We start from the raw sequence: 72,089 nt of genomic DNA, 5'->3' as shown, positions 1-72,089 counted from the left end.
AACCTTGTGTATGCCAAAGAAGGGGGTACCATAGGTAGCCCTCAGTGCAACCAACCCCACCCCCCGGGCCCACAAAGGTTCCCCAATGCTCATCTCCACATGCCTTTCCATGGCGGTGTATCCGCCATGGAAAGGCAAGCATCATGATATGGATGGCGGTGCCTGCAAGGCACCGCCACCATATTGTGTCCCTTTTCCGCCCGGGCCCGCGGTGGCCTCCACTGGCCCAGCAGTGGCAATCCGCCCCTTAGTTTCTTTTTTACCACGAGGTGGGAAAGGTGCCAATAATTCAATGGATGTCCTCTGTCTTCTCCTTTGTCTTAGTGGGAATTGTATATTGCAGATGGAAGATACGGTCCATAAGACATCCAGAGACATGAGAGTCTACCAAAACATGGAGAGCACTAGGACCGCCTGGAGTGGTAACGAGGACTAACAAATAAAAGTGGGACTCTTGAGTAACAGACTGAGAAGGGTTTGAAATGCTCATACTGGGTCTGTCTTCCAGGGTCAAGCCAATCTGTTTCCTGACAGATGATGACATTGCTGTACTAAATTTCCTATTTTACCACAACAGAGCTAGAAGCTCATCTTCTGTCACTGCTCTTTTTCTTTCAGAGTAAGAGTTGTTCTTACCCATGCTAATTACATTGGCTGTACACATACAGACACTTACTGCACAGGAACACACCTAGGGTGTAGTACAGGTCCTCTCTTTTCCTTTTTCCTTCTCTGTAATTGTGTATCAATTTGTAAAGTGTGTTAATAAGGGTTTTGATCATCATGGATCAGTACTGATTTTACTACTTTTAACCCAGATGTGAACTAGTGGCTCAGGAAGATCTGACACCACGGTGGTGGAAGATCTGACCCCACGGCTGTCAGAGGCTTACAGCAGCACCCGCCGCAATGTTAAAAATGCGGAATGCGACCACCAGTGCGGCAGTCGCAACCTAATTAGCGGTGTGGGACCGCCGCACGTCTGGCGGCCGGTCCCAGCACCGCAGGAATGGCGGGCGGACTAACCAACCATCCTCATCACCCCCTTACTTCTGACCAGGAATTCTGACAGTCTGTTTCCAGGTGGAATGAGGTCGACTCACTTATCATTGTCTGCAAGTCCCCTAGTCTGATGTGTAGCTGAGTGGTAGAGCAGGTGATATCTATCCCACCCTATAAAATGGCAGTAATTAGCAATATAATGTGCCTCTTCAAAAAGAGCACACCCGCTTATTGCTAACAATATATAATTTCACACAACCCCTTTTTATTTCATTACACAGCCCATTGCTATTCCACGCAACGCATCTAAGTAATTACTTATTTTTTATGTTGGTGATATAACAGTGGTATAATAATAACCCGGTGAAGACCATGGGCTATCATGGGGCTGCGATTTACATCTTCACTGCTTTGCAAAATAAAATTAAAAGCAACATGAAGACTGTCCCAACAACTCTCCAATCCACACTTATGATGCACAGCTGGCTCCGAGCTTGCCACCACTGCAGTGCACAATGTGCCTGTTGTCCCCAACATTTCAGAACACACTAAAATCGAAAAACAATTTAAAAATAATGTGTGAAGCTTAATGCTCCCAACAATATTTATACGCCTTCCTAACTGTCACTAGAAATTTTAAAAACAAAAAATATTGGGTGGTGTGTAGTCGCTCCCACCACACCTTGGCCCCATTGCATTCAATTACTAAAAATGGTCTAACTAATACTGCAGGATTGTTAATCTACTTTTTCCTATCCCTTGTTCTCCACATGATGAGAAACTAAGCCGATGTCACCCTTTAGATAGGTAGTGGCTAGACACGGTCCTACTTTATAACTGAGCAGCTCTCTTCCAGGGAAGAGAAGGGTCTTTGAATTCTCATATTCTGTAGGGTCCTGCTTTCTGACTACTTGTAAGATGACATCCCTATATCAATGGAAAAAATGTTGATGTAATACTCCAAATGGCCCTTCGGGCTTCAGAGATGGCCAGAGTCTTGACGTGTTCTCTTGACTGTAAAAAAGTTGGTCATGTCCTCAGGTTTCAGAATATTTATTATCTAGTCTTTCACAAAAACATCAGTATTCAGTCCTTCTGACCATTCAAGTATGCCCACCATTCTAACAATGTTTTTCCTGGACCTTTTCACTGCATTTTCTAAAGGGAGGGAGAGCTGTTCAGTTTGCAAAGTGTTGACTGTCCTGTGGCAAGTGGTTTCAGTCTGGTCTATTCTATCTTTCCTTTTCTGTAAATCTGTCCTCAGCAGGTTGACTTTCATGGACACTGAGTCAATTTTATGGCTTTGATTCATTTAAAGCAAACAGGATTTTATTGTTGGTGCATAATTGTCTGGATCCTGTGAGGGTCCCTCATTCTGTCACAATCTTTTTTCTGTAGACCCCCTCCTTGGGAAAGCACTCTCGTTCAAGTGGCTCTGCAGTGATGCCCTTGAAACTATGTTTCACCTCACTACTTATAATTATGACTGCATTGATGTAATGTTATATTGCTCTGTGGTTGCAGTCTGGTCGCCGTCATTCACATTACTTGCCACGGCCCACCCTGTTAAGGGAAGGTGTCCAAATCCTCCAATTGCGTCCCTCGTTTACCAACCCAGGAGGACTGTCAGCTTCCCCAGTACAGGCCTGTCTAACTGCAATCGGGTGCTATGGATGTCTTTCAGCAATATGCACTCACTCCAGTTCCACTGCACAGCCATTATAGTTTTATTCAATTCAACTGTCTATAGCCATCATAGCCCCCTGCTCTCTACTGCCAGTGGTTCGCCATGCTCCATAGGCAGTGGCTGAGCGGGGTCTCCCACATTCTCCTCTGCTTTGCTCCCCTCTCAGGATAACTTCTCGTGGGAAGGGTATGTGGGGGGAACAGCCCATAGTATTCAAAATTGGAGAGAGTACTTCCAACAGTGCAGCCTGTAGTCTGATCCAATTGTCAATGGGGGGCCCCTTACTTTGAGGGCACTTATCTGCTTTTTGTCCTACTTTGTTCACATTGTTTTGCAGGATTGGGAAAGGGGCTTGCCACCTGTGCCCCTGTGACTGTCTCACAGGCTGCAGTTCACACACCCCTCGTCCTGCCTCACCTTTGCTGTGTCATCCTGGCTCCAGTAACCCCATCTGGCACTGCTGTGTGGTTAAACCATTGAGAGGTCTCTGCCTACCAGTACCCTTGCTTCTGAGCAGGTCGTCTCTTCCCTGTGCAGCACTGTATCCCTCTGTTTCATTCCTGGCCTCTGCAGCATGCCAATAGGCGGGTAGGCGTATCTCACATTCAGCTGTTTCCCAGGCACCGCTTGTGTCATAGCACGGCTTTCCTAATCATTGGGAGTCATTGCCTGATTGATGTTTCCATTTTCAAGCAGAGTGCCCGGATAAGTTAAAGGGATTTTACTGGGGCGTTAGTCATTGATCAAAGAGCATCTCTAAGTGGTGGCCATTTTGTCCCTCCCATAGCGATACAGCCAAAGTTCCTTTAACTTCTAGATCCAGCTAGATTGATACAAATGGGACAATGCAAACTTGGGAAACCTATTCAAGTTACAAATAGTGACCAGATCAAGTCTAACCAATATAGACAAAAACTGTATCCTTGCCACAGCTCCATATCATATTTTGGTAGAATACTTGCTCTGCCTTACAGACACAATAAAGACTGAAAGTGGGTAAACCCAATCTCTCAATTCACACTCGTGCAGAATATGGTTTTGTTTTGGGGAATTTGAGATTTAGGTCAACTTTACCATTATCGATTCATTTACATATTGAAGACCATAATGGAAAATTACGATTCTAGACTCAAATCCTCTGCCTATCTATAAACATTGCTTTTAAAAAGCTTGATATAGTGCTGGCCTCTTTTCACCATGCACAACAGAAGAATTATGATCGCAGTTGCAAAAGAAACTCTTTGTGACCTGTTGACAGGAAGTGAGTTCAGGAAGTAAGTCATTAACAGTAAGAATAAAGGCTGAAAGAAAATTCTTTAAAAATTCTCATAACTTGTAAGTTTCCTATTTTTGATGGTATATATTCAAATTTCAGGAAAGCGGAGGAAACCATGGAGCTTTCTTTGCAGATGTACTATTAGATGATTAGCATGATATCGAACGAAATCAATAATGTCCAAAGAGGCATTTGTTATTGTGCTTTAATGAGGATTTGTTTCATAAAAAGGCATGTCTAAACACACAAAAAGATGAATCTGTTCTATGAAAAATTATTTCAAAACGGCGCCAGTAAGTTTCACAGATGGCAGTGCTGTATGTTGAGCCAGCTATTTTTTTCATGCTGGTTAGAGAAATTAACTGTTTATTATAACACCAGCCAGGCACTGCATTTCTATTAATCATGTGCCAAAAGTTAGAATCTTCACTCAAAAATGTGTAGTACTATTTAATAACAAAAGGACAGTCAAACTTCAATTTTATTCTATTCAACAGTGTCCCTGGTACTTTGTTTTTTCTGTTGCATTTGACAATGGCAGCTGACGATTTTGTAGAGAATGCAAGATCTTGGGAAATGTTCACATTGAGTGCATTGATTCTGCCACATATATTTAGTTTTAACCTCCCCATTTCAATCACCAAAAATACCTTATTCATATCCAAATTCTCTACCTATTTCAATTTTTGTTTCCATTTTTATATTGCGATGGGCTTGAGCAAAGCCTACTGGAGAAAACCTCAGATTGATCCCAGTTTATTTCTTGACCACAAAGTTTACTTACATTATTTATCCATTCTAACAAATAAGCCCAAACTTTTTCTGGGTTACCCATCACAAGCAACATGTGATCAGCAAGGAGAAGTGAATTAATCTGTCTGTCCCATTATTGCTGGCCATGAAGAAAATAATCTCGCCATGTAAATATAGCAGTGTGACTATAAGTAAAAAAAAAAATGAGGAGCACTGCACAAACTTGACTAGTGCCTATATGCAATTCTCTCAAAGCGTTCTAAGATACTACTGCTGGTACGTTCTCTGGCTTTGGCATGTATATGTTGGGGTTTGAAGAAGTTTAGGAAATCATGAGCAGAGGCAAACTTAAGTAATATACATTTGAAGTGATGCCAATCAACACTATTGGAAAATGTGTGTGACTTAAGGATGATTATAGCCAAAGCTCTATGTCTGGAATGCAATGATATCAGGTAGAGGTCATGCATTGTTGCCTTGACATCGCGGTTTTCAGAAAACACGTTGGTCAGGGTGACTAATGTGCTAGATCATATTTACAGAAAGTTTAGTGTCAACAAGATCAAGCACAAGCTCGAAATACCAGAGGATCTATCAATTTTAGGGTCAAAATTACATTAAAATCACCTCCTATAGAATCTTTAACCAGTTAGGAGTCCTAAAGACTTAAAGCACTGGTCACTTCCTATAAAAATGCATAGGGACTAGTAGTAGGTGCATCTATCTATCTATCTATCTATCTATCTATCTATCTATCTATCTATCTATCTATCTATCTATCTATCTATCTATCTATCTATCTATCTATCTATCTATCTATCTATCTATCTATCTATCTATCTATCTATCTATCTATCTATCTATCTATCTATCTATCTATCTATCTATCTATCTATCTATCTGTCTGTCTGTCTGTCTGTCTGTCTGTCTGTCTGTCTGTCTGTCGCCTAGGTGATATTTTAGATATATATAGTTAGTGTTACTGTCTTGGATGTACAAAATTCTTGCATATGTGTGTTTGTGTGTGTGTGTATGTGTGTGTATATATATTGGTTGGTGTTTAGAGGCTCGCCACCTCGCCGTCGCAAGAGGAAGGGGAATGGCGATTACGGTGCACTGCACTGTTTGGCAGTTTGATATATATATATTAACCTTTTAAAATACTCAGCAGGCACCCACTATGGACTTTAAACTAAAAAGACCAAGATGCACCTGTTAGACACGCCCACTGAGGTAGGACTATTTCAACCGCTGTGAGTACAGCGTCATCGTTTGTTGCCTGATGTATAATAGCCAGAGCCAGTGAACAAGGGCAAATGTGCCTGAAACGCGTATTGGCAATGTGTTGGCAAGATAATTTTCGCTGTGGAAAACAACGCTGAATATCCAGCAGTCTTCCTACAATAAAGGAATATTTTGCACAACTGTGGTAAATATTTAAATTACCTGTACTATTTTTTATGCGGTAAAGTCTAGTAAGAATAACTCAGTCAAAATAAGAGGCAGAATCCGTGGTATTAGAGGTTCTGAAAAGGACTTTATTCCTTACAAAGGAATTATGGTTCGAACCAGGCAATCATATTCCATCACCACGAAGGTTCAGGAAGGGATAGGCAATACATTATTGACAAGTAACAATATATATATGAAAAGCATTGCATTAAGACAGATGCAGGAGGCGTAACAGCTGATAATACAGATAAGAATACACATACGTAATGAAAATAGGCGTAAATACAGGCGTATACTAGAAACGTCATTTAAAATGATGTCACAAGTGGGTGGATCCATAAGAGAATCCTGCAGTGTCAGCAGAAATATTTGGCAGAGGTGCGCGCGCAGCCGCATGACGTGTGATTGACGTGTGATTGACGTGCAACTAGAGGGTGAAGGGGAATTGACATTTAGCTCTACATATGGAGACAGAAGTCTGGGGGGTCAGGTCAACCTAATCCCAAATCGTATCTAATATCTTTGTTTAAGGAACTGTTTTATCCAAAAGGAAAGGTCTCTCGGACGGAATCTATTCTATACTGACTGTTAGTGCATGTACAAGCGTCTATGTGTCTACATGAGATGCGAGGGGACAGGAATCTTCCATGGTAACAGGAGCTATGAATTACTTGCATAGAGATAGCGAGGCCGAGCCTTTTGCTCGGTAGCTGGAAGGATGTTTACCTAAACTACTAGACAGGAATGCATTGGATGAGGAGCGGAGCAGATAACTTGAAGGCTGAATACAGTTTTTGGCAGGCAACAGGCCGCGTCAGGCACCGTTAGCCGCGCAGGGAGTAGGACAAAGTTCATGGATACGGATGCAGGTCCAAGCTGGAGCATTTCAGAGGCAGAAGCAGAAAAAGGCTTGATGGCAGAATTCAGGGCCTACTCGCCTGAACTGTAAAACTAGAAAAGTGAACCATATAAAGTCGGTGGCCAATCATACTTAGGAATGGAATATTCGACCCATTCATGGCGGATCTGAAAGAGGGCATGTTGACGTTGGACGCACATATATTTGCGTCTTCATAGCTGGAACTGGAGGGAACATACATGTACTTATAGCATGTACATGGAGCCGTTGGGGTCTAAGATAGGGGACACAATTGACCATGAAAATTCATATTTCCTCATTCCCTCCTTGTCCCCTACGGACCCTCATGAAATATCCATCTTCATCAATCCATCAATCTGTTCATATAGCATCATTTGTTCTTCTTTCTTCTTCCGGGATCTTGAATGAAAATTTGAAGGCGGGATACACGATGTGGCACACAGACCACAAATCGCTGGCCCACATTGTAGACACAAGCAGCAACTGAATAGTATGAGAAAGCCAATACCTAGGAAGGATAGGATCCTCCATCCCCAGGCTGACAACACGCTCCAGAACCAACCGGACCAAGTCCAGGTGCCTGGATTCTGGTGTATCTGGCTTACGATCTTATGAAGTCGAGTTATGGCTTTATATACTGACGGCGCGTTTTCTGGTATGAAAACACAGCAACTTGATCCGATGACCCTACAAGCTCCGCCCCTATCGGCCAGGATGACGTCAAGGACAAGACGATTTTGAAGAACAACAATCCGCATCGCAGACTGCTCCTCTGTTAAGTTGCCTAAGGCGGAAGTAGTTTCATTCACTACTGCTTCAAGGGTTCTAGTTAATCTACGTATCAACTTACTATTAGTGACTGTACCTATGTAGGGAAAGAAACCTTTATTGAAATCTGTGTATTGCTCCCATGCTGTTTCGGTGTAGTCGACAATCGGGAGATCTCTCTGCTGTCTATTGTGTACTAAATGGGTATTCCTATGGTAATCAGGCGGGGCTAGGAAAACAGGTGGTAGAAGGAATGCAATGTAACAGGTACCATCCCAATCTAGGGGTAGGCGTATGTATGCGGTGTGACCACAGATGAAGTAGGAGTGACGAGAAGCTCTAAATGTAGACTTGCCTTTATCATTGAATTCTATTACAGTGGTACATTTACTATGGCCCATGTGTATTGAACCGTTCTTTCTTACACATAATTCGCCTCTAACTGGAAATACTGACATAGCGGGCAAGATTGGTGTAGCTTCGGATTCAACATTCAGGATCATGAGATTAAGTGTAAAGTTACCTAATCCATATACTTCATTTTCTAGATCAGTTCCTGTTCTTTTGGGAAGTCCCTCCTTGTTAGGGTAGCAGACTTTAAGTAAAACTAGGTTCAGGTTTCCCCATACCCAGTTGTCTTGATAAACTACTGTATTTGAATCTAGGGAATTAATCAAACTAAACCATGCTCCACAGGAGCCATTGTGTGTGAATGGATACGGAAAGAGGGGCAGAACTCCCTTGTATTTCTGATAGGGAGGGAGTCGGCCACATATCCAACAATTTGTAGCATTGCTGGTCTGATGAGAATGATGTAACATACTAATGAATGTGTTGTTGCGCAGCGCAAATCTATAGGACAACTCATGCGGGGGTAATTCGCTAAAAGAATGTTCGGCAGTAGCATGGAAAGCACGCTTGGAGATAGGGTAATACATGTGTAATAATATACTGGAAATAATAATCAGAAGACTTAGAAAAAACATAATTAACAATGTCACTATGCAGTGACTACGAAGTGATTTACAGTACGCATGTTTCTTGAGCTGTTTCTGTCTATTTCTCTCTCTATTTCGGTCTAGAGGATACATGTCAGAGACAAATTCAACCGATTCACCTTGGAGAGGACTTAAACAATCAAATTGTCTGACTTGCTAGACCTCAGTTTTAGTTTATAGTTGTCTATTTCTGTCTTGTCAACCAGGGGGAGTTTTGAGTCAGTCTGTGAGGGAATGCAGGGCTGATAATTCAAGTCGGATGATAGTCCATGAAATTTTTTGATATGGCTCGAGTGCAACCACCCTTTACGTCCCTCAATCTTCACAGCTGTCCTTGTGGTCAATAAGACGAGTTTAGGCGACTGCCAGCGAGGCTCCAGCGGGTTCCTTCTGTCGAAGTTCCTTATAAGTACAAGATCTCCCGGAACCACGTCATGGGGCTTCACCTCAGTGTTATCGGGAAAAGCTGCAGCTACCTGTGAACGACAAGATTGTAGTGCAGACATCAAGGAAGCCAGGTAATCTGTCAGCATATTACAATCAACATCAGTGATTTTACGAGGTATAGGCGTCCCCCACATATTTGGTGGTCTACCGAAGATCACCTCATACGGGGATAGCCCTGTTCGAGAGTATGCTACCATTCTCATGTAAAAGAGCGCAACTGGTAAAGCTACTATCCAGTCGACACCTTTTTCTCTACATACTTTGGACAGTCTAATTTTCAAAGTTTGATTATGCCGCTCCACGAGACCTGCTGCCTCGGGATGTCGGACACAGTGGAATTTCCATTGATAGCCTAACAGAAGTGAAACATGTTTCATTAGCTCGGATGAGAATGGCTGGCCATTATCTGAGTACACGACACGGGGCAAACCATACCGTGGGAAGAATTCTCGAACTAACTGTTTGGCAGTAGTCGGGGCAGTGTAATCTGAGACGGGATACGCCTCTGTCCACCGGGAAAGAGCGCATACAACTACGAGGACATATTTGAATCCTCGACAACGTTCCATCTGGATATAATCCATCTGGAGGACTTCAAAAGGGTGATCGGGGGGTTGAAATCCACCCTGGTCTATAGGTACGCCTTTTCCTGGATTGAACTGACAACAAATCATACAGGTACGTACTTTCTGTTTAGCTGCTGCTCGCAAGTGTTTATTGAACCAAATGTGTTGAATACTGTCTAGCATAGCTTTCTCTCCTAGGTGCGCTGGACTATGTATTGTGTTAATGATGACCTGAACCATTGAGTCGGGGAGAAACCATATAGATTTTCCCTTCGTCATCCATCCTTGATCTGTTTGGATCCCTCCTAATTCAGTCCATCTCTTTATTTCTTCTGGTGTAGCATGTGTCTGCATGTCAATTACATCAAGGGCGGGATCCTTAACTGTCATGCAGTGTGTTGGTGTCGGAACTATTGTCTTTGTCGTGTCAGTTGGATGAGTCTGATTCTGAGCAGTCTGTTTAGCTGTTCTGTCAGCTAGGTCGTTACCCTGAGAAATAATGTCAGTCACTTTTGTATGGGCTTTACACTTCATAATCGATATTGCAGTAGGCAGATGTATTGCATCTAACAGAGCTTGAATAAGGGGACCGTGCTGAATGTGGGCACCGTGAGAAGTTAAATAACCTCTCTCTCGCCAAAGTACGCCGAAGTCATGGACGACTCCGAATGCATAACGTGAATCTGTGTATATGTTGACTTTCTTCTTTTTGGCTTGGATACAGGCTTGTGTCAGAGCGATGAGCTCTGCTGCTTGAGCTGACAAGGTATCTATACAATTTGTTTCAATAACTTCAGTGTCTGTTGTGACTGCATAAGCGGCCACTAACTCTCCTGTACTTGTTCTCATGCATGAACCATCTACATACAATGTCAGGTCTGGATCTGATAGTGGAATATCTGTCAAGTCTTGTCTGGGTTTCGTTGTAATAGTAATAACTTCAATACAATCATGTGCCAATGGGTCTGTTCCACTTAATGGCAAAAGTGTGGCAGGATTTAATGTACTACAACGTCTGATTTCTATGTGTGGCTGGAACAATGTCAATTCATAACCCGTCAGTCTTGCTATAGTCAAGTGTTGTGTTTGGGTCCGGTTCAAGAGAACCTCTACTGCGTGTGGTACTTGTACTGTTAATTGATGTCCTAACACTATGGCATCGCTTTGTCTGATTGCTAAAGCTGTTGCTGCGACTGATTTCAGGCACGCAGGAAGAGCCTGGGCTACGGGATCTAATGTACTGGAAAAATAAGCACATGGCTTATGTGATCCTGCTTGTTCCTGCGTGAGTACTGACAAAGCAGTACCTTCACGTTCTGTAACAAAAAGTGTAAAACGTTTGCTGTAACATGGCGTTGCTAAAACAGGTGCTTGGCATAAAGCTTTCTTTAAGCTTTCAAAAGCTTGTGTATGTTCCTGAGTCCAAGGGAGGACAGTCGATGTCGCTGCCTCCTGTGTTGTCAACTGAATGAGTGGTTTCGCTAGAAATGCATATTGAGGGATCCACTGCCTACAGTACGAAGTGAGGCCTATGAATGCCCGTACCTCCTTTTGTGTCTTGGGTGGCGGCATGTTAACAATTAACTGGATACGGTCGGGTGTAAGCTGTCTTCCCCCCTTGGACAGCAAGTGCCCAAGGTACACAACTTGCTGGACACAGAATTGCAGCTTTGAAGGGGACACTTTGTGCCCCTTGTCGGCTAAGAAATGTAAAACCGTCAGTGATGCTTTTTCACATTCAGGTTCGCTTCGGGCGGTGATCAGCAGATCATCGACGTATTGAAGCAGGGCAGTGTTAGCTGGCATGTGGATACTGTCAAGTTCTCTTTTCAATGCCTGGCTATAGATGCTGGGGCTTTCTGTGAATCCTTGAGGTGCGCGTGCGAATTTAAAACTTCGTCCATTTAAACTGAATCCGAACAAATATTGGCTTTCCGGATCGATTGGGACGCTAAAGAAAGCGTTCTTGAGATCAATTACAGTAAAGAACGTTGCTTCTGAATCTATGGCTGTTAGCAATGAAGAGATATCTGGGACCACGGGGTATTGTGGTACAATGCATTTATTTAATTCTCGCAGATCAATAACTAATCGATATACTGGTGGTGCTTTTGGATCTGTTCGTTTAAGAATCGGAATTATCGGGGAATTGCATACATTGGAGTCGGTTTCCACGACCACTCCTTGTGCAATGAGCTCGTCAATGATTTGCAGCAAAGCCACTACAGCATCTGGTGGTAATTTATATTGTCGCATTCGTGGTAGTACTACTCCTGTTTTGAGTGTGACTCGATATGGTGTAATGTGCATACAACCTACATCAGTGGGGCCTTGTGCCCATAAATGTGCAGGTAGATTCTGTAACCGGTGATCCATGTCTCTAGACACGTAGTGACCTTTAAAGTCACGCAAAAATAGTCGTACTCCTTCCGGAGAACAACATATTACAGCTCCTAGAGCCTTCAATGTTTTTATACCTAACAAGTTTTCTGGACATGATTTAGTAAGCAATAGATCTGTAGTCCGTGTTAATGGACCGACTGTGAATGCAAGTGGTTGCGATACTTCGTTAATAGTGGGCTTTCCTGAAAAACCAAGGGAAATATTTTGTGAGCCTGAGAGGGGTGCCCCTGGGACTTCGCTGTGACTGATAGTGGTTCTGCTTGCCCCTGTATCGAGTAGAAACTTTCTGTCTTTCCCTAATACTTGACTCTGTACATAAGGACCCTCTCGATCTACAGGAACCTCAATAAGGGGTAGGCCAACTTCCCTCTCTAGGCTATTTCATGTGTAGCGCTGATACTCTGGATAGTCATTTTGTGCATACTGGTACATCTGTTGTGTCGTGTTTTGTGTTGCAGCAATAGGCTGTGGCTGTTGTTGTTGTTGCTGTGGTTGTGGTACGGTCTGCTGTACAGCTGGCATAGGCTGTATATTCTGAGGTACTTGTGGTTGGATCTGATCCTGTCTAGGCGGACGTGGTCTCTCTTTCGTTATACCCGTAGAGATATTATGTTTCAGAACTGCGCAATCATGTATATAATGACCTAGCTGTTTACAATAGTTGCATGTCCCTCTAACAGGACCCGCTGAATCATTGGACTGTGTCGTACCCTTTTTATGACTGTCAGCTGGAACTGACTGAGCAACAAGCATTTTCATTTTCGTGTCTTTCATACGTCTTTGTTCATGTTCTTGTTCTTCTCTAATTCTATTGTGATGATATTGTAACATTTGTAACATCTGTGACGGTGTGTTACCTTGCCAAGTACTCTCGAATTTCAGCACTCTACTCTTAACTTGGGGCAGAGAATTTTCAACTAATTTTGTCACAAACAGATGTGGATATGACTCACTACTTGCTTTTATGCCACTATTAATACCAAAACATTTTTCAAATCGGGAATAGAAATCACTAGTGTCTTCATCTTGTTTTTGTTTACAGGCTGAGATTGCACCCCAGTCTTCCTTTTTCGTAGTTAATAAACGTGGTAGTACCTGCACTAATAATCCTGGTAATGCTGTAGTCCTTTCCCCAAGCCCTGAACCTGCAGCTCGGGCCTTTTCTTCGTTTTCTAATGCTGTCCAATCTATCTTTTGGTCTCCCACCTCCCATTCCTTTTCTTTGAGTTTCTCGTAAATACCGGCGGGTAATAGGACTTTTAATATTTTCATAATGTCCGGGTAAGTATACTCTCCCATGAGTAACATGTCTTTTATCTCACGGTGGAAACCTGCTGGGTCTTTGTCATGGCTAGGTACTACTTTCTTCATTTCTAATAATTCAATTTTAGTTATGGGCGCGTACACAAACACGCGTTTAAAATTATTGTCTTCACCTCTTATTGGGTGCACTTCGCGTAAGGGATTCTGTCTGTCTATGTGGTACGTTTTTCTGTCCAACTTGGGGGGAACTGAAACATGTTCTGGGCATACGAAGACAATGTACTGGTGTCGATATTCTAGAATTTCTTTAATTAAATCAGTACCTGAACCTCTCCATTTATTCGTGAGTAATTCTATCAGTATATCAGGTAGGGGACCAGGATCGGAGTGTTGGCTTCTATACAATATAACGAGGTGTTGTATCATGTATATACCAGCTAAACGCTGTTCGTCTGGGGTAAGATTCAAAAACGTGTGTGCTAACGCATCATCACTGTATTTTTCAGAACTGTCAGCCCATTGTACTGCTGACCTGGCTAATTCTTGTTCATCCCTAGAATCGAGCATATGATACCCCCTTCGGTCTCGGAGTAATTTATCAGCAGCCTGGAATAAGTGTTCAGGGGACTTCGTATTTAGCATAGGGGCTTGAAAATGTCTGTTACATTCTGGACGTATCGGACGTATCGGGTCATTAAAGTATCTGGTATTGTTACAAGGTCTTCCCCTACCTACATAAGCTATCGTTTCTAATTGTCCTGTGGGTATTTCTGATTCTTCCTCCTCCTCTCCTTCTGATTCAGTTTTGTCTGCCTCCAATCTGGCTTTATGTATTCGTTCTACTTCTTTGCGTATTTTTCGGCACATAGCTACTATACATGTCTGTTTATCATGTTTTCCCTCTGATATATTCTGACCCCATCTGGTAAGTACTTGCATTTCATCCTGATCTACCTCGGACCTATCTCTGTCTCTGATCAAGCAGTTTATGAAGAAGCGTAACAGTAGTCTCTGTATATCCACTTTCTGGTATTCCATGGCTTCGTCAATACTTTCAGGGCCTTGCCCTGTTTGGACAAAGCGATATATATTGTCTAGATGATTAACCATTCCTGGTAGTGTCGTTAAATATAGTGAAGCTCGTCGTATACGTAGTGATGATAGCAGCATTCTATCATTTTTACCGGGCACTGGATCATATCTACAATCTACAAGATGTTCCTTAAACATGTCGGACGTTGCTATTTGGGGTGTACGTTGGTTTGCTAAATCTCTAAGAGACGATTTACTTCGTGATGGTGGCGTGGCGAAAATTGCTGTCGCACCTCCTGTCGCACCTTCTGAGGTGCTAGGCACGAAAGGATTTGTGGGATGTAAGGTAGAAACTGTGGATGCATGAAAAGCGGTGGAAACAGATGGACCTACTGGAATATGCGGAGGAGTTTGTGGTTGCGGAGTTGGGGGCGGATGATCTCGAGGTTGAGCACCATCGACAGGTGGCGTGTGTGGTGGAACATTAACATATTCGGGAGCTACGTCGTCTAAATAGGAGGAAAGGAAAATATCTTTTGCGGTCTTGGGATGTGCTTTAATCGGGAGTAATGGGGGTAGCAAATCTTTCGGTATTTCCGGGGTGGCCTTAGGTAGACCTTCGGCTAAAAGAGGATACATACCATTCATAAGAGCATTTCGTTGTCTGTCTACTTGTTCTGTTTTTACTCGGATACCTTCCTCAACTAATACATTTTCTCGGGCTTTATTTGAGTTCTCCCTACTTTTCTCTTCCAGTCTGAGCGCTTTCTCTGTGCGCCTATGCGATTCTTTACGCCATAGTTCAATGGCATCTTTCTGTGACTGTCTGGCTTTCTTTTTCCATAATTCTTCTTCTACTCTCATGATGCAATCTGCATCCCATGTCCCAGCTGCGGGCCATCTCTGACTTTCTGCTAGATCCTTGGTGTAGTCCACCCATAAGTCAAGATATAGTACGGCATCTAGGCCATGTTTATGATACATAAAGTACCCTGGAGTGTCCCTAGGTGGAATGGGAACAGCTTCTTCGAGTACTCCTTTTCTAGTTTTGATCTGTCTTAATTTTGAAAAGAACGCCATTTTTTAAACCTTGCTACTTGATTCTTACTTGAACTGGACTTGAACACAATTAATACAATAAACACAATAATGAACACAATAATGAACACTCATTCATACCACAATTTTTAAACACAGTAAAACATTTAACATTTAACGAACAATGATAATTAGAAGAAAACTAGTTACTGACATAATACTAATACTAGATAATACTGAATTATATACATGAACATACTGGATATACTGCTAAACAGTACAGATACACTGCTAAAACAGTGCAGACCGGATCTGTGTACCCAAACCCGTCAGGACCGGCACAAATTAATGTGCACGTCTAACTGCCTCCCCAGCAACGGTACTCACCGGGTAGCACGGAACGGAAGGCCTCGGAACTGAACTGAACTGGACCGGACTGGACTCGACTGGACTCGGAGCTTCGGAACCTGGTGGGCCTCTGTATACCTCGGATCTTGCTCTCTCAGCTAGGCTCTGGTCGGGATACTTCGCACTTCTCACCGCCTCGTCTGGGTGTTGATCGCAGCCTCAGTCACCCCCGCTTGGCCGGAGGGAGATACAGGAAATCCTGCGGGTACGCGTTTTTGTCCGTCCAGCTGTGGCAGGAGACCGGGCCTGCAACGCACCTCCGGCGCGTGAGATGAGAAAGTGTCCCTGTTCGGGCGCCAATTTATGTGGTAAATATTAAAATTACCTGTACTATTTTTTATGCGGTAAAGTCTAGTAAGAATAACTCAGTCAAAATAAGAGGCAGAATCCGTGGTATTAGAGGTTCTGAAAAGGACTTTATTCCTTACAAAGGAATTATGGTTCGAACCAGGCAATCATATTCCATCACCACGAAGGTTCAGGAAGGGATAGGCAATACATTATTGACAAGTAACAATATATATATGAAAAGCATTGCATTAAGACAGATGCAGGAGGCGTAACAGCTGATAATACAGATAAGAATACACATACGTAATGAAAATAGGCGTAAATACAGGCGTATACTAGAAACGTCATTTAAAATGATGTCACAAGTGGGTGGATCCATAAGAGAATCCTGCAGTGTCAGCAAAAATATTTGGCAGAGGTGCGCGCGCAGCCGCATGACGTGTGATTGACGTGTGATTGACGTGCAACTAGAGGGTGAAGGGGAATTGACATTTAGCTCTACATATGGAGACAGAAGTCTGGGGGGTCAGGTCAACCTAATCCCAAATCGTATCTAATATCTTTGTTTAAGGAACTGTTTTATCCAAAAGGAAAGGTCTCTCGGACGGAATCTATTCTATACTGACTGTTAGTGCATGTACAAGCGTCTATGTGTCTACATGAGATGCGAGGGGACAGGAATCTTCCATGGTAACAGGAGCTATGAATTACTTGCATAGAGATAGCGAGGCCGAGCCTTTTGCTCGGTAGCTGGAAGGATGTTTACCTAAACTACTAGACAGGAATGCATTGGATGAGGAGCGGAGCAGATAACTTGAAGGCTGAATACAGTTTTTGGCAGGCAACAGGCCGCGTCAGGCATCGTTAGCCGCGCAGGGAGTAGGACAAAGTTCATGGATACGGATGCAGGTCCAAGCTGGAGCATTTCAGAGGCAGAAGCAGAAAAAGGCTTGATGGCAGAATTCAGGGCCTACTCGCCTGAACTGTAAAACTAGAAAAGTGAACCATATAAAGTCGGTGGCCAATCATACTTAGGAATGGAATATTCGACCCATTCATGGCAGATCTGAAAGAGGGCATGTTGACGTTGGACGCACATATATTTGCGTCTTCATAGCTGGAACTGGAGGGAACATACATGTACTTATAGCATGTACATGGAGCCGTTGGGGTCTAAGATAGGGGACACAATTGACCATGAAAATTCATATTTCCTCACAACGCATGTGGCGCCTTCACTTGGGGAGCACCCTTTTCGTTTGGATATATATATACATATACGTATATATATATATATATATATATTCACTGAAAAAACCATAGGTTTCACACATGTTATAGTTAGCTGGACATTTTACTGATAAAAAACCTATGAAATTCCCCCGTTATAGTTAGTGCAGGCAACTATAACTCACGCGACCGCAATCCTCTGCTGATGCTAATACTGTATTTAGACACTTATTTACCCATGTCTTCTTCCATAAATTTTTAGCTATACATATTTTACAATTTTTTTTTTTTCATAAAGACACATATGTCATCAGCAGAGGATTGCGGTCGCGTGAGTTATAGTTGCCTGCACTAACTATAACGGGGGAATTTCATAGGTTTTTTATCAGTAAAATGTCCAGCTAACTATAACATGTGTGAAACCTATGGTTTTTTCAGTGAATTTGCAAGGTTTTTTAAATGCTAATTCCTAACTATAACGTGTGTGAAACCTATGGTTTTTTCAGTGAATTTGTACGGTTTTTTAAATGCTAAGTTACTTTACGCCATTCGTGGCGTGCGCGCCCACTTAACGCAGTTCGTTCTGTGCGCACACGGTGCGCATCGCGCACCGTGCGCGCACAGTGAGCACGCGGTGCGCCTCGCGCACCGCGCGCCCACTTTTCGCAGTTAGTGCCGTACATGCACGGTGGGCACGCGGTGCGCTACGCGCACCGCGTGCCCACGTTACGCTGGATGGGCCATGTACGCACGATGCGCTTCGCGCACCGTGCGCACATGGAGGGCATATTATGCGCTTCGTTGGGCAAGGTAAACTTTTACATTTTTATTGCATACATATGCCATGCACAAATGGTGCCCTTCGTGCACCATTTGCACACGGGGTGGGGAGAGTATGGTTAATTTTTTTTTTTAACATTTATTTTTCGTTTGTGATATATGCCATGCACAAATGGTGCACTATGGGCAGCATTTGCACATGGGGTGGGGAGAGTATGGATATTTTTTTTTTTTTCATTTTTTTTACCGTACGCGTACGGTAAGCGTAATCGGCGAGTTTTCGAAAAAAAAAATTATTGACTTTTTGGCCTTGGGGGTTCTTTGGGGACCCCTTCATCAAGGTTAGGTGGTTAAGAGCTGTCTAAACAGCCCCTTTACATGTTTTTTGCCTTTGTTTTTCATCCCCCCCTCAGAGTGCGAGTGAGAAAATGACGGCCGACACTTCCTGGTTTCGACCGATTCGAATGTTTACTGAGATCTAACAGCCAATCAGAATCGCGCTCGCGCACGTCACCGTACGTGTACGGTAAGCTTACAGTAAGCGCACCGTAAGCGCACCGTAAGCTGGCTCAGATATATATATTGATTTAAATGCTATTTTCTCAGGAACTACTGAACAGATTTACACCAGACCTACAAAAGGCACTTCCTTGACCTGAGGACTACCTCTCTGCCAAATTTCAAGTAACTCTGTTCAGCCGTTCGGGCTGTAGCTGTGTCTAAAGGTCCTATGGAAAAATGCATGGGAAAAATGCGTTTTGGGACCCCCTTTTTTCTCAGCCCCCGCTTGACGAATCCCCCCGAGACTTTCAGGGTAGGAGTGGAGCGTAGCGCCCCACCTATTTTGAAAATTTCGCGAGGATTCGTCGACCGGCGCCAAAGTTATTCCAAATAGAATGTTGCGGATTTCCTATGGTAAGAGGGTCCTAACTATAACTACCTACTGGCGACCGCCAGTAGGTAATATATATATATATATATATATATATATATATATATATATATATATATATATATATATATATTGAGCACAATCCCGAATTTGTCATCCACAAAAAAAAAGTCGGGCACAGACTCCGAATTAATAAGTGCTTTATTTGCCGTCACATGTCCATATGGAGTGTTTCGGCTGCCGTACGCGGCCTTGATCACATGTGTGCTGCATCATTATCGCGTCATTTTTATGTGCATTTTTTACACCAAAAATGTGATTTTGACCTTTTGGCAACAGGCTATGGATATAGTAAAAAGACTACCCAACCATCCAAGCTCATTTTATCCTCGTACATTTCACCAAATTCATACTTAATTACTATGTATATTATTTATAAATTATAAATACTTCTTACTGCTTAGTGCACATTTAAACCATCGTTTTAAAATGATTATAATCTTATGTAAAAACATGTTTAACAACCTCATAATTGCACTCTAAATCTTAATATTAGAAATGCTGTAACAAACTAGGCAATATAACTATATAATGATATATACATGATATTTACATTTGGCATGATCGTAATTTGATTGAACTTAAATCTATATCACTAGTTTAAGTTCAGTATAGGGTAAGACTGCCTTGTTATAGAACTTGATGAAATACTACCAATCCTCGTCATTGAATCAAAGTGCTTAATATTTAAAGTGCTCCCATCTAAAATGCTAATGCCATCTAAAAATTGTGCAATAAAATCACAAAAAAGATGTAGATCATAAAGTGTTTAGTGCAGCAGCTGTTCAATCATATCGTATTTGTATATTGATCTACATTCCCTTTACTTGGGATCTGCCCATATTCAATAATTGCAGTGTGGCTTTCACTATTCTTGTCTTATCCCATTGCTATAAAGTTCATTTTGGACAAACCATTAAAATTAATTGCCGAAAAACGATCTAAAACTTTGTAGAGGTTGTTATAAATAGTTATACAAATCTGAACTAATGTTAAGACCATTGGGTGTTTTCGAGTCGAGTTCCAATTTGTAACACTTTTCTAACTGTCTTAATAGATTTTCAAGGTTACCACCTCTTCTCAAAACAGGAACGTCATCAATAACAAAATATTTGCGTTGACTTAAGTTATTGTTATGAAACTCTTTAAAATGACGCGCCACCGGGTATGTGTGATTGGATTTGACTATGGCCCTCAGATGTTGTAGAATTCTCATATGCATCTGGAGCTTAGTGCTGCCCACATATCCAAGCCCACAGGTGCATTCCAATACATATACTGCATATTAACCCTGGGCGCAGTTCGCGTAGTACTTCGCACTATGCAAGATATGCGAAGCACTACGCGAACTGCGTAGTACGCTGTTCACGATGGTTGCACAGTGCCGGATGCTTGTCCACACTGTCAATCATTGCAAACGGCATCTTGCACAGTGCAAGCGGTCGCTTTCTGACGCTCAAGTAGATTTTTACTCGAGCGGCAGCTATCTTAACGTGGACTGGTAGTTTCTCATCGCGAGCAGTCCCGAGCATACGCAACCACTCACAATGAGAAGCCTGACCTCCCCGCGTTAAGAATCTCACCGGTAGGTTTATTTTCCACGCTCGCGATCGGCAACTTGATGTTGCTGATCGCGAACGAGGAAAAAGTCTCGCCGGGATGTCATTTTGCTCGCTCGCGGTCGCCAGCTTGACGTTGAGTACCGCGAGCGAACAAGAAATGCCAACTACCCTACGCTATGCGATTTTGCACTGTGCTACGTGGAAATCGCGTAGCGCGAAGTAGCACAAACTACGCAAACTTTGCGAGCGTAGCCTAGTTGTCCACCCGGGGTTACTGCATATTCCGTTCTGCACATGTATAATATTTTTATTTCAACTGGTTTAGAACGGAATGTTGTAGTCACTTGAGTGGTGTTGGTTCCAAATCGACACACCCTACATGTACTGCACTTGAAAAAACCTTTCCTATCTGACAGCCAGTTTGTTTTGGTAATCACTTTGGGACTGCTTTTAACAAGAGCATCTCTCATTGAATATGCTCTACGGCATGTGATCGTTGGACGTTTTGGTACTATGGGACCTAATAATGGGTCTGTCAAAATGATGGGCCATTGTTTGTTTAAAATAGATCTGATGGCTCTCTCCTGTTTGTTGAAGGCAGTATTTAAACGTACATCTATCTTTTCAGTCCCACTGATCTGAGAAACAGCATTTTATTGTGGCTCAATCGACTCAATCTCCCCAAACAAAATCTTTTTTCTTGCTATCTCATTATCTTTAGTTATGGCATTGTCAATTGTGTGTTCTGTGTCTTATCTTTCCCTAAATCTTTGTTTAGCTTCAGCTTGACATTGTAACAAATAACTTTCCAAACTGCAAATCCTACGTAATCGAAGCATCTCTCCATAGGGGATTCTCTCTATCAGATGCTTGGATGAAAACTTGATGTATGCAATGTAGAGTTTCCTGAAGTAGATTTGTGGCATATTTTAGAGTTAAGTGATTTGTTGTTGACATAAATTAATACATTAAGGAACTCAATAACAGTGGCACTGATTTTAGCAGTAAATTCAAATTCATATCATTCTCATTTAGATTAGTCACAAATTTCACTGCACTCTCCTTGGTCCCTTTTCAAACGACAAATACATTGTCAATAAAGTGCAGCCAGGATATAATGTGTTCTGTCCACTCTCTTTGATGTTTTAACCTGAGAACCTGCTCCTCCCACTAGCCCACGTGCAGACACACAAAGCTAGGGGTGAAGCAGGCTCCCATAGCCACACCCCTGAGTTTCTGAAAAGTCTCACTGCCGAGCATTATTTAAGCACCAATCATTCATAGCTAAAATCATTTTGTTGTGGTTATAAAATTGAATTGGTCTGTCTTGAAGAAAGTGTTTGCATGCTCTCAGTCCATCATTGTGTTGGATGCTTGTATAAAGAGATGTAATGTCCAACGACATTAATCTATAAACTTGAGACCAGGATAGGTTGTTCACCTGCTTCAGTAAATCTCCAATGTCCCTTAGGTATGAAGGCAATTTAATCACATACTCTTAGAGAAAGTAATCAACAAATTGGGAAATGTTTTCAAACAAACTTTTCCAAGCTGAAATGATTGGGCGTCCTGGTACCGGTGTTGTTCCTTTGTGTACTTTAGGTATGAAATACAGTACTGGCATCACTGGAAACTCATTCTTCAAAAATTGGAATTGCTCGTTAGACAATAATCCTTCTTGTTTCCACTTCCTTAGATCTTGTTTTAAGTCTTTCTTAATCCTCCTTATTTCTTGCATGTTTGATTTTCTGTAGCAAGTATGGTCATCAAGATGTCTATGGGCTTCCTCAACATAATCAGTTCCTGGCCACAGAACGATGTTCCCACCTATGTCTGACTTGTTTATCACTACCTGATTATTCTTATGTAGTTTCCGTATTAAGGCAAAGTACTGATTTTCTTGGTGTTTATATTTTTTCAGTCTCCGTGCAGTTTTATGATGAAGCCCCTTAAACTCATCTACTATTACATCATTGCATGTATCAATTGAATCCCTCGGCATCATTGGAGTAAATGTTGATTGCGGTTTGAAAGGACTTTTAATTGAATCTGATATGTTGATATTTTCTTCAGTCATAATTTGTTGAGTTGACGTGCTGTGTATTTCAGATTGTAACTCATGTAGAGTGCATATTGTCTGAATGTCTGATACTTGTAAATTGGGTGTAGCTAATTCATGCCCAAAAGTTAGCTTGCTGGAACAATTGCTCACTTGTTTCTCTTTGAAGTATTTAATTAATATCAGTTTTCTTATGAACTTGAAGATATCGACTCAAGTGCGACTGTAATTGAAACTGCTGTCTCGGCAGTATGTTAATCCCAAAGACAGGAGCTGAATCTCAGCATGACTCAATGTGATATCAGATAATTTCACCACAGTATTGTCGTTGTTCTCTACTTGTATCGCCAATTGCTGGCTTGATATTTTTTATTGTTTGCGTCGCCTACACTTTCTCCTTTGCCGTTGTTTCTTATATATACATACATATATATACATATAATTAAAACAATACAAGCCTGAGTTGTGAAGTTTGGGGCCCTTGAAGAAGAGGTTTTCCTTGAAACGCGTTGGCCAGATGAATGCAAGGTGGAGAAGGAAGAAAGGCTGCATTACACTGCCTGCTGGCAGAACGCTGTTGTGAGCCCTCCCGAATGCTTAAGGGCCATTGATATACAAAATTTGGACACGGCAGCCCAGCCGTGCGGAGGTGCTCCATCACCAGCTGGCAGTCACACTTTCTACCAGCTGGGAGAGGCTGCTGCTTCGAACTGTCTGAGCGGATCGGCACAGCGTTCAATATGCTAATTAGCCTGCCCGACTTACCCACGTCCTACTACAGGAAATAATGAAATTTTAAATGCAAACCAAGAACTCAAATAGAACACTAACTCTCGTATTAGGGACTCTGTGTCCTATCAGGCACCAGGAGCTGTGGGATGTATGACATTACAACGCGGGTTTTTACAACGCGTGCAGTTACATCGCATGCGTTACAACGCATGCGATGTTACAACGCTATGCCATTACAACGCAAGTCTTTACATTGACTTGCGCTAGATGGCGTGCTAACATTAAAAAAGTGTAATTTACTATTCCAACTCCAGTCCACTTAACAGTAGGGAAGGTGTTGGGATACTAATCTACACTATTTGTAATGTTAGCACGCCATCTAGCGCAAGTCGATGTAAAGACTTGCGTTGTAATGGCATAGCGTTGTAACATCGCATGCGTTGTAACGCATGTGATGTAACTGCACTGCGTGGTAAAAACCGCGTTGTAATGGCTGTTCCCCGGAGCTGTGCATCTTGCAGACGCCCACTGGGGGCAGGATTTACCTTAAATAAACCGGAAATAATTCAAACAATACGAGCCTGAGTTGTGAAGTTTGGGCCCCTTGAAGAAGACGTTTTCCTTGAAACGCGTTGGCCAGATGAATGCAAGGTGGAGAAGGAAGAAAGGCTGCATTACACTGCCTGCTGGCAGAACGCTGTCGTGAGCCCTCTCGAATGCTTAAGGGCCATTGATATACAAAATATATATGTATGTATGTATATTTATATATATATATTATCTACTGGCGGTCGCCAGTAGATAGTTATAGTTAGGACCGAGTTCCCATAGGAAATCAGAAAATTCTATTTTGAATAACTTTGGCACCGGTTGACTTATCTTCGTGAAATTTTCAAAACTAATGGGGTGCTCCGCTCAGCTCCTACCCTGAAAGTCTCGGGGTGATTCGTCAAGCGGGGGCTGAGAAAAAAGGGGGGCCCAAAACGCGTTTTCCCCATGCATTTTCCCATAGGACCTTTAGTCGAAGGTACAGCCCGAACGGCTGAACAGAAATACTTGACATTTGGCAAAGAGGTAGTCCTCAGGTCAGGCATGTGCCTTTTGCTTAAATGGTGTAAATCCGTTCAGTAGTTCCTGAGAAAATCAAAAGTAAAATCACATATATATCTGGGCGGAGCCTAACCACACATCTCATCGTGAGATCTGATTGGCTGGCAGCACTTCATCCAAGAAGTGTTGGCAGCCATCTTGAGACCAATATACATGATAGCACCTCATTAAAAAGCATTGCAGTTAATAGAAGGTTTTAAGACTTTAGTTACATTATAAATCATTTGTTGATGGTACCATACTCATTTTAGGAATTGTGGTGTGTTCTAAGGTGATTTTACCATGTGAAAAAGCCTTCTGCTGTGATATCATGAATCATGTTTGAGAGAAAACTATTTTCTCATGCTTTTCCTACAGAGGTTTGGAAGGTGATCTATAAGCTACCTGAGAGCATATTTTCTGTAAATTCACATTATCTTTCTCAGTCATGTGATAATGAAGTCTGACATTCTCAGTAAAACATGTACAATCAACAAGGGCAGAGACTGTCAGTTGATTCCTTTGTGTTCTACTGCAGCTTCCCAGAGTGTTCTAAAGAACAACTAGAGCGCTAACAGTCCTACTTATGACAAACGTATGGCACACCTGAAGCCATCTTGGTTGGAATAAAGTGGTAATTCTTAAAACATTTAATTTAAAAAGGAACAAAATGAGGGGGTTCATTTTGCCATAAAAATTATGATTAGTTCTGCAGAAAGAAAAATTAGGGCACATTTTGACTTCTCAAATCCTCTTCTATTTCATAAAAAAATTCTGATATGCAGACTGAAACATGCACTTTTAATACAAGCAGCAGACTTCCGTGGTGAGCAGTAGCTTTACTACAGTGATCTAATGACGAACTAGAGTGCTAACATTCAGAATTTATGGCAAATGTGTGACACATCTGAATGTCTTCTTGATGGAACCAAGTAAAAAACTGAAAGTATTTCCTACTGAGGAGACTGCAGTAAATGAGGAAATTAGGAAACTTCATAACAAATAAATCTCCCAAGATGGCCACCAGAGACAAAAGAGCCCAAATGTAGCCCAAATATCACCCAGATGTAGCCCAAGTATAGCCCAATGACAGAATGTCCCAGAGTGTTCTAACGAACAACTAGAGCGCTAACAGTCTTACTTATGACAAAAGTATGGCACACCTGAAGCCATCTTGATTGGAATAAAGTGGTAACACTTAAAACATTTAATTTACAAAGGAACAAAATGAGGGGGTTCATTTTGCCATAGAAATTATGATTAGTTCTGCAGAAAGAAAAATTAGGGTACATTTTGACTTCTCAAATCCTCTTCTATTTCATAAACAAATTCTGACATGCAGACTGAAACATGCACTTTGAATACCAGCAGCAGACTTCCCTGGTGAGCAGTAGTTTTACTACAGTGATCTAATGAGCAACTAGAGTGCTAACATTCAGAATTTATGGCAAATGTGTGACACATCTGAATGCCTTCTTGATGGAACCAAAATAAAAAACTGAAAGTATTCCCACTGAGGAGACTGCAGTAAATGAGGAAATTAGGAAACTTCATAACAAATAAATCTCCCAAGATGGACACCAGAGACAAAAGAGCCCAAATGTAGCCCAAATATCACCCAGATGTTGCCCAAGTATAGCCTAATAACAGAATGTCCCAGAGTGTTCTTAAGAACAACTAGAGCGCTTACTGTCTTACTTATGACAAAAGTATGGCACACCTGAAGCCATCTTGATTGGAATAAACTGGTAACACTTAAAACATTTAATTTAAAAAGGAACACAATGAGGGGGTTCATTTTGCCATAGAAATTATGATTAGTTCTGCAGAAAGAAAAATTAGGGCACATTTTGTCTTCTCAAATCCTCTTCTATTTCATAAACAAATTCTGATATGCAGACTGAAACATGCACTTTTAATATCAGCAGCAGACTTCCGTGGTGAGCAGTAGCTTTGCTACATTGATCTAATGAGCAACTAGAGTGCTAACATTCAGAATTTATGGCAAATGTGTGACATATCTGAATACCTTCTTGATGGAATCAAAGTAAAAAACTGAAAGCATTTCCTACTGGGGAGACTGCAGTAAATGAGGAAATTAGCAAACTTCATAACAAATAAATCTCCCAAGATGGCCACCAGACACAAAAGAGCCTAAATGCAGCACAAATATCACCCAGGTGTAGCCCACATGTAGCCCAATGACAGAAGTGTGCAAAACACTTATTTTTTGTGTATTTGCAGTTTTATATAGTGCAGACTTGTCAGGTATTGGAATGCTTTACATGAGCATTGGTTACATCACACAAGATCAAAATCACTTTGGTTGTAGACATGGGGAGATTAAGTGATTTGACCACAATCACAGAATGTTGAGCTGAAGCAGAAACTCCAACCTGGTTCCCCAGTTGCAAAGTCTGCAGCTCTGGAAGTAACACCACATCCTCTCGCCAAGGTGCAACATTTAATCAAGTGGTCAAATGGATAAAAAAACATAAAGATTACAAATAATGAAAAAGTTCTTTGTCACTATTTGAAAACTCAGAAAATATGTCCTCATTTTAGTTTTTTAGAGCACTAACCATAATTTTGATGCAAATAAGACCCTCTCATATATGTAATTTCTAAACGAAATACTCTAGGTATTACAGTTTTGATTACATCAAGATGACGTCAGGCGTTCCACACTTTTGTAATAAATATAGAATGTTAGCAATCTAGTTGTTCAATGGGATACTGTTGAGAGGCAGAGGCCAGGGGCACGGACTCTGAAAATTGAAGGCAGGTAGGAGAGTGCAGAGGCAACAATTTGACCACACTGGGCATGCAGGAAGGGCAGTGGCAGCATAACAGACTATGGAGGGCAGTGGAAAGGGGGCAGGGGCAACAAACCAACAATACAGGACTGGCAAGAGAGGCTGTGGCAATATAATAGACCATTGTGGGCAGAAGGAAGAGGCAGTGGTAGTACAACCATACATGCCAACAGACCCGTTTCAGCCAGGAAACGTCCAATGCTTTTAAGCTCAAATGGGCTTTATTTGATCTGTCTCCTGTCTACAATCTCCTCTTTTTCAATGTAACTCAAAGGGGAAAATCAATACCCCAGTTTTTTTTCAAAATCTCCCTCTTACCAAGTTCAAAATGTTCGCAAGTATGGTACATTGAATCATGGTAGGAAGGAGGAATTGGGGTAGGGACATGAACTCGGATAACAGAGGACAGGAGGGACATGGAGAGGTGCACCAAACTGACCCTACAGGGCAGGCATCAGGGTTTGCAGCAGCACAATACACCACACAGCGCATGCGGGACGGGAGTGCAGCACAACAATCCATAGAGAGCAATAGGGAGGGGACAGGACCATGCACAAGGACAACAGAGAACAGATGGGAAAGAGGCAAAGGTAGCTAGCTGACCATAATGGACAGACAGGAGAGAAAGCTGCAGCATAACAGACCATAAAGGGCAGGAGGGACGGATCAGGGGCATTACAATGGAACAGACAAGCCAGGAGGGAGGGAATAGGGGGTCTGCACATGGAAACAGAGGGCTGGGGGCAAGGTGGCAGGGCAGGAGCAGCAAGATGACCATGGAGGTCAGGCAGGATGGGCACTAGAAACAAGACACACCATGGAGAGCAACAATGAGACTGGCATACACACAGACCATGGAGGGAAGGTGGGAGGGGGTCAGGGGCAGCTAGCTGACCACACAGGTAAGGTGGGAGGGGCCATGGCAGCGCAGAAGACCATGCATGGCAAGCGGGAGGGTTAGTGGCAGCACAATGGCTATGATGGGCAAGAAGGAGGGTGCAGGGGCCTGCACAAAGGACCATGGAAGATAGAAGGGAGGGTCAGGACCTGGGCACAGACAAGAGAGTTCAGGGGAAGGGGCCTCACAACAGACCGCGTGGGGCAGGCAGGAGGAGCAGTTGCAGCACAACAGATCAGGGAGGGCAGAAGGGTGTGGCAGTAAAATGGACCATGGAGGACAGGAGGAAGGGGATAGGGGCATGGCATGTGGACAGGCAGGGTGGAGGTGGCAGGGACAGGTTACAGTCATCTGACAATGCTAGGCAGGTGGGAGGGGAGTGGCAGCTCAACAGAACACTCAGAGTAGATAGGAGAGGCAGGTCCATGGAACATAGTGGGCAAAAAGGATGGAGCAGGGGCATGCACAAAGACATCGGAGGGCAGGGGGAAGGAGAATAGGGGCAGCAAGCTAAGCACAGAGGCTAAGCAGCAGGTCAATGATGGGCCATAGAATTGGGCAATGGAGGGCAGGAGGAGTGGACTGGTACATCATGCTAAATGGAGGACAGTGGCAGCACATCAGACCATGCATGGCAGGAGGGAGGAGGCTAGTCAATGGATTCAGACAACAGAGGATAGGGAGGAGGTGGATGGGGCAGCAAGCTAACTGTTCAGGGAAGGTGGATATTAGGAACTTTATTGTTTTTAAAATGTGTGTCTGTGCGAACTACTTAAAATATGAACAAGTATGCAGCATAATTTCACTTTTATTCAGGAAGAAGAGGACGTTTGTGACTGTGACTCCGGGCTCACTTCGCAGAAACACCCCCTGACCCTCCACCCCCATCGCAAAATGTAATGCCCGTGAAAAGGGTAGGTGGACGCAGTGTTATATAGAACATAGTCCTGAGAGCACGATTGAAAATGAAAACTAGAAGTAGTATATGGTATAAACTATGCACCAAAAAGTGTGATATAAGATGAACCGGGGCGTGAAATATAATATGCAATACATTGTGCGCAATGACAGATTCATTGGAGAGCGCGAGATAGCACAGGCACTAGCGCGTGCTAAAATATGTGCTGGGGAGTGTAACGTTACATATTCACTGTGACAAAGATATGGATCCCAGATTGTAATATGTATGGCATAGCGCTGTGCGTTATAACATACACATCGAGGAAGGCACGTTAGATGGGGCAATATAACCTGTGCGAAGGCAAGTGTGGCATGACATATTCATGGGGTGGTGTTACAGTGCACATGGGCTAGAGAGTGTCATAGCATACGCACTAGCTGGTGGAATACAACACAGAGGTGTGAGGCAATCAGCGGGCACTGGTGGTTGTAACACAGCATTGGGCTCAGCCAGGAGCACGCTGTGACTCTCAAGTGAGGTTCGTCTCCTTTCCAGAGAGTAAAATAAAAAGTATTACACATCCGGCGGTGGATGTGTTTTTTATTAACCGTGAGGGGGGTTTCTTGCATAGTTTGGTCGAATTTTTGTCGAATCCCCTTTGAATGGCTTGGTGTGTGTGTATATTAAAGGTGCCCGTCAATAGCTACCCATGTTTGTATAAATAAACGACAACGGTGTCTACTTGGAGAGTACCCACCGGCGGGGGCGCCGGGATTAGGCACGGTAGGGCGTCAGACACGTCAGACCTTCACTAGCGGTGTAAATACATTCCATGTGGATTCATTCTATGCATAGTCGCCTTTTAATGAATATCACGCAAATCGTCATGGTGATAGGTACATACGGTTTGTCCAGCATGTCCTAGGTGTTTCTATAAATATATATATTTTTAAAATAATAAAAAACAAAGGCCGGCCCCGGGGGATGGGGTCCCCGGAGCCATAAGTGGCCTGAGGAGGGGGGGCAACGCAGTGAATATATATATATCGCCTATGGGAGAGGCATGTACTATTCAAATATGGGGTGCAGCAGTACCCTAAACATGGCGGCATCTGAAGAAGGCTCGTAAGCCGAAATGCATTATGCCCAATTTATCTGCAGCATTAAAGGTCGTCCAAACGTTCCCCTGTGAGGTCTCTGCTTCTTCGTTTGGAGGAGGTTGTCTTTCATAGTTTCGCGCTAACCAGTGGCGCGTGGGAGACCCCGTTCAATTTGAGGCCGGATCGATGCTGGTACCTGCTGCTGCAGTTCTTGCTTTGTCCGAGGGATCGGAAGGATCTCGGCCCGCCTCGCAACGCAGATCGAGCCATGGGTGGCTGTCTTGTGCAGCTCGTGACTTCACGAAGTAATCAGGTTTACTGAAACTCTGATTTACGGCCCGGCTGGACTTTGCATTTGGGGCTTGAGCGTTTGGGGAGCAGAGGAAGCCTGACAGCTGATACTACATTAGGGACTTCTAATCGGACACTCCGTATTTTGTGTTGACATCAACGCCCACAGGAGCTAACATCGTGAAAAGCTCTCCGCAGGCAACACTTACCTGATCCAGCTGCCTTCTGGGAACTGTAGTCTACGGTGAAGTTGTTACCATGTGACCTGTGGTCTAGCGGACTACCGCCTATGGGAGAGGCATGTACTATTCAAATATGGGGTGAAGCAGTACCCTAAACATGGCGGCATCTGAAGAAGGCTTGTAAGCCGAAATGCATTATGCCCAATTTATCTGCTGCATTAAAGGTCTTCCAAACGTTCTCCTGTGAGGTCTCTGCTTCTTCGTTTGGAGGAGGTTGTCTTACATATATATATGTATATATATATTCACTGAAAAAACCATAGGTTTCAGGCACGTTATAGTTAGGAATTAGCATTTAAAAAACCTTAGAAATTCACTGAAAAAAACATAGGTTTCAGGGGCGTTATAGTTAGCTGGACTTTTCACTCGTACAAAACCATTGAAATTCTCCTGTTATAGTTAGTTCAGCTAACTATAACTCGCGCGCCCGCAATGCACTGCTGATGACGTCACATATTACATCACTCATGAAATGGTCAGTGACATCACTCATGACATCACTGATGACATCTCAAATGACATCACTGATGACATCATCCAGTGAATGTGTGTTTTTCTGAAAATTACATATATTTTATATATGTATATCTCAAGGTGGATGGAAGAATAAATGGGTATATAAGTGTCTAAATGGATGATTTGTTTTTGAAAAATAGATTGTATAACTGACTGATTAAGTGTATCTTAGTGAATACATGGCTTAGTGAGTAATGTTTAAATGTGTAAATATCTGTATCAGTCTCTCACTTTGTGTATAAGTGGCTGCATGGGTTGGTGAGTAGCTACATGAGTGTCTATATAGGTTATTAGTTGGTTTTTTGAGTATCAGTATGAGTGTCTGTATGGTTCGGTGGGGGGTCTTACGTAGTGCATAGGTGCATGAATGAGTGACTCACTGTTTGTATGTGTTGAAGACAGCATGTGTGCAGGACTGTATGGGTGGATGAGTGTGTGTATGGGTGTGTTAGTGAGTGATAGACTGTCTCAATAGTGTCTTTATGAGCAACTACATATGTTTTAAACTAGTATATGTGACTATTGGTGTATATAAGTGAGTATATGTGAGTATATGTGAGAGTGAGAGATTGAAAGAGTTCCTGTATGAATAAGTATGTGTTTCTATAAGTGATTGTTTAAAAGACTAAGTATGTGTAAGTTTCTGTAGAAGTAAGTGTGGTGGTGTGTGTATAACTGTATATGCAAGTAAATGGATGTTTGATTCTTTGTTAGCATGAGTGACTATGTGTGTGAGTAACTCTATGGATGAGTGGCGTTGTGTAACAGGATGTATAGGTGTGTGAGTACATATGATGAGTGAGTACATGTATGAGTGACTGTATAGGACTGTTGGTGAATGAGTGGATGTGGATGTGGATCTTAGAATTACTGAATAGGTTGTTGTAACTGGTATTGGTATGTCCATTGTTTTGAACATTGTAGTTTCTATTTTTGAATGTGTGTATCAAAGGTTATATTAGGGGAAGAGGAGGTCTGGCACTCTATCACAAGGATGATGTCATCAGTGATGTCATTAGTGATGTAATTTGAGATGTCATCAGTGATGTCATCAGTGATGTCACTGACCATGTCATGAGTGATGTAATATGTGACGTCATCAGCAGTGCATTGCAGGCGCGCGAGTTATAGTTAGCTGAACTAACTATAATGGGGGAATTTCAATGGTTTTGTACGAGTGAAAAGTCCAGCTAACTATAATGCCCCTGAAACCTATGGTTTTTTCAGTGAATTTCTAAGGTTTTTTAAATGCGAATTCCTAACTATAACGTGCCTGAAACCTATGGTTTTTTCAGTGAATTTCAAAGGTTTTTTAAATGCTAATTTCTAACTATGCCTACAGAGATAGGACATGTGAAGAAAGAAGAAAAAACGCACAGAAAGAAAAAAAAGAAATGCAGAAAGAAGCAACAGAAGTCCTCAAAGACGAAGAAAAGTGCAGGAAGAAGGATAACGTGCAGAAAGAACAAACAGAAGAGCAGAAAGAAGCCTTGTTGCAAAATCATCCTGTACCCTCAACTTTTTCAGACGGATACTGGTGGTAACAGTGTCTGACTAACCAGTTCTAGAGCCAGTGCTATGTTAAAAGACACTCAGAATACAGTGAAAACACCTACATACACTAGGGAACACTATGCGTTGGGGTCCCCCTGTGATCAGCATGACCTCCTCTATAAGCCCCTAGTATATAATAGGGCAGGGGATTAAAACTACCTCTTAAAACGCGCCACAAGGGCGTGTTTGCACACGTCACCTCAGGCTCCGTCCCCTCACTTCCCCACTGTGTAAACACGCCCTGTGGCCGTTTTAAGTTGGGAGATTAAGTCCCCTTGAATCCTGAGGGTCCCTAGGGTCCAACTAGACCACTAGGTACCTCCAGTAAGCGCCACAGAGCTGCGTTGCAGAGAGATGTAAAAAGGGGCACGGCCTAGACCACCTCTCTGCAACGCAGCAGAGTGGTGCTTACTGGAAGCACCTGGTGGGCTAGTTGGCCCCCAGGGTCCCTTAGGATTGAAGGGGAATTATTTCCCCAACTTAAAACGCACCACAGGGCTTGTTTGCACACGTTTACTCAGGCCACGTCCCCTCCCTTCACCACTGTGTAAACACGCCCTGTGGCCGTTTTTAGTTGGGAGATTAAGTTAATTTGAATCCTGAGGGTCCCTAGGGTCCAACTAGCCCACTAGGTACCCCCAGTATGCGCCACAGAACTGCGTTGCAGAGAGGTGTAAAAAGTGGCACGGCTTGGACCACCTCTTTGCAACACAGCTCAGTGGCGCTGACTGGAAGCACCTGCTGGGCTAGTTAGCCCCCAGGGGCCCTCAGGATTGAAGGGGAATTATTTCCCCAACTTAAAACGCGCCACAGGGCTTGTTTGCACACGTTAACTCAGGCCCCGTTCCCTCCCTTCACCACTGTGTAAACACGCCCTGTGGCCGTTTTTAGTTGGGAGATTAAGTTAATTTGAATCCTGAGGGTCCCTAGGGTCCAACTAGCCCACTAGGTACCTCCAGTATGCGCCACAGAGCTGCGTTGCAGAGAGGTGTAAAAAGTGGCACGGCCTGGACCACCTCTCTGCAACGCAGCTCAGTGGCGCTTACTGGAAGCACCTGGTGGGCTAGTTAGCCCCCAGGGGCCCTCAGGATTGAAGGGGAATTATTTCCCCAACTTAAAACGCGGCGTGTTTGCACACGTCACCTCAGGCCCCGTCCCCTTCCTTCCCCACTGTGTAAACATGCCCTGTGGCCGTTTTTTAAGTTGGGAGATTAAGTCCCCTTGAATCCTGAGGATCCCTAGGGGCAAAATAGCCCACTAGGTACGTCCAGTAAGCGCCATTGCAGAGAGGTGTAAAAAGGGGCACAGCCTGCACCACCTCTCTGCAACGCAGAGCAGTGGCACTTACTGGAAGCACCTGGTGGGCTAGTTGGCCCCCAGGGTCCCTCAGGATTGAAAGGAAATTATTTCCCCAACTTAAAACGTGCCACAGGGCGTGTTTGCACACGTCACCTCAGGCCCCGTCCCCTCCCTTCACCACTGTGTAAACACGCCCTGTGGCCGTTCTAAGTTGAGAGATTAAGCCCCCTTGAATCCTAAGGGTCCCTAGGGTCAAACTAGCCCACTAGGTACCTCCAGTAAGCGCCACAGAGCTGCGTTGCATAGAGGTGTAAAAAGGGGCGTGGCCTCAGAACACCTGTCTGCAACGCAGCTCCCTGGCGCACACTGGAGATACCTGTTGGGCTAGTTGGCCCTCAGGGACCCTCAGTATTGAAGGGAAATTAATTCCCCAACTTACAACTGGCCAGGGGGCGTGTTTGCAGAGTGCTGCACGGAGGGGGCGTGGCCTCCAGTGCGATGCCGGTCTTTTATTTATTTTATTTTTTTAAGAAGGAGGGCTGTGTGGCCCCCCTTCTTTTTCTAATTTACTGGCCCTGGGGACCCCATCCCCCAGGGCCTGCACCCTCATTTTTGTTGTTGAAAAAAATCATTTGGCCCTCCCAAGGCCTTAATCGGCCCCGGGGACCCCAACCCCCGGGTCATGGCCTTTTTTTAATTTAAATTCTTTAGGAGGGGGCTGCGTTGCCCCCCTCCTCAGGCCACTTATGGCTCCGGGGACCCCATCCCCCGGGGCCTGCCTTTGTTTTTTATTATTTTAAAAATATATATATTTATAGAAACACCTAGGACATGCTGGACAAACCGTATGTACCTATCACCATGACGATTTGCGTGATATTCATTAAAAGGCGACTATGCATAGAATGAATCCACATGGAATTTATTTACACCGCTAGTGAAGCTCTGACGTGTCTGACGCCCTACCGTGCCTAATCCCGGCGCCCCCGCCGGTGGGTACTCTCCAAGTAGACACCGTTGTCGTTTATTTATACAAACATGGGTAGCTATTGACAGACACATTTAATATACACGCACACCAAGCTATTCAAAGGGGATTCGACAAAAATTCGACCAAACTATGCAAGAAACCCCCCTCACGGTTAATAAAAAACCCATCCACCGCCGGATGTGTAATACTTTTTATTTTACTCTCTGGAAAGGAGACGAACCTCACTTGAGAGTCACAGCGTGCTCCTGGCTGAGCCCAATGCTGTGTTACACCCACCAGTGCCCGCCGATTGCCTCACACCTCTGTGTTGTATTCCACCAGCTAGTGCGTATGCTATGACACTCTCTAGCCCATGTGCACTGTAACACCACCCCGTGAATATGTCATGCCACACTTGCCTTTGCACGGGTTATATTGCCCCATCTAAAGTGCCTTCGTCGATGTGTATGTTATAACGCACAGCGCTATGCCATACATATTACAATCTGGGATCCATATCTTTGTCACAGTGAATATGCAACGTTACACTCCCCAGCACATATTTTATATTACAACTTTAGAGACTAGTTATGTTACACAACACTACCCTGTGCATATTACACTCCAAGGCGCATATCGCATAGCACGCGCTAGTGCCTGTGCTATCTCGCGCTCTCCAATGAATCTGTCATTGCGCACAATGTATTGCATATTATATTTCACGCCACGGTTCATCTTATATCACACTTTTTGGTGCATAGTTTATACCATATACTACATCTAGTTTTCATTTTCAATCGTGCTCTCAGGACTATGTTCTATATAACACTGCGTCCACCCACCCTTTTCACGGGCGTTACATTTTGCGATGGGGTGGAGGGTCAGGGGGTGTTTCTGCCAAGTGAGCCCGGAGTCACAGTCACAAACGTCCTCTTCTTCCTGAATAAAAGTGAAATTATGCTGCATACTTGTTCATATTTTAAGTAGTTCGCACAGACACTCATTTTAAAAACAATAAAGTTCCTAATACCCACCTTCTCTGAACAGTTAGCTTGCTGCCCCATCCACCTCCTCCCTATCCTCTGTTGTCTAAATCCATGGACTAGCCTCCTCCCTCCTGCCATGCATGGTCTGATGTGCTGCCACTGCCCTCCATTTAGCATGATGTACCAGTCCACTCCTCCTGCCCTCCATTGCCCAATTCTATGGCCCATCATTGACCTCCTGCTTAGCCTCTGTGATTAGCTTGCTGCCCCTATTCTCCTTCCCCCTGCCCTCCGATGTCTTTGTGCATGCCCCTGCTCCATCCTTTTTGCCCACTATGTTCCATGGACCTGCCACTCCTATCTACTCTGAGTGTTCTGTTGAGCTGCCACTCCCCTCCCCTCCCACCTGCCTAGCATTGTCAGATGACTGTAACCTGTCCCTGCCACCTCCACCCTGCCTGTCCACATGCCATGCCCCTATCCCCTTCCTTCTGTCTTCCATGGTCTATTTTACTGCCACACCCTTCTGCCCTCCCTGATCTGTTGTGCTGCAACTGCTCCTCCTGCCTGCCCCGCGCGGTCTGTTGTGAGGCCCCTTCCCCTGAACTCTCTTGTCTGTGCCCAGGTCCTGACCCTCCCTTCTATCCTCCATGGTCCTTTGTGCATGCCCCTGCACCCTCCTTCTTGCCCATCATAGCCATTTTGCTGCCACTAACCCTCCCGCTTGCCATGCATGGTCTTCTGTGCTGCCATGGCCCCTCCCACCTTACCTGTGTGGTCAGCTAGCTGCCCCTGACCCCCTCCCACCTTCCCTCCATGGTCTGTGTGTATGCCAGTCTCATTGTTGCTCTCCATGGTGTGTCTTGTTTCTAGTGCCCATCCTGCCTGACCTCCATGGTCATCTTGCTGCTCCTGCCCTGCCACCTTGCCCCCAGCCCTCTGTTTCCATGTGCAGACCCCCTATTCCCTCCCTCCTGGCTTGTCTGTTCCATTGTAATGCCCCTGATCCGTCCCTCCTGCCCTTTATGGTCTGTTATGCTGCAGCTTTCTCTCCTGTCTGTCCATTATGGTCAGCTAGCTACCATTGCCTCTTTCCCATCAGTTCTCTGTTGTCCATGTGCATGGTCCTGTCCCCTCCCTATTGCTTTCTATGGATTGTTGTGCTGCACTCCCGTCCCGCATGCGCTGTGTGGTGTATTGTGCTGCTGTAAACCCTGATGCCTGCCCTGTAGGGTCAGTTTGGTGCACCTCTCCATGTCCTTCCTGTCCTCTGTTATCCGAGTCCATGTCCCTACCCCAATTCCTCCTTCCTACCATGATTCAATGTACCATACTTGCGAACATTTTGAACTTGGAAAGAGGGAGATTTTGAAAAAAAACTGGGGTATTGATTTTCCCCTTTGAGTTACATTGAAAAGGAGGAGATTGTAGACAGGAGACAGATCAAATAAAGCCCATTTGAGCTTAAAAACATTGGACGTTTCCTGGCTGAAACGGGTCTGTTAACTATACTAGTAAGTATCCCTCTCGACCTATATTGCTTTAACTTTACTATTCACTTTTTGTGGGTTCACATAAAGAGAAAAAATTCACCAAAAGTGTATACTGTTTATCTATTAAATTTATTTTTATAAATTATTTTTCATTTTTTTTGGTTATATACATTCTTCTCTGATATACATTGAATTCTTTTCTTGTTACTAAAAAGGCTAAGCTATACAGAATTGATCATTATTCCTTTATATATGTTTAGCTGTATAGTCACAGGGTATACAAATATAAGCAATTAATAAATCTATGAGATTGTTACAATAATTCAAAAAATGTCCCCACATCGATCACTCCTCTAATCATACTACATACATGTCACTTTCATACAACACATTCATACAACACCCCAGAAAGGCACCAACGTGTGTACATTAATAGCTAGGCATGAGCAAAATGCTTAGCCCTCTAAGATGATGCAGGACACTGGGGTGTATCACTCAATCTGGTTGAGTGATACACCCCAGTGTCCTGCATCATCTTAGAGGGCTAAGCATTTTGCTCATGCCTAGCTAGCCTGTGACTATACAGCTAAACATATATAAAGGAATAATGATCAATTCTGTATAGCTTAGCCTTTTTAGTAACAAGAAAAGAATTCAATGTATATCAGAGAAGAATGTATATAACCAAAAAAAAGGAAAAATAATTTATAAAAATAAATTTAATAGATAAACAGTATACACTTTTGGTGAATTTTTTCTCTTTATGTGAACCCACAAAAAGTGAATAGTAAAGTTAAAGCAATATAGGTCGAGAGGGATACTTACTAGTATAGTTTGTTGTGCCTTGTTCCCCCTGTTCCCTGACCTTGAATCAAGTTTTCTAGGGGGTTACCTTTTTCAAATTGAAACGGGTCTGTTGGCATGTATGGTTGTACTACCACTGCCTCTTCCTTCTGCCCACAATGGTCTATTATATTGCCACAGCCTCTCTTGCCAGTCCTGTATTGTTGGTTTGTTGCCCCTGCCCCCCTTTCCACTGCCCTCCATAGTCTGTTGTGCTGCCACTGCCCTTCCTGCCTGCCCAGTGTGGTCAAATTGTTGCCTCTGCACTCTCCTACCTGCCATCAATTTTCAGAGTCCGTGCCCCTGGCCTCTGCCTCTCAACAGTATCCCAATGAACAACTAGATTGCTAACATTCTATATTTATTACAAAAGTGTGGAACGCCTGATGTCATCTTGATGTAATCCAAACTGTAATACCTAGAGTATTTCATTTAGAAAATACATATATGAGAGGGTCTTATTTGCATCAAAATTATGGTTAGTGCTCTAAAAAACTAAAATGAGGACATATTTTCTGAGGTTTCAAATAGTGACAAAGAACTTTTTAATTATTTGTAATCTTTATGTTTATTTATCCAGTTGACCACTTGATTAAATGTTGCACCTTGGCGAGAGGATGTGGTGTTACTTCCAGAGCTGCAGACTTTGCAACTGGGGAACCAGGTTGGAGTTTCTGCTTCAGCTCAACATTCTGTGATTGTGGTCAAATCACTTAATCTCCCCATGTCTACAACCAAAATGATTTTGATCTTGTGTGATGTAACCAATGCTCATGTAAAGCATTCCAATACCTGACAAGTCTGCACTATATAAAACTGCAAATACACAAAAAATAAGTGTTTTGCACACTTCTGTCATTGGGCTACATGTGGGCTACACCTGGGTGATATTTGTGCTGCATTTAGGCTCTTTTGTGTCTGGTGGCCATCTTGGGAGATTTATTTGTTATGAAGTTTCCTAATTTCCTCATTTACTGCAGTCTCCTCAGTAGGAAATGCTTTCAGTTTTTTACTTTGATTCCATCAAGAAGGTATTCAGATATGTCACACATTTGCCATAAATTTTGAATGTTAGCACTCTAGTTGCTCATTAGATCACTGTAGTAAAGCTACTGCTCACCACGGAAGTCTGCTGCTGGTATTAAAAGTGCATGTTTCAGTCTGCATATCAGAATTTGTTTATGAAATATAAGAGGATTTGAGAAGTCAAAATGTGCCCTAATTTTTCTTTCTGCAGAACTAATCATAATTTCTATGGCAAAATGAACCCCCTCATTGTGTTCCTTTGTAAATTAAATGTTTTAAGTGTTACCACTTTATTCCAATCAAGATGGCTTCAGGTGTGCCATACTTTTGTCATAAGTAAGACTGTTAGCGCTCTAGTTGTTCGTTAGAACACTCTGGGACATTCTGTCATTGGGCTATACTTGGGCTACATATGGGTGATATTTGGGCTACATTTGGGCTCTTTCGTCTCTGGTGGCCATCTTGGGAGATTTATTTGTTATGAAGTTTCCTAATTTCCTCATTTACTGCAGTCTCCTCAGTAGGAAATACTTTCAGTTTTTTACTTGGTTCCATCAAGAAGGCATTCAGATGTGTCACACATTTGCCATAAATTCTGAATGTTAGCACTCTAGTTGCTCATTAGATCACTGTAGTAAAGCTACTGCTCACCACGGAAGTCTGCTGCTGGTATTAAAAGTGCATGTTTCAGTCTGCATGTCAGAATTTTTTTATGAAATATAAGAGGATTTGAGAAGTCAAAATGTGCCCTAATTTTTCTTTCTGCAGCACTAATCATAATTTCTATGGCAAAATTAACCCCCTCATTGTGTTCCTTTGTAAATTGAATGTTTTAAGTGTTACCACTTTATTCCAATCAAGATGGCTTCAGGTGTGCCATACTTTTGTCATAAGTAAGACTGTTAGCGCTCTAGTTGTTTGTTAGAACACTCTGGGACATTCTGTCATTGGGCTATACTTGGGCTACATCTGGGTGATATTTGGGCTACATTTGGGCTCTTTTGTCTCTGGTGGCCTTTTTGGGAGACTTATTTGTTATGATGTTTCCTAATTTACTACAGTCTCCTCAGTAGGAAATACTTTCAGTTTTTTACTTTGATTCCATCAAGAAGGCATTCAGATGTGTCACAAATTTGCCATAGATTCAATATGTTAGCACTCTAGTTGCTCATTAGATCACTGTAGTAAAACTACTGCTCACCAGGGAAGTCTGCTGTTGGTATTCAAAGTGCATGTTTCAGTCTGCATGTCAGAATTTTTTTATGAAATAGAAGAGGAATTGAGAAGTCACTCAAAATGTGCCCTAATTTTTCTTTCTGCAGCACTAATCATACTTTCTATGGCAAAATGAACCCCCTCATTTTGCTCCTTTTTAAATTAAATGTGTTAAGAATTACCACTTTATTCCAACCAAGATGGCTTCAGGTGTGCCATACGTTTGTCATAAGTAGGACTGTTAGCGCTCTAGTTGTTCTTTAGAACACTCTGGGAAGCTGCGGTAGAACACAAAAGAATCAACTGACAGTATCTGCCCTTGTGGGATGTACATGTTTTACTGAGAATGTCAGACTTCATTCTCACATGACTGAGAAAGATAATGTGAATTTACAGAAAATATGCTCTCGGTTACCTTATAGATCACCTTCCAAACCTCTGTGGGAAAAGCATGAGAAAATAGTTTTCTCTCAAACATGATTCATGATATCACAGCAGAAGGCTTTTTCACATGGTAAAATCACCTTAGAACACACCACAATTCCTAAAATGAGTATGGTACCATCAACAAATGATTTATAATGTAACTAAAGTCTTAAAACCTTCTATTAACTGCAATGCATTTTAATGAGGTGCTATCATGTATATTGGTCCCAAGATGGCTGCCAACACTTCTTGGATGAAGTGCTGACAGCCAATCAGATCTCACGATGAGATGTGTGGTTAGGCTCCGCCCAGATATATATGTGATTTTACTTTTGATTTTCTCAGGAACTACTGAACGGATTTACACCATTTAAGCAAAAGGCACATGCCTGACCTGAGGACTACCTCTTTGCCAACTTTCAAGTAATTCTGTTCAGCCGTTCGGGCTGTACCTTCGACTAAAGGTCCTACGGGAAAATGCATGGGGAAAACGTGTTTTGGGACCCCCCTTTTTTCTCAGCCCCCGCTTGACGAATCACCCCGAGACTTTCAGGGTAGGAGCTGAGCGGAGCGCCCCATTCGTTTTGAAAATTTCACGAAGATAAGTCAACCGGCGCCAAAGTTATTCAAAATAGAATTTTCTGATTTCCTATGGGAACTCGGTCCTAACTATAACTATCTACTGGCGACCGCCAGTAGATAATATATATATATATTCACAGAAAAAAACAAAGGTTAAAGGGCTGTTACATTTAGGTAAAAATGTCAGTCAAAACGTTCCATTTTAAACTAACAAAACCACTGAATTTCACCAGTTATAGTCATCTCAAGTAACTATAGTTGGCGCCCTGAAGTAACTATAATTCGCACCCTGCCATACACAGTGCTGTTATCAATGATGTCATTTCAGATGTTGCAGTGCTGTTATCAATGATGTCATAGAACAAGTCATGAGTGATGCAAAATGGGAGGTAATTAGCAGTGCTTGACGAGGGCGCAAGTTATAGTTACTTCAGGAAATGAGTTCTAGTTACTGTAGATAACCATAACAGGTGAATTTTAGTGGTCTTGTTAGGTTAAGATGATATGTTTTAACTGACATTTTGTCTAACTATGATGTCCCTTTGACCTTTGTTTTTTTCAGTGCATTTCTAAGGTTTTATTTATGTAAAGAAAGATATTATTAAAATTCTTGGCTATAACTTCACGTTGACCTATGTTTTTCTTAGTGAATTTGTATGGATTAATAATGTGAAGTAAGATGTCCATCGCTGTGTGCGTCGCAGGGTTGGATGCAAGGCCTAGCCTAGCTTCAACAACTACTACCAGGTTTATCCCAGCAACATCACCCAATCCAACTCCTATTTTTAGACTTTCTTAATACCAATGAATAATACTGTTTAAAATGTATTCCTCAAATACTAGATGTATCCTTCTCTGTGCACTTGTTGGTTCTCGTTCAGACTGTTGGAGGGTGCATTCCATTTTAGGGGTTGCAGGCAGTTCCTGTACTGTTTGACCTTCTGTGCCCTGAATGTCAGGGAGGAGGCACTGAGGGATTTGGAAGTTTGCATGCAGTTCTGCAATACTGCAGCTTACTTGTGGATTCTGTGACATGGTAGGTTCACTTGTGTACTTGTGTGGACGTTTTAGGCACCAAGGTATCGATTTAGTATCAGGGGTTATGGTGGACACCGTTTGTGTCCGTGAGCCTCGAGATCGCTGAAAATATGTTTAAAAGAAAATGACGAGCGGGTGTTTAAAGTCAACACACGTGGTTCTTTGCCTCGCTCACTCTCTATGTAGGGGATTCCCCCTCATTTCCTCCTGTCGTGGTAGGGGATCTCCCTGCTCCACTTCCTCCTGCTCGGTTTCTCTTGGGACGCACAGGTAAGTGAAGTGCCCACACACACATGGGCGTCCGCGGGGGGGGCAAGGAGGGGCGCTTGCCCCCCCCTGGAGTGCCCCTCTTTGCCCCCCCCCTGCAGACTCCCTTGCTTTTACAGATGCTGTTTGTCTGTAATTATGGGCCCTGCAGGGAGCAGAGCTGTTCCCTGCCAGAGGCCTCAACTCCCTGACGCGGCGCCTCGCACTCCTCCTCGCAGCCCCTTCTGCCCATTGTCATTCTGTCTGTGGCTCATTATCACATACAGAATGACAATGGCCAGTCTGGGCTGCTAAGGCATACTTCCCACCCTGGAACCTCTATAGCCCTTAGCTTAAAACAGAGGTATTCAAACGGTGGGGCGCGCCCCCCTGGGAGTCAATGGCTGCATTCCCAGGGGGGCGCGAATGCGTCTTCAACTAGTTGTTATTTTTTACAAAGTGTGTGGAGCGCTTTGCTTGGGAGAACCTGATTTCAAGTTAGCACAACAGAGTGCCCCCCCCCCCTATAAACGTAATGGCAGTGTGTGTGTCCTTCAGTGCGCCCCCCAGTCAAGGGAGCCACAGCATTAAACAGTCCTAGAGTTGAGTGACACTTGGAGGCACCATTCCTCTGTATGCAAAATTGCCATCAGCCACTTAAGAACCCCCCCTTGCAAGGCCGCTCCTAAACGAAGCTGCCTTGCTAACAACCTGCTCTATGTCTAAGTGTGTGGCCGATCCAGCCGATCGTGACGAGGCTTGAAAGCTCGCACTCCTGCACTCATAATATTGGTGTTTGAGTGCCGAAACTCGGGCCATGAAGGAGGAGCAGCGCTATCTCCACTGCCGTCCTGCAACCTCGGAAGGCTGCATTACAATACCGCAGTCGAGCACCAGAGTCCCTGAGAAACACTGCCAATCTCATCTCCAAGGTACCGGGAGTGGTATGGGCCCAGAGGGTGATGGTGGCACGTTCAATACAGCTGAAGCCCTTGATTTTATGAGACGCAACACGAGCGGTCTTCACTGTATTGTGCAGCGCCTCATGTTCTGTGCTCTCTTCACCTGGATTGGGATGGAAAGGTGAGCAGTAGGGGATGTGAAAGAACAATAGTGTGCACATGGGCGCTGTCCGCGGGGTTTCCCACCCTTCACACCACCAACTATGAAAGATAGATCAGTAAAAGGATGGATTGATGAGTGAAAGGGTGGGTGATGGGCGAGTGAATGGGTGGATGGATGAGGGAAATGATGGATGTATTGATGAATTAATAAGTGAAAGGGTGAATGAATGGATGGATGGATGACTGGATGGATGGGTGAAAGACTGGATGGATGAGTGAAAGGGTGGCTTGGGTGAAAAGGTAAATGGCTGGATGGATGAGTGGGTGGATGAGTGAGAGGATGGATCGGGTGAAAGGGTGGATGGGTGATGGATGAGTGAAAGGATGGATTGGGTGAAAGGGTGGATGGTTGATGGATAAGTGAAATGGTGGCTGGAGTGGTGAAAGGGTAAGTGGTTGGATGGAGGAGTGGATGGATGGGTGGACGAGTGGATGGATGAGTGAAAGGATGGCTTGGGTGAAAGGGTAAATGGTTGGATGGATGAGAGTGAATGGATGGATTGGTGGAAGAGTGGATGGATGAGTGAAAGGATGGATTCGGTGAAAGGGTGGATGGATGATGGATGGATTGGGTGAAAAGGTAGATGGATGAGTGAAATGATGGATGGACAAATAGACGTTGGATAGGTTTGCAAATGGTTGAAAAGGTTTGGATATGGATGGGAACACAGTTGGAAGAACAGAATGAATGGTGAAAGACTGAATGGTAGATGAACACTAATAGATAACAGAAAGTACATTTGAAATGGTAGCTGTCAGGGGTTTGATGGAAGGATGAATGACTAGATCCCTGGACAATATACCTCTTCTGGGGAGGGTTATGATGACTTACTTTGCTTTCTTGGTGCCATAAGAGCTTTAGTTCAAAGTGGGAGGTATTTCAATTTTCTGGCTACTCCCTTGCCTATGTATTACTATTCTGTATTTGATACATCATACATACAACATTTTGAGTGACACCCAACTACTACTTGAATGTTACACTAGTAATTGTAAATGTTTGCATGCTTTGTCTTGGGTGTAAGGTTTTAGGGAGAGCCTCATAGTGCCATAAGCTGTGCTTGAGATGTATATTGTGTTTGTAACAATAGGCAAGGTGTCAAAAATAAACTATGTAATAGTGTATTGACAGTGCCTTCTTTAAGAAAGCTGCAGGGAAAAGCATCATTGTGACTTCCGTCAGCTAGTGCAACTCTCTGCGAAGCCCCCATAAGCAAAGTCAGATTCCATATTTTAAGTTCCACTTGCTGAAACACCCATAATGCGTTCCCTACAGTGGGGTCATCACAGCAATCCTCCCTTTAAATCACCTATGCTTGCCGCTTTTACATCTCACAATGGCATTCAGATATGAGATGCTGGTAACAAAGTCTATCCGAGCAGATCTTCCTGAGCACTTCTCGCACCATACATGTCTGCTCAAGAAGACCATGAGTTGTAAACAAAACATCAGACTGGCTAACCCAGTGCAGTAACCATATAAATAGATTATTATCATTTGAAATACCTCAAAAAGACCTGCACAGTTGCTCAAAGCTGTGCGCATACCAAAAAACCGTGAAGTGCACGATTGCCTCAACTTGATATAAACTTATTTTGACTTGTATTTAAGTGGTTGTCTATTTACTTACTTTTATACTATCGCGCAACTTCCTCTGATGTTTCTGTAAAACGTACCTTTTGTCCTGAATTTTCGTCCTGAATTTTGACCCTTTGTCCTGAATTTTTACACTTACCATCCTGAATTTGCAGCCAGGGAGTAATTTTAGGGTTCAGGGTGGGTTAGGGATTGGGGTGCCAGGGGGTAATTTTAGGGTTCCGGGTGGGTATGGGTTTTGGGGTGCCAGGGGGTAATTTTAGGGTTCCAGGCGGGTATGGGTGTTGGTGTGCCAGGGGGTAATTTTAGGGTGCAGTGTGGGTATGGGTTTTGGGGTGCCAGGGGATAATTTTAGGGTTCAGGGTGGGTATGGGTTTTGGGGTACCAGGGGGTTGATTTTGGGGTTCAGGGCGGGTATGGGTTTTAATGGGCAAGGGGGGTAATTTTAGGGTTCAGGGCGGGTATGGGTTTTGAGGGGCAGGGGTAATTTTAAGGTTCAGGGTGGGTATGGGTTTTGGGGTGCCAGGGGGATAATGTTAGGGTTCATGGGGGGTATGGGTTTTGGGGTACCAGGGGGTAATTTTAGGGTCCTGGTGGGTATGGGTTTTGGGGTGCCAGGGGGTAATTTTAGGGTTCCTGGGGGGTATGGGTGTTGGTGTGCCGGGGGTAATTTTAGGGTTCAGTGTGGGTATGGGTTTTGGGGTACCAGGGGTGTAATTTTATAGTTCAGGGTGGGTATGGGTTTTGGGATACAAGGGGGGCCATTTTAGGGTTCAGGGCAGGTATGGGTTTTGGAGTGCCAGGGGGGTAATTTTAGGGTTCAGGGTGGGTATGGGTTTTGGGGTGCAAGGGGGGGACATTTTAGGGTTCAGGGCTGGTATGGGTTTTGGGGTGCCAGGGGGACAATTTTAGGGGTGAGGGCGGGTATGGGTTATGGGTTTTGGGGTGCCAGGGGGACAAGTTTAGGTATCAGGGAATGTATGAGTTTTAAGAGGCCAGGGGGTAATTTTAGGGTTCATGTGTGCTCTAATTGTTGTCCAGTTTCAAATGCAGAATTCACTACTTTTTTTTCTCAGCTTGGCCTGAGCATTACCCGATCCTGATTGTCTGCCATTTTAGCCCCGCCCCTATTGATTAACATTAGCCACGCCCCTTCATTTGCCAGGTTAGCCCCCCCCTGTAAAAATTTCTGCGGATGCCCATGCACACACAGCGGGATGTTGTTGGAAAATCCCGTCTCTACTTCCATTCCCCAATGCCTCTCTCAAATGGAAACACATCTATTGATTACTGATTTGTGTTTCTATAATCGAGGCTGCCCTTAGGCGAGGTCTTTTGATTTTCTTATTTATATTTTTCATCTGCTCACCAACGCCTAGAGCATGGGGCAATGGATCAACCCACATTAAATGCCACTTTGAATGACAGAATTATTTTCTTTCACACGGAACACATCCGCACATAATGTAGTTCCCTTCAGTGCCAGGGACTACAATGGCAGTGCGTGCTTGTGGAGAATCTTTTTTTTTTTTAGCCTATTTTTGTTACTTTGGGGAGGCCCTGGGGCCTCACCCGACAAAAAAAGATTCATAAAAACCACGACAAAACAAGTATTGACAAAGGCTAAAGGCTGCCACCCAATACGAGACTTATAGTTTTGCCAATGCTTTTTTTTTTAATTGACTTGCATTACATTTTCTTAACTTACTGTACGGGCGAGCTCCTGGCTGGCAGTCGAGAAGGAAGTCTTGCCCGGTAGCTGTTAACCTGCTGCCTCTGTGTCCTTGTTGGAGAAATCGGACCTTGGCCTTCTGTTGCTCCCGGCTTATTAGTCCACGCCTGCCTGATGTGTTTAACGCTGCTGAAACGCATGCCGCTAGTGCGCATGCGCGACCGCCGTACCTGACAGACTCGGATTGGGAAATCCATCGGAATGTAAAAATTTTTTAGATGAAAGTGCGTACAATTGGTACACAACTACTGCTGGCAAAACATTAGCACCGAAGGAAAATAAATGCTGTATTTCTGTGTATGTGTGTGTAAGAGAGGGGATGTGGAAGTGGAGGTGAGGAAAGAATGCAGGAGAAAGTGAAAAGAAAGGGCAGAAAATGAAGTTTGAGGCATGCAGATTGAGATAGACTTCAGAAGAAGATGTGTTGAGATAAGAGTGTAAGCAACCAACACAGAGGGAGAGTACAGTGGAAAGAGATGTGAAGGAAAGAATACTCATGTATATGCTATTGAATAAAAATTAGTGCTAATAAGCATTGGTAAAGTCAAATGGTCTGATTTGTTTTATGTGTTCCTTCTGTGATGTATTTGGACTCACTAAGGGCAGAGGCATTCAAATACTGATTAGGTGACACGTCTTGAAAGGACAGGATCTGCGCTTACGTTTTAGGCCATGTCTATAGTGACATTAACGCCGCCTGCCTCTCTTATTTATTTAGTCACAAACGCTGTAGAGACCCCATCCATCGTTTTCATCCTAGTTAAAGCAGTAGCTCAATTGCAATGGCTTGTTTAAAAATAGTACTATTTTGTGCTCTATTATGCTGCACACTCATCAGCTATCAATTTATCTGTCAGTAGGCCCAAGAGATAACTCAGTGAGATGAGGGTTCATCACCTGACCTAACTGGTTATTGGCAGGTTATTCATTTACCCTAGCTATTTCCAACAATTAACCACATGACACTGACCAACAAATATTTTGCGAAAGGATGCGAACGGTGAATGGGAGTCACTTTTTTTTAGGGTGCCCGGGCCTATTTTTGATCCCAATCCGACCGTGCCCACAGAACCAGTCCACAGGGTTCTTGCATCAGAGCTTTACTCCGGTAAGAGCTCCTCATAAACAAGAGTAATGGAGAGGGTGGCTAAAAAAGGGCCCTTAGGGGAGATTGCTGTGGCGGGATGGGGTACAGTTTATGTTGCTGAGGTAACGTGCCTTGTCGAAATACCAATATAAAGATTTCAGTTAAAAAAAACAGGACACTGTACATTTAGATCATGTTTATATTACAATATTTTACAATTGCAAGTACTTTACATAACCAGACAAACATTAATACCAGTAAATCATATTCATGAGTTACACTTCGGTCAGTATGGAGCATAGGTTACATAACATTACTAACTTAATCTTGGAAAATCTAAAAGGCCAACAAATGTTTCCATTGTATATTTAAATGCCTTAAAAGGTGGTCTGACTTCAAAAGTTTGGAAACCGGTAGGCGGCAAGCAATAATTTAAAGGCCAATACTGACTGGATGTGTTCAGAGTAGACATGCTCCCTTAAAGATTGGTAGGCCTGGGGAGGAGTCAGTCAAATATGACATATAATACTGTTAGAAGTAGCAACCGAGGGTACTGTTTTTTTGGGTGGAGAGCAATCCTTAGTGTATCAGCAAAATATATCATTGTAAGAAAGGTTGGAACAATTCATGTCTTAATTTCCTGTGATAATGTTGGACTTAACAGTCGGTTTGGGGTTTTCAAACTGGTGGGCTTGAATCTTGTCAGGGACACTGGTAAACAAGTATTGTTTACCGAGAAACCTGACAAAAGCTGTGTGGGCCGTCTAGCATTGCACTAGTGTGGTTTTCTATCAATGTTGTCACTGTTACGTTTTAGTAACCCCACTGCTTAGGACTCACACTCCATTTCAACATGTTGCGCAACAACTGAAAAAGGAGCGAAAACCTCACATACGTAACAATGAAAGCTCAAGATGTTAAGTCATCCACAAATCTCAAATCGCATCAGTTCAATTGAATTTAATCCATCGGGAGTCTTGCATTTGTGTTCAAATCCAATTTTATTGAGTCCTTTATCAAAAAAGTCAAGCAGCCCAGCCATAGTTGTGGATGACATAATATCTTGAACTTTCATTGTTTCTTATGTGACGTTTTACGCCCCTTTTTTAGTTGTTGCACAAGCTTTGTTTACCTTTTATTCTCATAAACACCCTTATATAGAAAATAAAATATAACATCTTGTCATTTGGACAAAGTATTTGATCCATTAATGCTTTTTTATTGGCAACAGGCAAAACTTCGTTGGCCAGCCTACCACCAGTAACTCCACACTAGTAGCCTAATTTAGAAAAGGCAATTGGGAGCCAATTGGCATTTGTATACACAGTGATATGCCACTGAGAGGAAAGAAACGCCCTATACAGTGATGACCCATTACAAGAAAATTCTATGGGCCTGAGTTCGAGTTTTTAGGTCGAGCCTAGCGCAGCGCGCATGCGCTGTCCTATGGGAGGCTTCTTGTGAGGGCTCAAAACTTCTCTGTGTGGGTCGGACTTCTCCCACACATCTGATTGGCCTTTGCGTGTGTCTTTCAATAATTAAGGCACGCAAATGGCCAAAGGCGGGTGCATTCAAATGTTCACTCCCACGGCGTTGCGGCGCACAGGCTGGAAGCTGCATCCCTCCATCGTCGTGGATCAGGTTACTAATTAGCAGCCTGTGCTCCATGTTTGCACCCCTCCCATTCTTCTTTGTTTGTTCTTTGTAGCGTGTCCGGTTTCACTTTAGGGACCCTGCTTGCTGAAAGGGACAATGTATTCCGACAGTGTGACCTTTACTTTCAGTTCATAAATGGCACGGAGAGTAAAGACAGAAAAGCAACCCCCAATGCCGGTCCACTTTTCTACCCATTGTAACCTCTATACTGTCTGACTGACTCTCTTACTCTCTCACTGACTGACTGACTGACTCTCTCCATCTCTCTCTCTCTCACTGACGGACTGACTGACTCTCTCACTCTATCACTGACTGACTGGCTGCTGACTCTCACTGACTCTCTTACTGACTCTCACTCTCTCTCTCACTGACTGACTGACTGTCTCACTGACTGACTGACTAACTCTCTCACTGACTGACTGACTCTCTCACTGACTGACTCTCTCTCTCATTGACTGACTGACTGACTGACTAACTCTCTCACTCTCTCCCTCACTGACTGACTCTCTCACTCACTGACTGACCGACTCTCACTGACTCTCTGACTGACTAACTGACTCTCACACTCTCTCTCACTGACTGACTGACTGACTGACTCTCTCACTGACTGACTGACTAACTGACTCTCCCACTGAATGACTGATTGACTCACTGACTGACCGACTGACTTTCTCACTGACTGACTGACTTCCTCACTCTCTCGCTCACTGACTGACTGACTCTCTCTCACTCTCTCTCTCACTGACTGACTGACTCTCACTGACTGACTCTCTCACTGACTGACTGACTGACTGACTCTCTCACTCTCTCTCTCACTGACGGACTGACTGACTGATTCTCTCACTGACTGACTGACAGACTCTCTCACTGACTGACTGGCTCTCTCACTAACTGACTGACTGACTCTCTCACTCTCTCTCTCACTGACTGACTGACTCTCTCCATCTCTCTCTCACTGACTCACTGACTGATTCTCTCACTCTCTCACTGACTCACTGACTGATTGACTCTCACTGACTCTCTCACTAACTGACTGACTTTCACTCTCTCTCTCACCGACTGACTGACTGACTCTCTCACTGTCTGACTGACTCTCACTTTCTCTCTCACTGACTGACTGACTCTCTCAATCACCCTTTCACTGACTGACTCTCACTTTCTCCCTGACTGACTGACTCTCTGACTGACTGACTGAGTGACTCTCTCATTCTCTCTCTCTCTCTCACTGACTGACTGACTGACTCTCTCCCTGACTGACTGACTCTCTCACTGACTGACTGACTGACTGACTCTCTCACTGACTGGCTGACTCTCACTTTCTCTCTCACTGACTGAATGACTGACTCTCTCACTCTCTTTCTCACTGACTGACTGACTCTCTCACTGACTGACTGACTCTCACTGACTGACTGACTGACTCACTGACTGACTGACTCTCTCAATGACTGACTGACTCTCTCACTCTCTCTCTCACTGACTGACTAACTGACTGACTCTCTCACTGACTGACTGACTGACTCTCTCACTGACTGACTGAATGACTCTCTCACTCTCACTGACTGACTGACTGACTCCCTCACTGTCTCTCTCACTGACTGACTGACTCTCTCACTGACTGACTGACTGAGTTTCTCACTCTCTCACTGACTGACTGACTCTCTCACTGACTCTCTGACTGACTGACTCTCTCACTCTCTCTCTCTGACTGAATGACTCTCTCACTGACTGACTGACTCACTTATGATTCTCTCACTGACTGACTCACTCACTGACTGACTCTCTCACTAACTGACTGACTCACTCACTCACTCTCTCTCTCTCACTGACTGACTGACTGACTCTCTCACTCTCTCTCTTACCGACTGACTGACTCTCTCAATCTCTCTCCCTGACTGACTGACTGACTGGCTCTCTCAATCTCTCGCTCACTAACTGACTGACTGACTCTCTCACTGACCGACTGACTGACTGACTCTCTGACTGACTGACTCTCTCACTCTCTCTCTCGCTGACTGACTGATTCTCTCACTGACTGACTGACTCTCTCACTGACTGACTAACTGACTCACTGACTGACTCTCTCACTGACTGACTGACTCTCACTCTCTCTCCCACTGACTGACTGACTGACCCTCTCACTCTCTCTCTCACTGACTGACTCTCTCAATATCTCTCTCACTGACTGACTGACTGACTCTCTCATTCTCTCACTGACTGACTGACTCTCACTGACTCTCTGACTGATTGACTGACTGACTCTCTCACTCTCTCTCTCACTGACTGACTGACTGACTCTCTCACTGACTGACTGACTGACTCTCTCACTGACTGACTGACTGACTCTCTCACTGACTGACTGACTGTCTCTCTCACTGACTGACTGACTCTCACTGACTGACTCTCTCACTGACTGACTGACTGACTGACTCTCTCACTCTCTCTCTCACTGACGGACTGACTGACTGATTCTCTCACTGACTGACTGACAGACTCTCTCACTGACTGACTGGCTCTCTCACTAACTGACTGACTGACTCTCTCACTCTCTCTCTCACTGACTGACTGACTCTCTCCATCTCTCTCTCACTGACTGATTCTCTCACTCTCTCACTGACTCACTGACTGATTGACTCTCACTGACTCTCTCACTAACTGACTGACTTTCACTCTCTCTCTCACCGACTGACTGACTGACTCTCTCACTGTCTGACTGACTCTCACTTTCTCTCTCACTGACTGACTGACTCTCTCAATCACCCTTTCACTGACTGACTCTCACTTTCTCCCTGACTGACTGACTCTCTGACTGACTGACTGAGTGACTCTCTCATTCTCTCTCTCTCTCTCACTGACTGACTGACTGACTGACTCTCTCCCTGACTGACTGACTCTCTCACTGACTGACTGACTGACTGACTCTCTCACTGACTGGCTGACTCTCACTTTCTCTCTCACTGACTGAATGACTGACTCTCTCACTCTCTTTCTCACTGACTGACTGACTCTCTCACTGACTGACTGACTCTCACTGACTGACTGACTGACTCACTGACTGACTGACTCTCTCAATGACTGACTGACTCTCTCACTCTCTCTCTCACTGACTGACTAACTGACTGACTCTCTCACTGACTGACTGACTGCCTCTCTCACTGACTGACTGAATGACTCTCTCACTCTCACTGACTGACTGACTGACTCCCTCACTGTCTCTCTCACTGACTGACTGACTCTCTCACTGACTGACTGACTGACTTTCTCACTCTCTCACTGACTGACTGACTCTCTCACTGACTCTCTGACTGACTGACTCTCTCACTCTCTCTCTCTCTGACTGAATGACTCTCTCACTGACTGACTGACTCACTTATGATTCTCTCACTGACTGACTCACTCACTGACTGACTCTCTCACTAACTGACTGACTCACTCACTCACTCTCTCTCTCTCACTGACTGACTGACTGACTCTCTCACTCTCTCTCTTACCGACTGACTGACTCTCTCAATCTCTCTCCCTGACTGACTGACTGACTGGCTCTCTCAATCTCTCGCTCACTAACTGACTGACTGACTCTCTCACTGACCGACTGACTGACTGACTCTCTGACTGACTGACTCTCTCACTCTCTCTCTCGCTGACTGACTGATTCTCTCACTGACTGACTGACTCTCTCACTGACTGACTAACTGACTCACTGACTGACTCTCTCACTGACTGACTGACTCTCACTCTCTCTCCCACTGACTGGCTGACTGACCCTCTCACTCTCTCTCTCACTGACTGACTGACTCTCTCAATATCTCTCTCACTGACTGACTGACTCTCTCATTCTCTCACTGACTGACTGACTCTCACTGACTCTCTGACTGATTGACTGACTGACTCTCTCACTCTCTCTCTCACTGACTGACTGACTGACTCTCTCACTGACTGACTGACTGACTCTCTCACTGACTGACTGACTGACTCTCTCACTGACTGACTGACTGTCTCTCTCACTGACTGACTGACTCTCACTGACTGACTCTCTCACTGACTGACTGACTGACTGACTCTCTCACTCTCTCTCTCACTGACGGACTGACTGACTGATTCTCTCACTGACTGACTCACAGACTCTCTCACTGACTGACTGGCTCTCTCACTAACTGACTGACTGACTCTCTCACTCTCTCTCTCACTGACTGACTGACTCTCTCCATCTCTCTCTCACTGACTCACTGACTGATTCTCTCACTCTCTCACTGACTCACTGACTGATTGACTCTCACTGACTCTCTCACTAACTGACTGACTTTCACTCTCTCTCTCACCGACTGACTGACTGACTCTCTCACTGTCTGACTGACTCTCACTTTCTCTCTCACTGACTGACTGACTCTCTCAATCACCCTTTCACTGACTGACTCTCACTTTCTCCCTGACTGACTGACTCTCTGACTGACTGACTGAGTGACTCTCTCATTCTCTCTCTCTCTCTCACTGACTGACTGACTGACTCTCTCCCTGACTGACTGACTCTCTCACTGACTGACTGACTGACTGACTCTCTCACTGACTGGCTGACTCTCACTTTCTCTCTCACTGACTGAATGACTGACTCTCTCACTCTCTTTCTCACTGACTGACTGACTCTCTCACTGACTGACTGACTCTCACTGACTGACTGACTGACTCACTGACTGACTGACTCTCTCAATGACTGACTGACTCTCTCACTCTCTCTCTCACTGACTGACTAACTGACTGACTCTCTCACTGACTGACTGACTGACTCTCTCACTGACTGACTGAATGACTCTCTCACTCTCACTGACTGACTGACTGACTCCCTCACTGTCTCTCTCACTGACTGACTGACTCTCTCACTGACTGACTGACTGACTTTCTCACTCTCTCACTGACTGACTGACTCTCTCACTGACTCTCTGACTGACTGACTCTCTCACTCTCTCTCTCTCTGACTGAATGACTCTCTCACTGACTGACTGACTCACTTATGATTCTCTCACTGACTGACTCACTCACTGACTGACTCTCTCACTAACTGACTGACTCACTCACTCACTCTCTCTCTCTCACTGACTGACTGACTGACTCTCTCACTCTCTCTCTTACCGACTGACTGACTCTCTCAATCTCTCTCCCTGACTGACTGACTGACTGGCTCTCTCAATCTCTCGCTCACTAACTGACTGACTGACTCTCTCACTGACCGACTGACTGACTGACTCTCTGACTGACTGACTCTCTCACTCTCTCTCTCGCTGACTGACTGATTCTCTCACTGACTGACTGACTCTCTCACTGACTGACTAACTGACTCACTGACTGACTCTCTCACTGACTGACTGACTCTCACTCTCTCTCCCACTGACTGACTGACTGACCCTCTCACTCTCTCTCTCACTGACTGACTGACTCTCTCAATATCTCTCTCACTGACTGACTGACTGACTCTCTCATTCTCTCACTGACTGACTGACTCTCACTGACTCTCTGACTGATTGACTGACTGACTCTCTCACTCTCTCTCTCACTGACTGACTGACTGACTCTCTCACTGACTGACTGACTGACTCTCTCACTGACTGACTGACTGACTCTCTCACTGACTGACTGACTGTCTCTCTCACTGACTGGTTCACTCACTGACTGACTCTCATCCCTCTTTCACTGACTGACTGACTGACTGTCTCTCTCACTGACTGGTTCACTCACTGACTGACTCTCATCCCTCTTTCACTGACTGACTGACTGACTCTCTCACTCACTGACTGACTGACTGACTCACTGACTGACTCTCTCACTGACTGACTGACTCTCACTCTCTCTCCCACTGACTGACTGACTGACCCTCTCACTCTCTCTCTCTCACTGACTGACTGACTGACTCTCTCAATACCTATCTCACTGACTGACTGACTGACTCTCTCATTCTCTCACTGACTGACTCTCACTGACTCTCTGACTGACTCTCTCACTGACTGACTGACTGACTGACTCTCTCACTGACTGACTGACTGACTGACTAACTCTCTCACTGACTGACTGCCTCTCTCACTCTCTCTCTCACTGACTGACTGACTGACTCTCTCACTGACTGACTGACTGTCTCTCTCACTGACTGGCTCACTCACTGACTGACTCTCATCTCTCTTTCACTGACTGACTGACTCTCTCACTCACTGACTGACTGACTCTCTCAATCTCTCTCTCACTGACTGACTGACTGACTCTCTCACTCTCTCACTGACTGACTGACGGACTCTCTCTCTCACTGACTGACTGACTCTCTCACTGACTGACTGACTGACTCTCTCACTGACTGACTGACTCACTGACTGACTGACTCTCTCACTCTCACTCTCTCTCTCACTGACTGACTGACTGACTCTCTCACTGACTGACTGGCTCACTGACTGACTGACTCTCTCACTAACTAAATGACTGACTGACTCTCCCACTCTCTCACTGACTGACTGACTGACTCTCTCACCCTCTCACTGTCTGACTTTCTCTCTCTCACTGACTGACTCTTTGACTCTTTATCTCACTGACTGACTCTCTCTCTCACTGACTGGCTCTCTCTCTCTCACTGACTGACTCTCACTCTCTCTCGCTGACTGACTCTCTCTCTCCTGACTGACTCTCTCTCTCACTGACTGACCCTCCCATTCTCTCTCACTGAGTGATTGACTCTCTCACTGACTAACTGACTGACTCTCTCACTCTCCCTCACTGACTGACTGACTGACTCACTCACTCTCTCTCTCACTGACTGACTGACTGACTCTCTCACTGACTGACTGACTGTCTCTCTCACTGACTGGCTCACTCACTGACTGACTCTCATCTCTCTTTCACTGACTGACTGACTGACTCTCTCACTCACTGACTGACTGACTCTCTCAATCTCTCTCTCACTGACTGACTGACTGACTCTCTCACTCTCTCACTGACTGACTGACTGACTCTCTCACTGACTGACTGACTCTCTCACTGACTGACTGACTGACTCTCTCACTGACTGACTGACTCACTGACTGACTGACTCTCTCACTCTCACTCTCTCTCTCACTGACTGACTGACTGACTCTCTCACTGACTGACTGGCTCACTGACTGACTGACTCTCTCACTAACTAAATGACTGACTGACTCTCCCACTCTCTCACTGACTGACTGACTGACTCTCTCACCCTCTCACTGTCTGACTTTCTCTCTCTCACTGACTGACTCTCTGACTCTTTATCTCACTGACTGACTCTCTCTCTCACTGACTGGCTCTCTCTCTCTCACTGACTGACTCTCACTCTCTCTTACTGACTGACTCTCTCTCTCCTGACTGACTCTCTCTCTCACTGACTGACCCTCCCATTCTCTCTCACTGAGTGACTGACTCTCTCACTGACTAACTGACTGACTCTCTCACTCTCCCTCACTGACTGACTGACTGACTGACTCACTCTCTCTCTCACTGACTGACTGACTGACTCTCGCACTCTCTCACTGACCGACTGCCTGACTGACTCTCTCACTGACTCTGACTGACTGACTGATTGACTCTCTCACTCTCTCTCTCTCTCTCTCTCTCTCTTTCTCTCTCTCTCTCACTGAATGACTAACTAACTGACAGTCTTACTGACTGACTGACTAACTGACTGACTCTCTCACTGACTGTTATACAGGTACTCTTTCCCAACCTTCACCCTCCTGTAATTTATGCCCCCATAACAAAAAACACCATAACAACCAACCATTGGGACAGGCAGATAGAAGTTGCCAGCATTGAAAGGACAAAAAAATCTCAAGACATTATTTATTGTTAATACTTTTTTAATATGGTCGTTCAGTTCTACATAATGCTTTCTTGGTCAAATATAAGGTAACAAAAATGCTTCTAACACTTCTTTATTATAACTTTCAGCATGCTGCAGACTTCTGTAAAGCACAGCTTAAAGACATATGCAAAGTCAATATCTCTGCCTGAACACTTATAAGGTCCCAAAGGCAAGACCTATTGGCTATGCCATTGCTTGTTCAGGAGTCCATTTTGCACTTTTACAGTGTATAGATAGCTATAAATCATAAGTATGGCATACAGAACTTCCGCCTCTTTGTGGCAGATGTCCCACATTTGTCAAACTCGAAATCAGGCACTATATGTTACGTTATCAGTGGCGGCTCCTCAGCTAAGGTGGAGGAGCGCAACCCCACTGCTTTTTAGAAATGTAAATAAAGGAAACATAAAATGATAATAACTGGTTGTTATTATCATTTTAAGTTTCCCTGCGGTGGCAGCTCTGCTGGAGTGCAGGGCTGCTCTGCTCTTAGAGTAGGGCAGGGGAGGAGGGGTTTGCCCGCTCAAGTGCATATGAATGCTTGGCCGGCTGTCTCAGGCTGGCCAAACATTCATCCACACTTTGCATGTTCTCCAAGCAGGCTGCATTACAGCCTGCGTGGAGAACATGCCCAGGCCCCCAGTCCCTGACTGAGCATCGAACCACGGCGCTCAGACCAATCACAACGCTGCATTGCATTGTTGTAATTGGCTATGGGGTGCCTGGGAGCTGGGTGCTTCCTGCTTCCATGTTCTGGCATGAAGAGACGACGTAGGAGAGAAGAGGAGAGACGTGGCAAACAGGTAAGATTTGTTTCTTTTTTTTTTAAACACCCCCCCGCCCATGATCTGTGCTGGCCACCACTGTATATTATGCTATGTTATCTTACGTAATTAAATGTGATTTGGCCAAGTAACTCCATGAGGGCTGAGCCATTCCAGATTCGCAAGATTCCTATCCACATATATTTCATTACAATTAATCACCAAGGAATTCATTTACTTTATGGTCATTTGAAAACTCACCAAAGGGTCAAGTCTTGTACCTACTTTGGACACTGATATGTAATGTATTGTTCTCACTGTAGTTCCTCTGTCTCAGTACAGAAAAAGGTTGAAAATTTAATGCGAAACAGCAGCTTAGACTCATTGGTTCCACGTTCCAGAGGGCTCCCAGATTGTACTGGTTAATTTGCTTGGGAGATGTACCTTTTCCTTTCCATTCCCGAACCTTGAGCCTGGCTATTTGCAGGCTCCTGACTGGGCTACAACTGGAATATGTGCCTGAAACAACCCATGATTTGTCCCTGACCCTTACAGTGATCTCCTTCCAGGTATTTTTCTTTGTCCAGATCTGTTTGTCTTTGCTTAAGGATGTCTGAGGTACAGTGTAGGTCCTTTCTGCAACTCCACTGTTACAACTGTTTAAGGTCTTGGGCCAGGATCCACATGTGCTAACTCCGAGACTGAGAATCCAATGCATTAGTTCTGTCTGCAACAGCTATCATTGTACTTCCCCCTAACTACACCCACATCCTCCTTCTTATCTGCATGCTCCCTCTGATACACATGTTATCAATCGCTAAAATGATCCATGCTTCTCTAATTTGCTCTAGCATCAACTACAATGCTCACACACTGATTCTGCCTTCAGCTCTACCCGTCACTGCTTTGGAGAAAGCTGTGCTAATTGTTGTATTCTGCTTTTGCACTCATGTCCCATCTTGGTTGACCTCACAAGGAGATTGGTCATGTTGATGGTTTTACTGTTTATAAGGATTTGACAATACAAAATGTTGCCTGTAACTAATTCCATTGGCCTTTCTCTTATGGGAAATGCCACTCGTCTTCCTTGTTTTCTATCATGGGCTATGTGCTAAGGTCCATTTCACCTAACCTTGCTTGAATCCCCCATCCTGGCTCTAGCCTCGGAGCCTGAGGAACCTCTACGCAGGTGAGGTGCCTTCACCAGCATGGAGAAGGGTTGAAATAAGGGATGGACCTCGGACACAGGTAGGAGTGGAGTTTTAGGATGAACCCGAGACTGCCGGTTGTTCCCTGCTGTTGTGATCTGTTCCTTTGAAATTAGGCCACTGTGTACATTTTAGAGGCTGTGTTTATTGACACCCTCAAAGAGTTCACAGCACAAAGACAAATGCAAGAGAACTTGTCTCGGGCAGTAATCTTTTTGATGGCGTTGGCCAGTCCATCCTTTGGCATGTTTGTTGCGTGTGAGGGGGAGGCTGAGGGATTACCAGGATACACACCCTTCCCATAAACTGACCAAAGTATGGGGCAGAACTGACCATGGCACTCTTCCAAGACAAAACAGCTAGATTCATGTGCATCCATCACTGCCTGTGTTCTATGATAAATTAAAAGTGTTGTAATGTGACAAATCATCTCAATACCACTGGATTTGTATTTATGCCAGGCCAAACATACAAAGGAAGTAGGATCAGTAACCGAAATAAAGACTCAACCCAACAGGCAATCTCTGAGAGTGTTCTAAGGCCATTTCACAGCCAGACATTCGTTCTCTATGGTAGTATGTTGTGTTTCCCAGGGCATTAATTTCTTACTGATGTATAAAGTAGGAAATACAATCTCCTGATATGTTTGAGACAAAACTACTGCACTTCCCATATGTGAAGCGTCTGTCTGCACAGTAGAAGATACATCAGAGGTTTGGACACATTAGAATGGAAATGGGGTATACGACTACACCATTCTAAATGATACAAGGGGTACCGTAAATATCAGGGGGGCAGTTGACGAGTATTACAAGTAAGACTCTGATGATCCCTTTAGAAATTAGGTATTCCAATCCTGGGTCCCCAGTTATTCCTCACTTTGATTTCAAAATTCGATATTTCGCAAGAATATTTCACCTGCTTTGAGCAGCCAAAATCTCTGGGTGAGATACACTGTGGTGTGGTGTTCTCGTGGACCTGCAAGTTTTTCAAATGTAGATGTTTTAGGAGTCTATATAACAGAAACGATTTTTAAAAATGTCAGATTCTCTTCAAGCAAATGTGCCCTGCTACTCCCGTTTCTTCGAGCTTCGAGATGAATGATTTTTCATAAAAGGATTTTTCCATTCAGGATCACCTGCCCATCACCTGTGATTGTCAATAGGTTCATCTCAGCTTCCCAGTGCTTAATTTGTAAAATATTAAGTGCCAGGGCTCTGGCCAGGAGGCCTCTGCAGCTTGCACCACCCATCGCCCTTGTCATCGCTGCCAAAACAACTACTAACCGTCTCTCTTGCATGTAAATGCAACAGTTCAGATTTTTCCAGGTCCCCAAAGCTAAAGGAATGGCTGGGGAGGCAGGTATTAGCAATTTTAATGTTTATTGTAGTCCTAAACTACTGTTGTTCTGCTCATCTCTAAATTAGATGAGCAGTGCCACCATATGGTGGACTGTTCTAAGTATGGTTTTGACAATTAGGTGCCGGTGCCGTAAACTAATTAAGTGCCGGTGCTGAGCACCGGAAAGCACCGGCTCAAATTAAGCACTGCAGCTTCAGCTCTTCTCATTGCCTCCTCAGAATATATCCTGAGGAATCCTGTATTTCTCGTGTGGAGACAGAGCTAGCCGGAAGTATGTCACCTGGCATAAGTAGCTAGACCGGAAGTCAGCGTAGGGATGGCCACAGAATTGGTGACATGGAGGGCTGGTTTAGCCAATGTCTATGCTACACTTTGTTGTAATATATAGATAGGATTAGTGGGGAACGCTTCATTCGGAAGCAAAAGAGACTGGAATTTCGTTTTGAAAAAACATACATTTGAATGTAGACTTTGCTATGAATTTCAGGTAGCCGTCTTTCATGGGCGGCAGGCAGGGTTTGCTGGGGGGGGGGGGGGAACACTTGTCACCTTAGTCTTACTGTTTGTTACCACTGACACTATTTGTACAACCCCTAATCTCAGGAGTCATGAAGGCAGCGTCAACAACATAAATTAAATGGCTTTAAGAGCCATATTTTATTTCTTTAGGGCCCACCACATTCCGTTACCCTAGCCCCTCAGCAGAAAAAAGCTGGCTACTGAGGCTACAAGGTCCGAGCTGGTGTTAGTGCATCCTTTTCAGGTGTGATGGTCCTAGACCTTGTGGGCTTTTTGATGTGGACTTGTCTGGGGCACCATAAAGACCAAGCTCCTTCAAAGATCTCCTGCCAACCCAAATATCCTAGCTCATTTCACACCAATCTCTAGCCTTCAAGGTCTCGCCAAGATTTTAAAATGGAAATCCCTTCCCACCTTTTTGCCTGTTTGCAAACCAATAACCTACCTAGCAACATCCAGTAGGCTTAAGATAGAGGCGAGGGACTGAAACAGTCTTAATGAAGATGAACTTAGCCCCATCTTATCAACAAGCATTTGCAAAGACAATAGGCCTGACTTTTTGCTAGGGGAAATTTTTGGTAATTGTTAGGTAACTTTGAATATGTCTGACATCAGCTGTCCTAGAATGAAAATCTTATAATAAAGCAACACTCTAGGCAGTGGTGGCTGCTCAATGTTTGGGGAGGTGGGCAAAGCAGGGGGGGGCGGGAGATGGGGGTGAGGGGGAAATAAAAAAATAAAACTTACCGGCTACTGATGCGGCTGCTTCTGTGCTCCTCTTCCGACTTTTGTCATGCTGCACAGACTTTCAGGGGGCAATCCTGCCTGAGAGCAGCGCTGTGATTGGCCTGAGCAGGCTGACTTGACGCTCACTCAGGCCCAGGGAGCCCGGCGCGTTTCTCCAACCTGGAAAAAATGAAAAAATAAAATGATATTAAAGTAGTTTTATTATCATTTTATTTTTCAGTGGGGCCATGCTCCTCCGCCATAATGCAAGAGCCACCCCTGACTTTAGGCACAAAAATATACAAACTGGGAATAGAGCCCATTGAACAGACTGCATTCTCAAATTTAAGTTGTACCTGCAAAGAAAAGTCCTGTAAAAGGAATCAGAATATGAAGTCTGAATATGAATATTTTGTAATTGTATAAACACACGAAATCCTCGGGTCTAAGGGAACAACTATGCCTGTAAAGAGAGACAGCAAAGAGTGATCTCAGTATATTTCTGAAGGGGTCTCTTAATTAGGATGTAATCCCTCACCCATCGAGATGGCATGCTTCATCATCTGGGATTCTCCTCTTGATGGGGAACCCTAGCCCCGCCAAGTGCTACAACGCCCTCACTGTGAGGGAGCAGCTCAGGGATGTTTTTATTCCTACTTTGTTGAGGATATAATAAATCCTCCAGATGTGAAGTCACTATGCCGGTTGGGTAACGGGAGCAGTGCAAAACAAAAAATAGCAGTAATGTGAAAAGAGTGATGTTTAAAACTAACTACCAGGAGCGAAAAATACTTTATTGATACGTTCCTGGTGTCAGGATTAAAAACAGAGCACCTGCAGTTGGATATTATAACTGCATATGGTGGACGTAAAGGGGTCAACACTGCGCTAGTCATGTGCTTAAAGCCTTTATTGTAGAAATGGCAAAAGATTTTGTCCCTTTCTATCTCGGCGTTGATGGCACTGTGCTAATCCTATGCTTAAAGTCTTTGATAGAAAAGCAGACATGTGAGGTGAGCAAATCTAGAGTGTCGCTGGTGTTGAGGGTGCTCTATACAGGAGCTGCTTTCCACCTAAACCTGAGAACTACCCAGAGTTCTCTGCTTCTTTTTCTGCATAATTTATGCCTCAGTCTATGATTGAAAGGGTATTGTTTTGACCTACACTGGGTGCTCCCTTATGTCTGGACAAAGCTACACCTCTGTGAAGAGCTCTAATGAGGGCGAAACACGGTGTCAGGGGTTGCTTTTACTCCTTTCAGCTTGGCCTGGTTGGTATTTTACCAATTCAAAGCTGTAATACTGTGCCTGGAGTGGTAAATAGCTTTTGTCATTTTACAGCTCGGCATAGACAGCACTGTTCTAGTCCTATGCTTAAAGACTTTGCTGTAGAAATGGCAAAAGACTTTGTCCCTTTCTATCTCTGCGTGGAAGGAACTGTGCTAATCCTATGCTTAAAGACTTAGATAGAAAAGCAGACATTTGAGGAGAGCAGATCTAGAGTGTCGTTGGTGTTGAGGGTGCTCTATACAGGAGCTGCTTTCCACCTAAACCTGAGAACTACCCAGAGTTCTCTGCTTCTTTTTCTGCATAATTTATGCCTCAGTCTATGATTGAAAGGGTATTGTTTTGACCTACACTGGGTGCTCCCTTATGTCTGGACAAAGCTACACCTCTGTGAAGAGCTCTAATGAGGGCGAAACACGGTGTCAGGGGTTGCTTTTACTCCTTTCAGCTTGGCCTGGTTGGTATTTTACCAATTCAAAGCTGTAATACTGTGCCTGGAGTGGTAAATAGCTTTTGTCATTTTACAGCTCGGCATAGACAGCACTGTTCTAGTCCTATGCTTAAAGACTTTGCTGTAGAAATGGCAAAAGACTTTGTCCCTTTCTATCTCTGCGTGGAAGGAACTGTGCTAATCCTATGCTTAAAGACTTAGATAGAAAAGCAGACATTTGAGGAGAGCAGATCTAGAGTGTCGTTGGTGTTGAGGGTGCTCTATACAGGAGCTGCTTTCCACCTAAACCTGAGAACTACCCAGAGTTCTCTGATTCTTTTTTTTGCATAATTTATGCATCACTCTATGCCTGAAAGGGTATTTTTTATATATATATATGTCCCGCACTCTTTCTTAGTGAGAGGGAGTATTGGCTTGATGTTGTACCAGCGTGCAGGTTGCTGGTGTAGCGGGACGCCCTCTCGGTCAGGAGTGACGCGTAGTGCCTGCAACTTGGGTTGTCGCATGAAACTGCAACGCGCCACCCCCCCTGGTATGGTGGATTTCCAATTGGACGTTATCGTTACCTGGGGAGAGAGGAGGCGAGATTGATCCGCCTGATAAGGGGTGCCAAGAATGGCTCGAGCTTTCCGGACAACTGCGGTGGAGTGAGGGTCAGCAGCCACATAGTGGGACATCACATGGTGTTGTGCAATACCCCATCACTGTATGGGATTGCTCTGAGGACTCCACCTACCAGCATGCAGTAGACTGGGAAGAGCTGCGCGTGGTGCCGCCGTGTCATAGAGGCGGAAGGAGGGGCAAGTGATCAGCTGACTGGATGTGGTCGCCATTTAAAGATCGTAGTAGCTGACCCCCAGAGATGGAAGGAGAACATGGAAACGGGCACTGAGGAAAGCTATTGAAGGCTGAAACGCGTCTGCTAGCGTTTCATGGACTCGCAATGCCAGCGCTTTTTAACAAATAAAGCCACTTTTTTTGCACTCCGGAGCTGTCCCGCACTCTTTCTTAGTGAGAGGGAGTATTGGCTTGATATATATATATATATATATATATATATATATATATATATATATATATTACCTACTGGCGGTCGCCAGTAGGTAGTTATAGTTAGGACCACGTTTCCATAGGAAATCCGCAACATTCTATTTTGAATAACTTTGGCGCCGGTCGACGAATCCTCGCGAATTTTTCAAAATAGGTGGAGCGCTACGCTCCGCTCCTACCCTGAAAGTCTCGGGGGGATTCGTCAAGCGGGGGCTGAGATAAAAGGGGGGTCCCAAAACGCGTTTTTCCCATACATTTTTCCATAGGACCTTTAGACAGGGCTACAGCCCGAACGGCTGAACAGAATTACTAGAAATTTGGCAGAGAGGTAGTCCTCAGGTCAAGGAAGTGCCTTTTGTAGGTTTGGTGTAAATTTGTTCAGTAGATTCTGAGAAAATAGCCTTTAAATCAATATATATATCTGAGCCAGCTTACGGTGCGCTTACGGTACGCTTACCGTACGCGTACGGTGGCGTGCGCGAGCGCGATTATGATTGGCTCTTAGATCTTAGTAAACATTCGAATCGGCCGAAACCAGGAAGCGGCGGCCGCCATTTTCTCTCTCGCACTGAGAGAGATGATTAACAAACAAAGCACAAAAACATTTAAAGGGGCTGTTTTGACAGCTCCCACACACATAGCCATGTACAGGGAGTCCCCAAAGATCCCCCAAGGCCAAAAACGGAATTTTTATTTTTTCGCTCATTTCGCCGATTACGCTTACCGTACGCGTACGGTAAAAAAATATTTAAAAAAATAAAATATCCACACTAACCCCACCCCGTGTGCAATTGGTGCCCGAAGGTCACCAATTGTGCATGGCTAATCACATAAGTAAAAAACGAAAAGATTAAAAAAAAATATATAAAAAAAAAAATTATCCACACTCTCTCCACCCCGTGTGCAAATGGTGCCCGAAGTGCACCATTTGAGCATGGCTTATAACTACTGCGAAAAATTTAAATATTACCTTTAAAAACGAAGTGCATCATATGTCCTCCATGTGCGCACGGTGCGCGAAGCGCATCGTGCGTACATGGCCCATCTAGCGTAACGTGGGCACGCGGTGCGCGTAGCGCACCGCGTGCCCACCGTGCGTGCACGGCACTAACTGCGTAAAGTGGGCGCGCGGTGCGCAAAGCGCACCGCGTGCTCACTGTGCGCGCACGGTGCACGAAGCGCACCGTGCGCGCACGGAACAAACTGCGTTAAGTGGGCGCGCACGCCACGAATGGCGTAAAGTAACTTAGCATTTAAAAAACCGTACAAATTCACTGAAAAAACCATAGGTTTCACACACGTTATAGTTAGGAATTAGCATTTTAAAAACCTTGCAAATTCACTGAAAAAACCATAGGTTTCACACATGTTATAGTTAGCGGAAATTTTACTGATAAAAAACCAATGAAATTCCCCCTTTATAGTTAGTGCAGGCAACTATAACTCACGCGACCGCAATCTTCTGCTGATGACATATGTGTCTTTATGAAAAGAAAATATTTGTAATATATGTATAGCTAAAAATGTATGGAAGAAGACATGGGTAAATAAGTGTCTAAATACAGTATTAGCATCAGCAGAGGATTGCGGTCGCGTGAGTTATAGTTGCCTGCACTAACTATAACGGGGGAATTTCATTGGTTTTTTATCAGTAAAATTTCCGCTAACTATAACATGTGTGAAACCTATGGTTTTTTCAGTGAATATATATATATATACATACATACATATATACATATATATATATTCACTGAAAAAACAAATGTTACTGGGACGTTATAGTTAGGCTCAGATTTCACTTGTACAAAACAAGTGAAATTCAGCAGTTATAGTTACCTAAACTAACTATAATTTACGCCCCCGCAATGCACTGCTTATGACCTCACATATTACATCACTCATGCCATGGGCAGCTCCCGACAAGCAAAACCAAACAGGTATGTTCAGGATATGAGCATCCCGGTACATAGCAGGAGCCAGCCCTGAGGGGTTGAGGTCCCAGGTCCATGTATGGCTCCAGGAGGGAAGCCATGCTGCCCCATTCCTTTCTTGTTCGCAGGGCGCCCCGTGGAGGTGGTGGTTCCCGGGGCCCTATGTGGCCCCGGAGGGGGGGCTGCACAGGCCCTCTCCCATTCGTTAAAAAATGTTTGGCCCCGGGGAGGTGGTGGTACCTGGGGGGGGTCTGCAGGCCCCCCATTAGATCTTATTTACCCCCGGGGGTGTAGTGGTCCCTGAGGCTCGGGGGGCTCCACGCAGCCCTCAACTATATTTCTTTAGCCCCGGGTGAGGTGGTGGTCCCCGAGACTTATAGATCCTCAGGAGGGAGGCCCTGTGCACCCCCTTTCTTTTTTACAAATAAAGCCCCGGGGAGGTGGTGGTCCCTGGGGCTCCAAGAGCCTAAGGAGGCGGGCCCAGTGCACCCCCCTCCTTTTAGAAAAACACCCTGGGACCTGGCCCACCGGGAGCTCTATTAAGAACAAGCAAGGGAGCTTGCGCTTGTTTTTTGCCCCACAGATTTGCATCCCTGCCGTGTTTCCACAGCAAAAAAAGGAGCTAACAGGCCAGGGTATTCCTACCCTGCCCCCTTTTCTTTTTTTAAAGTTCCTGGTTGAAGTATTGACAGCCAATCAGATTTGAGCACGGGGACTGTCGGATCTTCGGAGGAGCTGCATCTCTATATGTACAAAGTTGGATTTCTTTTAATAAGTCAAAAACTACTGAGTGGATTTACACTAAATAACAAAAAGAGTTCTTTCTGGACAAAGGGCTACCTTTCTGCCAAATTTAGTGTAATTCCGTCCAGCGGTGCGGACTGTAGTTGTGTCTAAAACCTCCATGGAAATTAACATTGGAAAAGCACTTTTTTTTTAAATGCCCCCCTCTCCCCTTTTTCTTCACCTCCACTTGATGGATCATCCTGAAGCTTTCCACGCACCACAAAAATCACCAGGCACGTTTTTGGAAAGTTTTGTGAAGATTCGTCAAAGGACACCAAAGATATAGGTAAGTCAATATTATTGGCAACATTGCTAGTTATTGATTGAAGCTGTAGAACTTTGTGTGAGTTTGAAAGCAAGGCATCAAAACTACACTGACAGAAAAAAAGAGCTCTGGAAGAATGGCCATCTTGGTTTGGAATGTGTAGAAGGCTGAGTTAGTAGCATGTTGTCTTGTTCTGGAAACCTCTTTTCATCAACTTGATTTCTGAAAGTAAACTGTGGCCTTTATGCTAACTTAACAAATCCATATGTGTCACCCACTTTACAGCCATATAGAGTTATCATTGGAGTACAGGACTGTTAGCTCAGCCCAACACCAAAACACTGGAGACAATGCTCGCTCATCCCATGAACAAATAAAGGGTTATGAACAAGACGGCCCCCCTGATCCACTTTATAGTTCATTAATGACTCCTGAAAGCGCAGACAGACATTTCATTTCTGGCATGAAGCTCATGGTTGTCTAGGAGTCCCTGCCTTGACTTCAGAGCAATCAGAACCTGTATAGCTTTCAGAAATCGCCTTGAACCTATAAACTGTGTGTAGTCTAAAGGTACCTTTAAGCCATGGCTACAGTATTTAAGTCCAACTATACACCTCCACCAGTATAAACTGCAACAGAGTACAGACAGTTGTCTTAACTCACTATGAGGAGCAATGTTTCTATGCTGCAAAGCTATGTCTTCTGAGCCCATTTCCCTTTACGTATGGCTCAGGAAAAACAAAGCGATACCAAAGGGGATGATGGACGGAGCGTTAGAGCAAATCAAACACTCACCCCCAGTCAACTGATCTGGGTTTAATCCATCACCATTCTTTAGCTCACTCCACCACCCCAGTTCAGACATGGCCATATGCAAATCAGTCTGACCCTGTGCCTCATGGGAACAGTCCAGCCCGAACTGCCAAGCCATGTCTTCCCTGGACCAGAAACATCCATCAGGAAAAACAAAGCTGTGTTTCTTCGATACGCATATGCTGCTCTTCTGCATAGACACTTTGAATGTAAACAAACAACCACCATTTGTCATCCTTGCTGGTCTGTCAAGTGATCTCTACATAATCGCCATTCCTCCCTGCACTCGCCTCCGGTGCACCAGACCCTGCTGTCATGTAAGCCAAGAACAGCATCTGGTGTCCTTGCCATCAGATTATTTCTGCAAGCAGCATCACAGACAGTCTCAAAATTCCTCCATGTGGGCCTTATCATGCGGTGGAATGATGAGTGTCAAGAGTTTAAGAGCAGAATTTAAAATGAAAAGAACTTATAGGGGTAGAAAATGGTGCAACATAAATAGAAAAGAGTGTTGGGTGCAATAAAGAGCCCAGACGCAGGTGGAAGATGAAAAGAACAGAGGATGCTGACCTCTTTAGAATTGCTGCTGATGAAAAAGCCCAGACAGTGAAGATCACTGATGTTTGTTCCCATGCGAGTGGTAGCCTAATCTAAGTTATGAAATTCACCGTGAACCTGTGAATATCAACAGATCATCCAATATAATTCAAATTGCTACCTCTTCTTCAAAGGACAAAATTTTCAAAAATACTGTAGCTCAGAGGCCTGGGCACTTGCTGCAAAGATCCAGGTAGCAGGTGCTATAAGATGGATAGCATTTTGAAATATTTGTACCTAATATTTAGGCACAAGGAGGCAATTCAGTTGGTGGCGTGCATTACATAAAACAACGAAGGCACCTCAGATCTGGTTTTGAAACAATAAAACACATTACCACAAACTTTTGATGTTTTTGAAAAAGAAAAAGGTTTTCGGCCAACAACTTGGCAACCAACCCGCCCAGCATCCTTCTATCAATGTGAAAGTCTACTCTTTGGCTTAAGGGCTGAGGAATGCTTGATTTTCCCGCTAAACAGTCCTGTTGGTATAATCAGACTTAATATTCGTAGTCAGTAACTGACCGCTGATGCCCCCCCACCCAGTCTCAGCCTTTGAGGCTTCCAAGGGAGGTCAAACCCACTTTCTGGTATTGGTTATTTTTAAAAGGACACCTGTCCAATCCTGAGCGTGGGCTTTTCCGCATCCAGGCGTGGATCTCTGACAAAGGGGAGTGGGCGGGGTGCGTATGCTTTCGCTCCACTCCCAAACTACCCCCTACTTCCTATCACTGATGCGCATATGTCCTGGAGCCCTCAGGGTGTGTTAGCCGCAGTCCCCTTATGGTCCAGCTTCACCTCCACAGCCCTCTCTTAGAGACTGAAGGAGTGGTGTTTTACAAGAATATTTTCTCTCATACCTCGCAAATTTTCACTCTATTCACCTTTCTCAACTCTTGCTCTCACCTTCTCTATCTCTGATAGTCTTTCACAGTTATTATTTAACCTGTTTCTTGCCTTTCTCAATTCCTGAATCCAGAGCAGAGTTTCCGCAGCACAGATGCTCAGCAATGTTGAAGGATTTCTTGTAGATCATTGTGCGGTGTGTCCCTGCCCTCACTCTGTCCAGTGTATGCCTGACTCTTTACACCGCTTTCCTCTTTATTTGTTTAATTTTCGGCACTCTTTACTGTTCGCTTACCTGCATCTGCTCTGGTCATTAAATCACGTTACCCTATGGTATGAGATGCCTTGCTCTCAAACAAATATTTAAAACACCGAAACGTCTCAACAAACCTCTGCCATTCCTACCAACTCACACGGTGACACCATGTGATACACGATATCGGCTCCAGCCGATATCACACGGTGGCAAGAAAACCAGCTGGAAACCACTGCAAAGTGTGGATTTTTTTAGCTGTGTTTTTTTTGTTTTTGGAGGCTTTTAAAAGCAGACGTCCATTTTGGGGTGTAAAAACACTGCAGGACGTTGGCACCAGCATCAGCAGTTTTGGTTGTAGGAGGAGTGGGTTTGATGGGCGATAGCGCAGCAGTGCCTCCTAGATAGTTGTTGGCACCAGGCCCTGCCCCCTCCAAGGCCAAGCCCCTTCTCACACGTGGAGTTTTTTCTTAAGGTTGGCAGGTCTGTATTACCGGTTAACCCGGAGTCACGTGGAATCACACTTCCTGAAAGCCCCTAGCTCTATTAGGCCAAATCAATGGTGCATGTGTACCATGCAAATATCAGTAACATACAAAGAAGTACTTCATGGAGACGCACCAAATATGGCGCACGGTTGAATGAACAGCCTAAAAATATCTCAATCGAAGCAGAGGGGCTAAATAAAGTTATCAAATAGAGACGTTTCTACTGAACGTTTACACTGCTTAAAGATGTAGGAAAACAAATGCTTGGCAAGCTCAGCCAGTCAACCACGCAGAAGAGGACACAAACTTGGTAAATTATGGTTATTGTAATCAAGAAAGATATTGGGTATTGTTGAAAGGCAGTTACTGGAAATTATAGCCTATCATTTCTGTGTGATTTGTTTGTGGTTCAAACCTTGATATATCCCAAACAAACAACACCTTAAAATGTTGGTCACTGTTGTGTCTTTGCATTTACATTTTCACTTTTACAGAAGAGGGAAAGGGGTGACTGTATTCACCTTGAAGAGTCAGTTTAGACACAATGAGGTGTTGCAAATTGCTTGTGGGCTGTATTTTGGACTACTGCATTG

The sequence above is a fragment of the Triturus cristatus genome, chromosome 6 (assembly GCF_964204655.1).
Source record: "Triturus cristatus chromosome 6, aTriCri1.1, whole genome shotgun sequence".
Taxonomy (NCBI): Eukaryota; Metazoa; Chordata; class Amphibia; order Caudata; family Salamandridae; genus Triturus; species Triturus cristatus.
This window is presented reverse-complemented; position numbering follows the sequence as displayed.